The 70579-nt window shown below is 35.4% G+C and overlaps 6 protein-coding genes across 13 annotated transcripts in view; 3 read left to right on the forward strand and 3 right to left on the reverse strand.

Moving 5' to 3' along the window:
* Positions 1 to 846: 846 nt before the first annotated feature.
* LOC147397396 (Ubiquitin-like superfamily protein) lies at positions 847 to 5107 on the reverse strand. Of its 3 annotated transcripts, none has more exons than XM_086453013.1 (5): positions 4723 to 5107; positions 4448 to 4543; positions 2692 to 2877; positions 2247 to 2286; positions 847 to 1242 (listed from the first exon to the last, which is right to left on the reverse strand). In XM_086453013.1, the coding sequence occupies exons 2-5, from the start codon at positions 4448 to 4450 to the stop codon at positions 1157 to 1159; spliced, it is 315 nt and encodes a 104-aa protein (XP_086309139.1). In that variant the 5' UTR covers positions 4451 to 4543; positions 4723 to 5107; the 3' UTR covers positions 847 to 1156. The 3 variants fall into 3 exon arrangements, with proteins under 3 accessions (XP_086309139.1, XP_086309136.1, XP_086309138.1); XM_086453010.1 differs by having other exon boundaries at positions 4759 to 5103; XM_086453012.1 differs by having other exon boundaries at positions 4630 to 4770.
* Positions 5108 to 7698: 2591 nt separating this feature from the next.
* Positions 7699 to 17619, forward strand: LOC147397397 (mediator-associated protein). Of its 2 annotated transcripts, XM_086453014.1 has the most exons (6): positions 7699 to 7831; positions 8002 to 8122; positions 15168 to 15294; positions 15416 to 15494; positions 15593 to 15676; positions 17018 to 17619. In XM_086453014.1, the coding sequence occupies exons 3-6, from the start codon at positions 15184 to 15186 to the stop codon at positions 17422 to 17424; spliced, it is 681 nt and encodes a 226-aa protein (XP_086309140.1). In that variant the 5' UTR covers positions 7699 to 7831; positions 8002 to 8122; positions 15168 to 15183; the 3' UTR covers positions 17425 to 17619. The 2 variants fall into 2 exon arrangements, with proteins under 2 accessions (XP_086309140.1, XP_086309141.1); XM_086453015.1 differs by lacking the exons at positions 7699 to 7831; positions 8002 to 8122 and adding an exon at positions 9135 to 9581.
* A 1755-nt stretch (positions 17620 to 19374) lies between these two features.
* On the forward strand, positions 19375 to 38892 carry LOC147397398 (protein RRC1-like). Of its 3 annotated transcripts, XR_015181226.1 has the most exons (19): positions 19375 to 19584; positions 19946 to 20034; positions 20116 to 20251; positions 20402 to 20447; positions 25374 to 25434; positions 25559 to 25711; positions 25855 to 25974; positions 26097 to 26262; positions 28425 to 28537; positions 28753 to 28824; positions 31204 to 31425; positions 31529 to 31587; positions 31737 to 31821; positions 32003 to 32140; positions 32942 to 33166; positions 33256 to 34091; positions 34194 to 34369; positions 37001 to 37606; positions 38576 to 38892. XR_015181226.1 is itself a non-coding variant. In XM_086453022.1 (18 exons), the coding sequence occupies exons 2-18, from the start codon at positions 19960 to 19962 to the stop codon at positions 37291 to 37293; spliced, it is 2976 nt and encodes a 991-aa protein (XP_086309148.1). In that variant the 5' UTR covers positions 19375 to 19584; positions 19946 to 19959; the 3' UTR covers positions 37294 to 37732. The 3 variants fall into 3 exon arrangements, 2 of the variants coding, with proteins under 2 accessions (XP_086309148.1, XP_086309149.1); XM_086453022.1 differs by lacking the exon at positions 38576 to 38892 and having other exon boundaries at positions 37001 to 37732; XM_086453023.1 differs by lacking the exons at positions 19375 to 19584; positions 19946 to 20034; positions 20402 to 20447; positions 38576 to 38892 and having other exon boundaries at positions 20114 to 20251; positions 37001 to 37732.
* A 3473-nt stretch (positions 38893 to 42365) lies between these two features.
* On the forward strand, positions 42366 to 53616 carry LOC147397399 (autophagy-like protein). 2 transcript variants are annotated; one of them, XM_086453026.1, is made up of 6 exons: positions 42366 to 42666; positions 42755 to 44116; positions 48025 to 49720; positions 51773 to 51990; positions 52569 to 52782; positions 52957 to 53616. In XM_086453026.1, exons 2-6 carry the CDS (start codon positions 43173 to 43175, stop codon positions 53365 to 53367), a joined length of 3483 nt encoding a protein of 1160 aa, XP_086309152.1. In that variant the 5' UTR covers positions 42366 to 42666; positions 42755 to 43172; the 3' UTR covers positions 53368 to 53616. The 2 variants fall into 2 exon arrangements, with proteins under 2 accessions (XP_086309152.1, XP_086309151.1); XM_086453025.1 differs by having other exon boundaries at positions 42366 to 44116.
* Positions 53617 to 60151: 6535 nt separating this feature from the next.
* LOC147397400 (AP2-like ethylene-responsive transcription factor At1g16060) lies at positions 60152 to 64575 on the reverse strand. Of its 2 annotated transcripts, XM_086453027.1 has the most exons (8): positions 64224 to 64575; positions 63978 to 64060; positions 63835 to 63843; positions 63155 to 63243; positions 62981 to 63054; positions 62476 to 62526; positions 61386 to 61462; positions 60152 to 61071 (listed from the first exon to the last, which is right to left on the reverse strand). In XM_086453027.1, exons 1-8 carry the CDS (start codon positions 64367 to 64369, stop codon positions 60572 to 60574), a joined length of 1029 nt encoding a protein of 342 aa, XP_086309153.1. In that variant the 5' UTR covers positions 64370 to 64575; the 3' UTR covers positions 60152 to 60571. The 2 variants fall into 2 exon arrangements, with proteins under 2 accessions (XP_086309153.1, XP_086309154.1); XM_086453028.1 differs by lacking the exon at positions 63835 to 63843 and having other exon boundaries at positions 60153 to 61071; positions 64224 to 64574.
* Positions 64576 to 68260: 3685 nt separating this feature from the next.
* The window catches only part of LOC147397401 (uncharacterized), a 4622-nt gene continuing 2303 nt past the window's right edge, over positions 68261 to 70579 (reverse strand). Inside the window, exons 2-3 of the mRNA XM_086449056.1 lie at positions 68760 to 68909; positions 68261 to 68637 (exon numbers count right to left, since the gene is read on the reverse strand). Of these exons, the coding sequence (XP_086305182.1) occupies positions 68560 to 68637; positions 68760 to 68909 (228 nt within the window). The 3' untranslated portion in view covers positions 68261 to 68559. The remainder of the gene's footprint in view (positions 68638 to 68759; positions 68910 to 70579) is intronic.

The raw sequence follows: 70579 nt of genomic DNA on the forward strand, positions 1-70579 counted from the left end.
CTTCAAACTATTAAATTCTTGGGTAAACTATTTTTAACCCACTCGATCTCATCTTCAATGTCATGTAGAAATCCTAGATTTTTCTACTCAAAATTCCAGTTTTTGAAGGGTTGTGCTAGAGTATCCCTATCAGCTTTGGCAAAGCATCCTGCTTTCTCTGTGAAATCCAAGTTGAGACGCTTCAAAGATTGAATTTCACTTCTCAGAAATTAGAAAAATCAAATCCCTGCCCACAAAACCACTTCTCAGAAACTAAAACCGTGAATTTGTACTTAAATAATAAAGAACCAGAGAGACTCAAGACCTAATAACCAAATCACCACAAACTTTGTACCAATGTTGGACTGCAAGCTGTGAATGATCATTAATCGTGATACAGAGGAAATCAATCATGAAAAGGAGGAAATTGACCTCAACCCCGAGGATTTCAAACCTATAGCCCCCACTCAAAAAGGTCTCAGATGGCAATATTTTGTAACTTCGTATGCTGGAGATATCAAGATCAATGTTAACATCCTCCCTATGAAGATAAAGTAGTAGTTCCTATGTCTGAGATTCCCAGAGTCCTCAAGATTGTCAACAAATGAAATCTCTAGTCTAAGGGAGGTGTCTGGTCAATGCTAAAGGTTTCTTCTAAGATGTCTTCCCAATCACACAATTTCAAGTGTTCTGGGGATTTTTTTCCCAGTCACTTGAAACTCCTCTGTTTCCTAATGAAATGCACTTGCCAATCAGTGAGCTGTTTATCAAGTAGATTCACTCAAGAACAGGAAGAAATCAAACACATAAAAGAATAAAAGAATTAAAAATAAAAAGCGCAATGAACGTAAGCAGGAGATGGGGAGATACAAATCATGTTCAAGAGCATTTGAATGCCCTGGGATGAACAAACCATTTTAATTCAAACGAAATGAATTGTTGTTTCTCCATGATTGTGTTTGAAGAGTTCGAACAGCATATAACCAAACAGACTTCCTAATTTCAAATGAGACAAATTTTCATCATTAGGAACACTGTAACAAACAAGCTGTCATGGATTCAACTTTTAAGGAAGCGCACACTATGGCACAGTAGAAGTAATCGTCTCTAATTAACAGTCTCAAGTGACAAACTCATGTTATCCTATAGTTGGTCTGGAGCAGGCAAAGATCTGGCTTTACCAACTCACACCACTATCTGAATCACGAGAATGATAAAAATCATCTGGCCGTGCAATGTTGACATCTTCAAACGCATTGTCATCTGCAAAAAAGAAAAAAAAAAAGTTAAATAAAGGAAAAAAGAACAAGTCTTTAATCTGAACTTGTACAGCCAAAAAACTTGAAGATTTGAAACATTATCCCAACCAGTGATGAAATATGGAAAAAAGAACACTACTTTTTACTATATAAGTTGTCGAAGATGTTAAGGTCCATGGGCCTAACTCAACCTTACAAAACCAGTTGTATGGTGAGGGTTGCCATCACCTCAAATACCGCACAAATTGAGCACCCAGGACCGATATGGGACTATTGTTCTAACAGAAGAAACTTTCAAGTTGATTGAGTTGATGGAGATGAGTGAGAACAATTATGATCACACCCTATTTAGAAATGGTGTGTAAGTTTCATTAGTAGATAATTTCAAAAATTATGTCATCTTGTGTATTTTTTTCAGTTCTCTCATGAGGAGAAAGTGGGTCTGAAGGTCTTCCTTCATCACGATTTATATGGAAGTTATTATTGTAATAAATTTTATACCAATATTACTGTTTTTCTCCTGTCATTATTTCTCACACATATTGAAGGTGTATACTTATATGACTCTACAGTCCTAGTCATTAACTTCTCGTGCATGGCAGCAACAGATGCAATCATCACAATTAAGTGGAAACTAGATATCCAAAAGATCTGAATTCTGTTGAAGCAGGCACACAACATAGATTATCAACCACCAAGTCAAAAACTGGATAAAATTATCATCTCACTCAAATATAGACCCACAAGTGGAAGTTCAAACTTCCAAGTGAGGCATAGATTTCAAACTCGTGACAAGATAATAGCCAATCAGTGATCTAACCTAGTTCAAACTGCAGAATGGTATTTGTTGAATTGCTGACATCTTTTGTAAATAAATAAAGAAATCTTATAGAGGTATGAAACAGAAGAGAAGTCCACAAAAACCAAATTACCATACAATTACAAAAATGCAAATACAAGATTAAAAGAATGATAAAAAAGAAATAAGGTAATGATAAAAAACACAACCTTTTCTTAAGGTCAGTGCCACAACAACATCATTTTCTACCTGTAAAAAGAGAAGAATCAGATTATCAAGCGTCAAGAATTATTTATAATTAATAGTTATAACTTAAAAAATGATTCATGATTTTCTTCCGACAAGTTTAAGTGCGAAGGTAGGATTTTGAATTTTGATCCCAGGCCAGATATGTGATTCTGTGGTATTACCACACATAGACTTCATCTCTCGCCAAGGTGGCACCTTCAATAATGATTCATAATTTACTTTGGGGGGGGGGGGGCAACCATCAACGAAAAAACTTGTCTGACCTACTTATCAAAAAAAACAAAACTTGTCTAACATTCAAATTGTGAATGTTCACAAAATTAAGAAATTACAGGTTTTAAAATATTAAAAAAATAAAAACTTTTTTTTATAAGTAAAAATTCATTAATAACTTGATAACAGTACCTTCTGATCGGCCAATGTCTTTGAATCATCCAATACTTCACTAGTTGAAACTAGGATTAAACGTTGATCATTGACCGGTTGATCAATGAGTGCAAGCAACTTCTGCTTAATGGCTAAAATTGTCTCAGTTGGTTCACATTGCACAAAGTAGGTTGTCTTATCACGCTTAACACGTATATACATTGCCTGAAGCACAAATAGAAGTGAAATCATCACGGAGTTGAGAGATGTAGGCAAAAGTTAAAGAACAAAAATGAATCTCCCCTCCTACAGTAAGCAATATCCAAAACATATTGAGAACCAAACAACACCTTGTAGTAACATGGTTTAGCTCATTGTGGCTGTGAAATTATTCTACATGGAAGTTCTCCTAACAGGGAAGTAATATTCAAAAGGGAAAAAAAAAAAAAAAAAACAAGACAAAAACGAAAACAAAAGAAGAACCAGTCTCCTTTGAACAATTTCTTCGTAGCATAACACAAATTCACCGAAGCGAAGCCCTTGAACTTGCAATAAGCAGACAATGATAATAGAGAAATTCCTAAAACATGCACAACTTTTGTTAAAATTCCCATTTCAGTACATTGTTCATTTAATTCCAATGACACGTGCATAAACATGAGGTAGAGAGATAACAGGTATTTATTCTAAAAGTGTCGATCTTGCTGATAAAAAAACTAAACAGCGATATTGTGACTTAATAAATCAGGTATTCTATTTTAAAGTCAAATATCGTTTGATATTTAACGACAAGATCACTAGTATTTATTTTAAAAGTGACGATCTTGCTGAAAAATAATAGGAATTTTCCCAGATTCAGCTCATGAAAAGGCATTTTACCCATTGTTATTATTTTTTATCGATAGCAATTTACCCATTATAAAAAAGAGATTAACTGTTAACATCACATAGTCACTGGTCGCCTCAGCATTTGTACACACTCCATTTTTTTTCTTCCTTTCAAAAGGAAGCAGCAGCCAAGGAGTACCCTTATGAGAGAAGGTTTTAGTCATTCAACAGGGGAGGAACCATGTGACACAATTAGGGATGGTGCAATAGATACCAATTTAGCCAAAGGAGGCAGTCCAAACACAAGAAGCCAAGGAAAAAAAATTAGATGTGAAGATGGTCACTCTTTTTTGCCCCACACTATTGCGTGTAGGACACATGTTATGGATGTGCCTAAGTTGACAGGTAGTAAGAATTATCCGATATGGTAGTTCACCTAAAGAATGCCACGTTATTGGATTGGAGCTATCCACAGATTTCATTGGCTCTATTAGAGCAAATTTTATTTCAGAAAAATCATGTGTGATGTTTCATGGCCCAATTGGGCTAGTATTATACTTTCACATGTAAACCCAACAATTGCAGTTATGTATGTGAAGTCAGGTGGCATCAGTTATCCATTAACCGTCACCCAACTTTACATTCAAAACTTGGTTCTCCATAGATCAAGTTCTTGTGTTTCTTGGTAAATTTCAGGGCAAACAAGTAGTTGAAGAAATGAAAAAGTCTTGGAAACTGTCAGAAACAAAAGTATGATATTTGGTGGAAGTAAACGGAATCCAACATTTGTTTAAATCCCTAAACTATAATTAACAAATTTATGGGACCATTTGTTTAAATCCCTAAACTATATTTAACAAATTTATGGGACCATTCTGAGTTCTACAATAATCAAACCAAATGAACTCACAATAGCAGTTATGAAAATTTGGGAAAAGAAATGACCAGAATAAAAGAACCCACATACCATTATGAAATTCTCCTTCACGAGTAAGATCAAATAGGTGAAATCCTGAAAATTATGATTCCGATATTTGCCTTCCTAATAGAAATCAAACTCTAACTGCATGAAAGAAAGAAAGAAAAACTATTAGGTCAATTCGACATCCAAAAGATCAAATTTTGAAGAACTTATACAAGAAATTGAACCATAAATTCATCAATGTTGACTATATTCCTCCTTGTTCATCAGATTTTAAGATCTAATCGAAGAGCAGTGGAAGTAGTAAAGATCGAACGAACAATTCCTGTTAAAGAAAGTGAAATTAGGGTTTGACCCTGAGAATTTCGTTGGGTTCTCTTTCTTCTTCTTCTTCTTCTCTCTCTCTATTCGTTACAAGTACTCGTGAGTCGTGACGCTTGTTGTCTGGTAAATGACCAAGGAATATATGATCTGATGCTCCCTTCGTGGATACTGTAGTAACATCGTATCAATGTACAGACTTTTGGATTTTCCTCGAGATTTGCTTTTTTTTTATTAGCGCTTGGCTCTTGGGACGACGTTGTTACTTTTCAAGCCCTTACCGTTGGATCATTGATGCGGATACAGGGTTTACGGCTTTTAAGTACGGTGAATTACCATTTCGCATGCCGAATATAGAGATATTCCCTCTCCGGTACGCTGGACATGCTTTCTCCGAAAAGTGTCCATGGACAGTCGAAATCTGAATCCGATTTCGTATCCCAAAATAATAGGATATTATCCATCAATTTCGAATTCGGATACTCTATGATCATTCGGATATCGATTCAAAAATCTTTATAATATATTGTTTAAATATTTTTTATTGGATAATGTTGAAGTAACATTAAGAGGGCGTTGGAGACATTTTCGATGTGAAAGTGTGTAGGATCTCAATGAAAAGCATTTATGATTCTTACACACTTTCACATTAGGAATATCACGCATGATGTCCCTCTTAACGTTACTCCAATACGACTCTATTTTATTTCTTTTGAAATATCTTGTATGAAGGGTCTCTTGCCTCTCTCTCTCTCTCTCCATATATATATATATATATATATATATATATATATATATATTATATTAAAAGAGAAATCACTAGAATTAGAAATGTCCCTCACAATGTTACTCTTCTATGAGTTTATTTTATTTCTTTTGAAATCTTTCTCTCCACATATATATATATATATATATATACTAAAAGAGAAATCTCTAGAACTAGAAATGTCCCCCCGCAATGTTACTCCACTACGAGTCTATTTTGTTTCTTTTGAAATCTCTCTCCCCCTAGTAAAAGAGAAATCTCTAAAACTTAAGTGAAATCTCACTATAGCTCCATACTCGATGAAGATTAAGGTTTACTGACATCTCACCACGGCTCCATTGCCATGGTAGACTTCAAAGATTCTCTCTCTCAAACTCCAACCAAAATATCTTCGGGTTTTCTCTTAAATCCATTCTTTCCAACCAATCATTTTTCAACCTTACCCTAACCATAAAAAACTTCATGGATTTTTCTACAGAAATTTCATCACTTTCAACCTCTTGTGATTTGGATATTGGAAGTGGAAATTATGATTGAAGATGACTAGGTTGAAAGGGGGAATTTAGGGCTTTTAGTTATGGATTGAAAATGAGGGCATTCAATTTAGTTTTTAGTCAAGAGCATGTTCGAATCAGATATCCGATAAGTCAATTGGATCCAGATTCAAATGGTAATGTATTACATCCAATCGGATTCAAATTTGGATATTAGTAATTTATTTCAAATAGAGACATATCCGTTGACAGCCCTACGTTAGGGTGTGCAATGTGAGGTCTAATCTTGAGGTCACTTCAGCATTATTCATTTTGAAATTTATTTTTTAGTAAGATTATTGAGATTTTCATTTTGAGTCGTAATAATATAACTCCCCCAATGGCATACTCAAAATACTATATGATGTGGCATGTGCTAAAACCATAGACTTTATGCATAAGGATACACAATTGCACATCCCCATAAATCTATGTAGTTGTGTATCCCAATGAAAAAAATCTATGGTTCTGGCACATCTTCCGTTAGGAGAGTATTTTGAGTATGTGTGCAGTTGTGTATCCTGATGAAAGAAAATCTATGGTTCTGGCACATCCTCTGTTAGGAGAGTATTTTGAGTATGCCACATGGGAGTGTTAGATTATCATTTATTCTTTCATTTTATAAACACACGTATCAATGAAATCATCCCTTTTATATCAACAAGATTGTCACTTTTAAAATGGGGGACGACTATTTGCACACCACCCACCGCCAATTGCACTCCATCACTTAAATTGTCCTTTTGCACTCCATTTTTAAGATTGCACTAAACAAATAATAAAGAAAAGGTTACACTCCTTTGTTGTTTCTATTTTTCTTCTTCTTCAATTATGCCTACAAAAATTATTATTGGTTTAATCATTTTTGAAATAAATTCTTAATGATAAAGTAAGCATGTTTATATTATAATTTATAGAGTTGAAAAGATGAAACCACAGAAAAGTGAATAAGCCTTGAACCCTAGGTCACCATAATGAAGTGAATTAGTAGTAAGTTAAAATAGAGGTTATAAAAACATATTATTTTCCAGGTTTGTGTGCAATCAACAACTAGTGGTGTGCAAGAAGTGATCCTTAAAATAAATACCTCTAATCTCGCTATTTCATGTTTTAATTTGTAGGGAAAATTACTAAAATGTGGTTAAATATATAAATATTTAAAATATATATATGTTTTTTTTATTTATAAATTTACTAAAAACAAATTAAGTCATCGGACAGTCTAGTGTTTCAGTAAGTTGTTTGACTGTCAAGAGTTTGATGTGTTAAAGCACATTGCATTATCAAAAAATGCCTTCCGAATGATTAAAATGCTGAACTGTCCAGTGTATTAATAGCTTGCTTTAACACCCCATCAATTTAACCTCCATTTAAAACGTTGGACTATCTAACTACTTAATTTGTTTTTGATTTAAAAAAAAAAGATTCATTTTTATAAATATTAAAATATTTAACCTGTTTTTTTTAGTAATTTCCCCTAATTATTATTAGCAAGATTGTCACTTTAATGCTTTGTTTGAATTGAGAGAAGAGAAGGGAAGAGAGGAGAAAATGTGCAATTTTCTTTTCCTTTCTCTTATTTGGATTGTTAAGTGGGAAGAGAAGAGAAGAAAAGTGGAGGGAAGAGAAGAGAAAGAAAATTTATTTTTCAGCTTGCTCTCATGAATTTCAAAATTTCCAAAGATAATTAACATTGACAGGTCAGGTATTGCTACTTACACCCCAAGCAAATAAACAAATTTAATCTGATTTCAGAAACCCTGGAGGTGCAGAACGAAGGAGCCGAACTCGTGTAGGAGACGACCCGAGGTATCCTCTCTCTCGTTCTTCTGATTTTCTTCAAGAAACCCTCTTCAACGGCACACACTTTTCTATTCTTCAACCCCACACACCTTTCTCTTCTTCTTTTTTTTTTTTTTTCCAAAAACCCTCAAACGCTCTGTTTTTATTTATTTATTTATTGTTATTGTTTATAACAGTGGGAAGTTATCATCTTCGATCTCAAGGTCATCAAGAGGTAATTTTGGTGTGGCGAGGTTGATGCGAGATAAGCAGACCAAAGAGCTAGTTGCCGTGAAGTATATCGAAAGAGGCGAAAAGGTTTGTTTCTTAGAATAATAGAATTGTTTGAAGTTCCTTGATTTTACAGTTATTGTGAATTAGAGGTTAATTATTGGTTCAGAGAATCGGAAATCATGTGAATTATGTGGAAGGTGAAGACATCTATTTGAGAAACTCAGGAGCCAATCCGAATTTGGGTTTTGTCTGAGTTTTCTTTTGGTTTGAATTTTGCTTCGAGAATTTATGGTTATTATTCTTTCTAATTAGGAGCTAGTTTTACTTAGTTTGATTGTTGCTGTAAATTGAGAATTTTTATGAGTTTTATGTAGTCTAGTTTTGCCGAATTTAGGTTTTGCTTGTTTTGGAGAAATTTATAAGAGAAGAGTTCTGTCAGATAACTCTGCGATGTGAAAGTTTCCACCTTGGTTAGGAATGTGTTGCTACACAAGTGGTTTAGTTGGAAGGGTTTTGAGTTTTATTTGATTGGAGAATTTTGGTTTTTGGATTTTATTTGAGCTAATCAGCAAATATTATCTAATTTTATTAGACGACAAAACAGTTCAAAGAAGATTACTAAAGACAATGATGAATCTGGATCATAGTTGCCAAGCCATGCCTTTTGAATCCATTAAATGATTCAGTCAGTACCATGGCTTAAAGTTTCATATAGTTTCGAAATGTCTTGGCATGTGGGAGATGGAGAATGTGTGTGTGTGTGAGAGAGAGAGAGAGAGAGAGAGAGAGTTGCAGTGAGAGGTCGAGTTGAAAGAGGTCGCGCAGAGAGGTATTTACAATTTTGTGAAGTTATTAATTAAACACGGTTTTTTGATTTTGAAGTCATCTCGTCCATTGGATTGCACCCGATCGAACAGCTGTGGTTTGTAGGGTAAAACGTCTAATAAACAAACTGATGCCCAACGGCTCCTGATGAATATTTATAATGTTCTTTATAAATAAGTTTAGGTGTTTATATTTTGTATTATTGTACAAGTAAAACTTTGTTCTTTAGACTATGAAGGGTATAATAGTCATTTGGACTAAAAATACTATTGTTGGTATGATATTTGGTTGGAAGATAAATATTTATCATGTTCTTTATAAATGAGTTTAAGTGTTTATATTTTGTATCATTGTACAAGTATAACTTTGTTCTTTAGACTATGTAGGGTATAATAGTCATTTGACAAGAAGAATTTATCTTCTCTTCTCTTATGAATCCTAACCAAACAGGAAAAACTTGGTTCTTTCTCTTCTCTTCTTTTTCAATCCAAATAGGGTGAAGAGAAACTAGTCTGCTCTTCTCTTAATGAGTTTCTCTTCCCTTCTCTTATCTCAATCCAAATAGAGCATTAGTTGAAGCCTAAACCCTCAACAGACTACTCCCCTCTCTACTGAATCCATCTTTCCCTTTAGGGGAGATTATCTCCTCCCTTAGGCGAAATCATCTCCTCTCGCTGGCGATGGCGGCGGCGAAATTTGAACTCTCTATCATCTCTTCGTAAGTCGATCGGCAATTCCCTTTGATCTCTATTACTACTCATGCAATTTCTTATCTTATCTTTGCTTTCTCATGCGATTTATTCTCTCTTCTAATGTTTTAACTCGAAAAATCCATGAATTTTCCTTTAGGGTTTTAAGTATAAAAATCTTTCTATGTAAATCCATTTATCTATCAAGTACATTTTTCATGATTAATGACATTGAAGGGTATTCACTCAAAAAATCCATAGAAGTCTTGGTTTTCCTCTAGAGTTCTTTTTGGTGTGTTTTGGATTTTAATGTATGTTTCTGCAAATGGGTCTTGAGATTTTGTTGAGTAAGATCAAATCTTTAGAATTTATTTCATGTTTGGGATTGAAATTCTAGTTTTCTGGAAATGGGTATTATATTCGACTTAGTTGGATTAATGGGTTCTTATAGTAATTGATATCTGGGATTGGGTTTATGGATTCTCTGCACATGGGTCTTGGTATTCATCTCTCTCTCTCTCTCTGACTTTGATGGAAGGGTATTACCTACATGGGTTTGTAGCTATATGGTAAGCTTTTTTTACAATTAAATAGTTATTTCATTATATTTATCTGGATTCAAGGGATCTTATGTTGCTCCTTTTTTTTTTTGGTTTACGAGTAATTTTATGTTGCTCTTATTGATGTTTTTTTCTTGGTGGGTAATCTGAAATGATAATGTTTTTTTTTTTTGAAGCCTATAGAAATGAGTCTTCTTCTTTTCTTTTTTAGGTTTTGTGTAAATTGATGTTCTTTTGCTCTGACCGAGACTTTACCATATCTTGATATTGTTAATCTGGATTTAATGTGTTTTTGAATTCGTTTGTCATAGTGGATTCTGGCATTTTAAATGTTGTTTGATTTGGAATATTTTAACATGCTTGGCATTCAATCTGTGTCATTCTACATTTGGTTCGTCTTATTCTATTGGTTGGATTAGTCTTTTTTTGTTGCTATTTTAGAAGAAATTGGACTTGTATTGCACTGCAATCATGAGACTGAGTTCAATTACAACTTAAGCACCGAAAAGAAAAAAAAAAGTGATCTATTCTAAAACTTGGATTGGTGGGTTTCAATTTTTCATTTTTATTCACTTTACACAATCTGCTATTCAACGGGCCTATATTTTTGGATATTTATTATTTAACATGCTTAGGATTGAATAAATGGAAAACGTAAATGGATTTAGGAAATTTTCACATAGTTGTATGCATGATGATACATATATATTTTTTTATATGTCCAATTTTTAGGTGACGTTTTGCCGAATTTTTCTAAAAAAAATTATATTTTGAGTTTAAAATGATATTATAACGTTTTTATGGATTAAACCAATAATTGTTACTTTTTAGAGCACAATTAGTTGAGTTATAATGTTAAAAACATTAACTACTAATCAGAAGGGTATTCTGGTCATTTTACCAGAATTCATAATAGTTCCCAAACACAAAACTTTGTCAGAATTACTTCTAAAAGTACTTCTCAGAATCTGCATCCAAACACACAACACTTATCCAGCTCCTTCAGACAGTACTATTCTAAGTACTTTTGGCTCCTGCATCAAAACGGTCTCGTATAACTTTCGTGTGGAGTTAAAATTATACTTGTAAGGTGGTATTTGGATTGACTTCTCCAAGTGCTTCTGACTTCGGGGGTAATTAAAAGCATTTTTAACATTGTTCGGATAAATTACTCCGAAATTGAGTTGCTCTTGCATGGAGTCATTCTAGTGCTTTTTCGCAAATTGCCAACATGGGTACTTCTCAAATTACTTTTGCGGGAAGCACACGAGTGAAAATAATGGGTCAAAAGACGATTATACCCTCACTCAAATCAAGAAATTCCACGAAAGTATCCTCTTTTATTCAATTTCTCCTGAACCCACAAACAATTCTTCTTTTTCTTCCAACCTTAACGAATTGATCTTCATTTTCTCCCAACCTTAACAACTGGAACAACGAAATCGATCTTCATTTTCTCCCAACCATGCATCCAACAACATTGATCTTCGTTGATCTTCTCTTTTTCCAACCAAACAACTGGGTTCATCATTGTTTTCTCCTCAACTCTAACTACGGTAAAGAGATCATCCACTTGAACAAAGTTTAGCGGCAAGCTCTTGAACCAGACTATTTTTTTAAAGAATATCTAAGAACAAGAAGAGAGATACAAAGCCCCTAATTTTTTGTGAATTGTAAGGGATTTTGTGCGATTTTTTTGTTCATTTTTGTGTGATTTTGCTGTAAATTTGATTTGGATTCTTGAAAATCTTTGGATTGATTTCTATAGAGATTGCACCCATTAATTATAGTACTTTTCTATAAATTCTTTGGATTGTTTTCTATAGAGATTGCACCAACTAATGTACTTTGTTGTGGTTGCTGTAAATTTGAGATGAATATACTTAGTTTTTATTTTTATTATTATTTTTTAATTTTAAAATTCATTAGTAGCATTTTTATCATGTTATTGCTCTAATCACCCCTATATCCCCACCTTCCTTTTGTTTCCTTGCATGTTGCTTCTTTTTTTCTCTCTAAGCTCTGCCATGCTTGAATTTCCTGTAAGATATTCATATGATATGCGGATTATGTTGATATTTTGCTTGGATGCGATTGAAAAGATCTCTTTTAAGTCCTTGGGTATGAGCTTGGAAAAGCCAAAGAAAAGATCTCTTTTTTGCTTAGGACTGCTTTATCAATTTTATCTTCGTTCTAGAGTTCAATCTCATCTCATTATCTTTGTTCTAGAGTCCATTCTCTGCTTTTTGGATGGAATTATAGATTACAGAGATTGGGTTTTTTTGTATGTGAAGGTTTGGAACAAAGTGGTCGGCCACCACTGGATTTTTGTGTTGTTTATTTGGACTTTTTTATATGGGGTTTGACCTTAATATCTTTCTGCAATCTTTATCTATTATTTGTAGTTAAATAACAAATACTCTCTAAAAGTATGAATACATGAATTATCATTATTTTTTACTTGAATTTGAACCAGCTGTTTCAAGTTGTTTCTGTTGTGAATTGAAAAATCCATGATCTTGATTTTTAATTTGATATTTTTTTGTGTGTTTTGACTTGTTGATCTCAAAGTACTCTATACTTTGAGGTTTCTTTGAAAATTGACATGGATACAATAGCTTGGGATGGTTTGAATTTTTTTTTTAATAGTGTTTCCCATTTATTTAGCTTGAGATGATGGGTGTTCGTGTATCTCCATATGTAACTTTTAGTTACATTTAGAAGATTGAGGGAACTTTTAAATCACTGGTAATGAACAATCTAAGAACAAATGGATTTACACTCTTATAAATGTATTTATAAAGAACTCAAAATGGACCCCAAATATTGAATGCTATGATAGCAATGTTTCAATTACAATCTTAACCGGGACATTTTGTATTTGTAGAACTGAAGTGATCTAACATGTTGTTCTTGTTTCTTGTAAGTTTATGAACAATTATTGATGTTTTTGGTCTGTTTGTCTAAAAGAAATATTCTTTGTTATTATTATTATTATTTTAAATTTCAAGATGTAATCTCAAAGATCAAACATGGAGAAGGGCAAACAAGTTGCAACACAAAGTGACAATTTATGAATTTAGGAAATCTTCTTACATGTTATTTTTTCTATATTATAGTTGTCATGTTTTTTATACAAGTTTTTTCTTCAATGTCCAATTTTTAGGGGAGGTTTTGCTGTTTTTTGGTAAAAAAAAAGAAGAAGCATATTTTGAGTTTAAAATGATAATATAACGTTTTTATTGTTATGGATAAAAACAATATCTGTTACTTTTTAGAGCATAATTAGTTGAGTTATAATGTTAAAAACATGAACTGATACTTATAAGGGCATTCTGGTCATTTTACTATAATCTAGAACATCTCCCAAACTGATGTAGCTGAGGACTGAACCCGCCAAGAGGGTGGTTGATAACAAACCCAAAGGAAATAAATTAAGGGGGAAAAGATAATAGAAGCAATGAGAACTATAAGCCCTAAGGTTGCTTGATAAGTTTAGGGAAAAACCCTTGAGAAAGGTTCTTTCTTTTAGAAATTTTCAGCTAAAAAGTTTTTTTTACAATGTAAAAGAGTGTATTTATAATAAACCTTACTAAAAACAGATCTAGACCATCATTTACTTCTAAACTGAATCATCCAAATAACTTGTAATCACAATGGGCATAAATGCCCTTTGTGATCACACGACTCTTTTAAACAACTAGGAAATTATCAAGATGTCCTTAATAACAATAAAACACAGGAAAGGAAAACAAAACAACACTGTTTTTTGGTTCTTCATTTCAATACTATTGCTCCAACATTGCAAACACAAAAACTCTGTCAGAAGTACTTCTGACAATACTTCTTAGAACCTGCATCCAAACGCACAGCACTTATCCAGCTCCTTCATACAATACTTCTATTCTAATTAGGGGTGCATGCGATTTAGTTTGATTTGGATAGGGGGTAAAATTGAAACCGAACTTGATTTGTTATTTAAATCTGAAATCGCAACTGAATCGACTACCCCCTAAAACTGAACCCACCTAAACCAACCTTAGTTTGGTTTGGTTCGCTTTAATTCTCGGGTTTCCTAAACACAGATATCAAGACACCAATGATCAAATCTTACAACTAAAAAACCCACGACCATCAATGATTTCAGTCAAAAGGCGCAACAAAGAGAATGACATTGGCAATATAATATTAATATCTTCATAATCTCAATTATCTACTTAATAACAAGAGTGGTTTGTCCAGAATTGAAACTCATTAGATGGTTGGAGCCATGTCATTTGGACCACTCAGATTGGTGACTAAATTTGTTAGAATACAGAAAGCAAACAATGAGAACTCTTTTTTGTTATATTTAATTTTATTCGTTAAATAAATATATATATATATATATAATGAATTTGGTTTGGTTATGTTCTAGGATTACCTGAACCGAGAACCAAACCAAATCAATCAGTTTTTCAAAATTGTAAATCAAAACCAAACTAATAAGCTAAAAAACCGAACCAAACCAATCTAAAATGCTTTGCTTCGGTTCAGTTCTTGGTTTGGCCTGATCCAATGTGCATCCCTAGGTCTAAGTACTTTTGGCTCCTGCATCCAAATGGCCCTAGGTTTCTTTAGCCATCGCCTCAAACCCTCAAAACTCAAGAAAATATGTTACAGCCACATCATCTCCAACTAAATCAGATCTCTCTCTCTCTCTCGAGCTCCAAACACCTCAAAATCTTCCACTGTAGTTGGCTTCTATTGCTCTTTAGGTTTTGAAATAAATCCCTGTGAAATCAACTTTATGTTTGATCTTTTCCAAATAAATTTTTTTTTTCTAAATAGACTTATTTATCTCAACCATCATTAACTCAAATTATAATAGTTTGTTCTTCTATCTAGTAGCCTAATCAGTGTTATCGATTTTTATTTTCTTTTTAGTTGGTACTAATTATGTCACTGTTTGCTAGTATTACTACTTATTACATTACAATTAGGGTTCAATATTTATCTATTAGAAACCTTAATTTGTATTTCTAGGGTTGCTAACGGTGTTTGCATTGGTGGTAGGATCAAAAACTGTTAAATGGATTATAAAGTTCCACCAGAATTTGAAGAGGACTCCAAGAACCCACTTTTAGGAATCTCTTTGACGGAATCAACAGAGCTTTGGCTCATACAATGGCCAATTAATCAAGTAATGTTCCCTTTTAACTCTTCTTAATTTTTTTGATTTTGGTTGGAATCAATTTTGTTCTTCTACTTGTGATGAAGCTTGTAACACACTGGCATTGGGCATATTAAATTTTGATCCACAGCATCCAGACTTCGATGGGCAAGAGCTGTCTCTCAAGTTACATCACGATGGACAGTTAGGCAGCTTCGAGGGTTCATCTGGTAAGACTAAATCTCTCGAGTATATAAAAGATCAGAATCTGCCTTCTTTGGTTGCATTATACATAGTAATCGTGATTCGAATCTATGAATTTTGGCAGGAAAATCATATGAAGTGGTCAGTTTTGCAGCTCAAGAACCCGATGCAACTGTTTTTCTATCATCTGCTTCTGACTCAAAAGTTGGTATGCATTTACAAGCTTTAATGAAATAAAAAATCGAACTTTTGACATAGTTATTTGTATGTATGTTTCTTGGTTATGATTGTAAAATTTCGTTTTGTTGGACTGATCTAAACACAACTGCTGTCTCAGGCCATGACGTGACAAGTTAACTTTGCAATGCATGTAATGTATCTAACTTAGAATTAATATATTCCATATCTTGTACTACTCTTCTATTCGTGCAAGTGGACAGATGTTTTTCATCGTTGTGCCCAGTGGTTGTATGTTACACATATGTGAGCTTGTGCATGGGTTGCACATAAATTATTGGTACATATAGGGTTGAATCTTTAGTTTTGGTTTGTCAGATTTAGTGATGCAGGGTAACTAGCTTTACATTGAATTGGTGTAAGTAGGACAACTTGCACTGCCACCAAAATTCATGTAGGACATTGGGTTTGGCTTTTAGTGGGTCTAAACAAGGGATGGTAGTGTAGGGGAGAGGAGGGATCTTATTACTAGAGAAAGCGTATAGAGCTTGGTTATAATATATTGATTATATATATATATATATATATTTTTTTTGGGGGTGGGGGGCGGTCTTTCGGGCTCTACTGTTAACCCGGGTCAACCTACATAAGTGGAATTGCTGGAGATGACCAAGATATTTCTAATGAAGTATTGTTTAGCGAGATTAAAGAGAGGTTGAACCGATTGAACCTTTGGAATTGATGAATCAATGGGGTTGCTTGCTGTTATAGAGGAAATGAGGAATACTTTCAGACCAGAGTTGGTGATCAACGATGTAATATAATTAAAATCTTGCATTACTGGCTAAACCAATAGAATCTAGAGTTGATGAATAAATTGAGTTTTGAGGAAAGCTCTACCATGGACCCTAAGTGACCAACACTAGTAGAATGTCTGGGGATTGTCACCAATGTACGTTTCATTCAATTTCTTTGAGGCATATAAGATTAAATAGATGGTAAACCTGTTGAACTTTTGGGGTCAATGAGTCAATGTGGAACCTGTACTATATGGTGAACCATGAACGCACCTTAGCCTCGTGGGTGCTGGGCATCATTTTATGTTTTGTCCTTATGGTTTTTAACCTTGTTAGGTGACAAAATTGCTGAATAGTCTGGCATTCAAGGGACCTCCTTGGATTTGATGTTTTTTTCCATATGGTTTTTCACCATGTTCTTGTCTTTGATTGTATTACTTGATAATATTACAAATCAGACTTATAATCCTAGTCCCGGCATTGTGGAATGAAGCTTTGAGCACTCCTCTGATATTTTTATTTATTTATGAATGTCTCTCTCTTTGATATCATCTCTTTATTATTATTTCTTACAGTTGGAAAGATTTCACGCCGGGTTTCTCTAGTCCGCTTCCCGGAACCTAGCGAGCTAGAAAAATCAGTTTCTAACCGTCCTGGTCAAAGGAATCAAAGATTTGGTGGGACATCTTCTATACAAATGGGTTCAACACAAGGTAGCAGGCAGAGAAGCTCGCGTTCAGTGAGTAGAATGTCCCATGGTATGGTGACCCCAACACATAGTAGCGGGAAAAGTTTAATGTTTGACAGTGGAGAGCCATCGAAGCGGCCCAAGAAGCGACATGTTGATGAACCAATGAGGTCCATTGATCATTCTACTTTGGATTCAGAAGGTCGAGAAGGTCGGAGTGACGTTACTTCTATAGGATCTGCTGGCTATTCTCGTGAAGGGAAATCAAAAATGAAAATCAAAGACGAAGAGTAAGGTTCCATTTTGTTTTGTTATTTATATTTTCTTCACTCAGATACATTGGTGTTTTGGATTTGGATCCAAACATTCATGATGGAGGAGGTTTTCTTTTTCACTCAAAGATTTGATTGGGTCTTGTTACAAGGCAGAAATTTTCTTCATCTTTTTTTAATTCATTATGTCACTTTCAATCTTTTTATTGTTCTTTCATAGTCCTTGACTTGCAGCAAAACTCTTCTTTTTAGATCATCTCAAACAAGTTTCTTCAATTTTATTTCCTATTGGAAGTATTCCTTGATATGAGAAGCTGAGATTACATAGCAACTAGCAACATTTGAAGGGATCTAGTGCGCCAAATCATTCTAAGGATACTGTGGTCAATTCCTAAGATGCATTATTATTTTGTTTTTTTAGTGAAAAATGTAAAGATGTTATAATTATATAATAAATTTTTTTACAAAAATATTATTACAATAAATGATTATGTAATATACTTTTTTAAAAAAACATTGATATTTTTTCAAATATGACATTGTATAAGAATAATGATAAACCGACTCCCCTTTTAATCTCCTAATATGCACATGCCATGTCAGGAGAGTAGAGGGCGACTATGTCAGAGGGGGAGTCCAAAAATCACGACTCATTGTATAATTCAAATGGCTTGCCACTCTTGAGCGAACCGAGTTATGCAAATGTAGTTTGTGACGGATATTCAAGTCATTTATATTAATCTCATAGAAGAAGACTTGGGTCAAGAGGGCATGTCAATAGTTTTAAATCAAAGGTATCTTTAACATTCATCAAATCTTGGTATTTCTAAAATAAAGATTATCTCTATGATTGATTAAACCATGGGGGCATATATAAAATTCACCAAAATAAGGGAGTTTGTTAGGTTCACTATTTTTGAGGAGGAACCCTCTACAAATCGAATTTTAAACTAGTTCGATTTGTACCAAAGCATAGTGAACCTGATAAATTATTTCAAAAGAATCTAAATTGTGAAAGATGTTAAGGTTCTATGAAGTATTGGATATTTAGTTATTTACATTCTCCATATATATGATATGGAGAATAATTAAAGAAGACGAGAAAGAGGATTGTTGTCATCAATTTTTTCTCTCTCCAAATTTGTCCTCACAAAACATCTAGTCTTTCAAATTATTAGGGTTCATTTGGTTTAGATTAATGTATAAAATTATTGATACTCAACTGTTATAATCATATTATTTTTAATTTGTTGAAATTATAAAAATATCCTTTTAATCTTCATTATTATATAGAATTAATGAAGAGTCGTGATTTTCTTGATGTCGATGTGTAGTTGTGTATCCCGAGGAATCTATATTAAATTAATATTTTAAATTATAAAAATACCTTTACAATATATTAAATTATAAATTATGGTACAAAATTAAAACATCTATTAACAAATTTTATAAAAAATTATCTAAACTAATTATAAAAATTTTAATCTTACATAAACCTTATATTTTATAGTTCATGTGGGTTCTCACATTCCTCTTACCAATAATTAATAATTTTAGAGTCCATTTTTTTTTATTCTTTATTTTTTTATTACGATCAAATTCATCGTCACGTTGAGAATGAATTTGAGTTGTGCTGAAGTGACATTGAAACTGACATTGTTTGGGACATTAGTGTGCACTGAATCGTAGATACTTCTCATTCGAATCTCGATGAAAAGCATCTATGGTTCTATAGAGACATCCACCTCAGCAATGTCTGAAACAATGTCAATTTCAATGTTACTCCAGCACTTTCCAATGAAATAATGCAAGGAGCCAGCCTTGGGTTGGGTTGACTTAGGTCGGAGTCAAATTCAACCAATCCAAGCCGCCCGATCCATTATGGCGGTCTTTGGTTTGGTTTTTGGCCCACTTAAGTTACAGCCCTAATCCCGTTTTCTTGCTTATGTTGATAGACAGCCACTTCCGTCTACAAGACCAACAACACCACCAATAAGACGAACCCCTCTTCTGTTCCAAGCACTTTCTTCGCGGTTCGCAGCTTTCGTCGTTTCGATTTGTAGAAACTCCTTCAAACATCTGCAAATCATTCTCTCGTGCAACCCCCAGAAACCCTAGTACCCAATCTTCCTCATCGATCCCGTACAGTTTCTCATCCAAAGTCCCAAATCTGAAAACATCGGTGAGTTTATCATCTTTAATTTTTAACAGATATGTATCTGTAGCTCGCAAGCTTAAAACCCTACTTTGATTGATGTGTTAAACTTTGTGGGTTTTCATTAATGACGATTTTTAGATCATAAATTTGAACCAGTTGAGTAGAAAAAGCTGAATTAGTTTACTAGGTTTCTGTTTTGGACCTGAATTGTTTTCTCTGTAGTTTCTTTGGACGAGTTCCATTTACTATATGCAAATCCCTGTTTTTTTTTTTTGTTGGATTTTTTTATTATGGGTTTCGATTTTTAAGGCATTTTATGTATTGGGAATTGTTTTTTTTTTGGATGTATTATTCATTTTGATATGTTATGCCTGTTGGTTACTAGTATGTGATGCAAAGATGAATTCTTTCTCGGTTACACGGAAGAAAACTCCCTTTCAGAAACACAGAGAGGAAGAAGAAGCCAAGAAAAAGGTATAATCTTCTTATCGCACTTAACCCCTTTTCTTATGAGCCACCTCTCTATACTGAATTGTGGGTTAATTGGTTTTGCAGAGAGCGGAAGATGAAACTGCTCGATTGTATGCCGAATTTTTGGAGTCATTTCAAGGTGATGATGCAACAGGGTCGAAGACTTTTGTCAGAGGAGGAGTAATTAATCCCAACGAGAAGCCAAAGACAGATTCCGAAGGTCAGTGTTTTAATTGATTATGTGTGCTGTTTTTAATTTTTTTCATTTAATGTTGCATTTTATTTTGTTCCGCTCTATCGATATATAAGTATTTTTATTTCGAGGACATATTAATAAAAAATGGGGCTTCTATTCATTCGACGATGACAGGTGGAAATTCCAAAGATGGGGTATCTGTTCCAAAGAAGGGAAGTAGGTAAATGAATGTACTTGATTTTTAAAGATGAAGTTTTGGTGATAGCCATGTTCAATGTTCAGAAATGCCATGCTTAGAAATGCCACAATGCACATTTGATAGCACACCGATTTTTTTTAAGTAGGAAGACTAGTTGATGGAGTTATCTCTTAAAATCATAGTCACCAAATTCTCCTACTTATTGAAAAGGTCATGACTAAATCATGAATTTTTCCTTCACCGATTTAATCACGACATTTTCAATTATTCATGAATTTTACGAACTTCGGTATTAAATCATGAACTTCACGATTAAATCACGAACTTTGCAATTTAATCGGTTTGAAATGAAAGATGAAATTAAAGCACTAGTACAAGAAGATAATCTTGATGAAGATGATGGTGACCATTTTATTGATGAATCATTATATAATGAAGATACACATGATGATGAGATTGAATATTTTTATATTTTGAAAAATATTAACCTTGATTGTGCTGTGAACTTGTGGTTACTTGTTATGGATGCAAGGGTGATATCTATAGGGGGTTTGGTGATTTATTGTAGTTCAATATGGGATTTGTTGATGTAATATGAAAACACCACTTGGTATGAAAAATTACATAGACTTAAGGTTAACCCGATTTCTTTCTGATTTTTTCCCGTTTGTATTGAATTTTTCCCCTGTACCCCGACTTGGTACCTATGCTTAAAATAAACTTGTATTGTTTGGATTTTATAAGAAACAAAACTGAAATTAGTTTTTAAACATGCAGACAGAACCATGGCTTCATTTGTTGAAGTGACAGTTGTACAGTTTTTTGTTAGTATCTCATTCATTCCATATTGGAAGATTCAATTTGAAATTCAAACCTTCAAAATCATTGTGTTGTCCACTTATTAGATCTTTCTACGAGTTTGATGGGTTTTCATGTGAATGGCCAATTATTTGAGTGCATGGTTACTATTTAAGAAACCATGGCAAAATGTATAGAACTATTGTGAATTCACTGGTTGTTGCAACAAAACTTTACTCTGATATTTCTATTTTTTAGTTGCATTATCTGCTATTCTTTTCATACTTTTGGGATACAATCTGCTTTATCATCAAAAGGAAGAACGGTTAGAAAGTTTTTTACTTTTTTTTATACAACTTCAGATGATAATATTTTATGCACTTAGAAAATCTTTCATTTGTTGTATGTTTGAAGTTAAGAATATGATGTTATATTTTTATGCCTCAAATGTATTTCATTAATTTTATATTTGGCGGGTGACTTGTATCTAAAGTCAAAAATCTGAAATACTCTTATTTTCTCTTCTCAATATATTGTTTTATATGTGTGTGTATATGTACATGTACATATATTTATATGTATTTGGTTTATCCTAATAATATTATATCCTGTGAGGCTATATATATTATATATAGATAAGAGAGGGGGGGGGGGGGTTCAAGGGACATAAGTAGAAACAATTGTAAAAACAATCATTTTTCAAAATATGGGTTTGAAGTTTTGGATTGACTTGATTTTTGTGAGGATGATCTCTATGATGAGAAGATCATCCTCACAAAAAATCAGCTCAATCCGAAACTTCTAACCGATATTTTGAAAAATGATAGTTTTTACATATGTCCCTTGAACACTCCCCATATATATATATGTATGTATATGTATAGAGCTTATGCTAATAATATTATAGCATGTGAGGTTATTTTGTTAGAATCTCTGATCCACTTACTAACATGTTCATATTGTGGAGTTGATGAACAATTGACTTAGATATTTTAATTGATTTTCTGATAATTATATTAGGTCTTTAAAGAATATTCTGGTAACTTCGCACTAACTCATTCATATGTACATTAAAGATTTTCTAGAAAAAGAAGAATGTAACTAGACTAATGTATTCTCTATTTGGGAGGTAGTAAGTTCAAGTATCAGTTTAATGTTGTAATCACATCTGTATCTATACTTAGATGACTTAAAAACCTGGTGGGTTTAGGATGATTGTCATTGCGGTCTTCCTCTTCAAGAGTGTCCCTTTTGTGTTCAGTAGATTGAGTTGATCTATCTTCTTTCCCATAACCATTTATGATTTTGAGTGCAAGTATATATGTATGGACAGTGTTCGGTAGCCAAAGTTTTGTCCTATATGATTAAAAAGTTTCGGAATTGGCTGATTTTTTGTAAGGATGTTTCTATGGTGAGCAGATCATCCTCACAAAAAATGAGCCCATTCTGAAACTTCTAACCTGATGAAAAGTGGTTTACGAACTAACAGTAAAAATTGACGGTCCACGATTCTTCAACTTGTAAACTGGGGTTAGAAATTTCAGAATGGGCCGATTTTTTCTGAGGATGATCTCCTCGCCATAGAGATCACCCTCACAAAAAATCAGCCCGTTTCGAAACTTTTAGCCCATATAGGACAAAACGCGTTGACCACAACTTTGGTTGTGTTTTTGGCTCTTGAACCCGACCCTATATGTATATATTTTATAGTTGGAAAAATTATTAGTTAATCGGTGTACAGAATTCCAGAGGATGTTGTCCATGATTTCTCCACTCTATTGTTAATTTGCAAGGCTCTTAATTTAGAAATCACGAATGCACGTTCGGTCTTGGGACTTCTTATTCCTATAGGGTTGGTTTTCATTCATCCTCAAGACATAGTAACTATCTTCTTTCTGCAGTTTGAAACCATTCAATGCAAATAACTTCCAGGTCTTGATCTACCTGTTTTTCAAGAAATAGGAAATGTCCCCCTGCCCTCCAATCCTTTCCCTCTAGGTTGATTGTTTCTGATAACATACTATATATTTGTGAAATAAAATGTAGATCTTTTAGTCGTCTTATTTCTTGCATTGCAAGTCTTCTAAAAATTTGTACCAATTAGTGTTGGTCACACAATTCTGGAGAGAAAACAACTAGAATCTTATTGTTGTTATGGATTCCATATTCCCTTTGTAGCATATCTTGATTTTGTCTCGTTCAAATCTATTGTTTTTCACTTTTTCTTGCTATGTTTCATGGAAGACAATTGTAGTTCCTTGTGCTGTATTTTATGTCTTCTATTAAAGTGTCTTATATCAGTTATTTCAACTTATTTTACCTTTTTTTTCTTTGATCTGTGCCTTTTTTTAAAGTCAAAATGAGCTATAGGAGGTTATGGAATAAATTTACACATTTCACCCCTTTTCTATTGAAGGACTGGTTAGCTTAGAATTTCTCTTGCTTGAGTTAAAGTTGCAACGTGTGGCACAATCTACATCTATGCTTGAGCTTAAGTGCCATAGATTATGTTTTTTTGTTTGTTATTATTGTTAATACTGTTAGTATCAGGTGGATACTTGGCGTGAAGTAGTCATTTCCTCTTATAAAAGACTAGAGCATGGACTAGAGATGGTTCACCTATAAAATGCTTGTTCAAACTAGTTCAATAGATTTCGTGTCCATAAACCTAACCATGTAGAAATCCCATGTTAAGAGTTATGTATTCTTTGAAGACTTTTTTTTTATCAAGTGGGAGTCTATGATATTGGGATAGCTAGGAGGCTTTAAGTGATTATTTCACCAGCGGGGGGTTGGGGGGAAGCTTTTTGGGGTTTTTTTTTTTTTTGCTGCTTAGTTCAATCTATTTTCCTTGGGTTGGTTTCCTTGACCAGTAACGAATGTGAGTTGTTATTCTGATATATTATTAATTAAATCCTTTGCTTATCAAAAAAGAAAAGGATTTGAGAAAACCGTGAGATTCAAATTGTGAATGAACTATATGATCCTCGCAAAATTGAGGGGTTCTTACATAAGTGGGTTTAGACATAAGTTTCAAAAAAAAATATGTTAAAGATCTGAGTCGGAGGATGTTAAGAAAATTGCAAAGAAACCTCTTAGCTATGGAATACTCGAGTCAATGGATGCCCTCTAATTCCCTTGGCATTCTACACTGGCTGCTAGTAATGGCCCTAGCACAGGTATATTTTTTTTCCATCTTTCTTCCCCCAGAAAAAAGAATTGATGGAATTCTCCTAGATATCCTTATTCTGAGAGTTTGATATGGCCAAAGAATTTTTGGATCTGGGGGAATGCCTAGTTTCTTTTTTTTTTTTTAACCCAGAAATCAAGAATCTCTCAATCTGACTTCAACCTGGAACTAGAAGTAATAGAATCATGATTTTTGGCAAGGATCTACCCCCATTTATTTCTTTCCTAGGCTTCCAACAAAAGCAAGTGGGAGAATCTTTGAAATGATTTTACCTCATCCATTGAAGGCCTTTTTGAAATGCCATTGAAGTAAATGGTGAGACTCCTTGCTATACCTACTCTGTTGAATAACCCAATGAAATGGCTCCATTGTCCTCTAGCTTTCCTGTGAGAAATGAGGAAATCCATTGTTACTTGGTTGAAGTGTGTTGGCATGTGTTTGATGTGGGTGTGACACATTGTTCAATGTGTCCAATCTTTAGAGGATGGAGTCTCCTTGTCATATAAAATGCTTTCTACTCTTGTTGACTTTAAGAAATAACTCAATGTCTGTTGTAATCATGGTTAAAAGTTCCTTACCGTCTTGGATTGGGTTGAGATATCTCAGTGGATTGCGGAGGTCCTGAGTTCAATTTCCCCCCTTGGTAGCCACCCCCTAGGTTTTATCCCAGTACACCCGGCACACGTGGAAGGGGTGACATGCATGTCCCGTGGGATTAGTCGGGTTGGGCACCCAAAGTTTCAAAAAAATAAAAATAAAAATATTGGCACAAAAAAAATGGTCTATGGAAACGTTGAAACTGTCGGGATTGTCTCAGTCGAGAGAATCTCGGTTCTGTTCCCGATCGAGACATTGCCTTGAGACAAGATTTTAAACACTGGTTGTAATCAGATCATTTTTCTGTTCCAAAGGAACTATTTTGGTACGACAAAAGTTCATCTCTAACTTTTTTTCTACAGATATGTTCCATCCTTTATTCCACCTCCTTTGGCAGCTAAAGGAAAAGAACCTGAGAAAAAGGTTAGTTTGTCTAATACAGCTACTGGTTATTATGTTTGATAAGTTATCCAACTTTGATGGAAAATGGATTTCCCGGGCTTCCTAGAGCTATTTATTCCTGATGCTTCTGCATTGCAACTTACAGAAGGAGGAAGAGAAACCAAAGGATAAGGATAGGGGGAAATCACGGAACATAGATCATTTTATGGAGGAGCTGAAGCTTGAGCAAGAATTGCGGGAGAGGCGCAATCAGGAGCGTGAACAATGGCGTGACGGACGTCATAATGAAAATTCTATTGTAAGTAGTTTCTTATTGGAGTGTCTACAATGTAAATGCAGACAAATTGGAATTGGTCATATTTATGTCATGCGCGCACCCTTTATTTGTTTTTATGTGTCTATATAAGGTGTTTATGAGTCTGGATTCTCTTACTGTTTCAGCCTCTTAGCCGGTTTGATGAGCTGCCTGATGATTTTGATCCAAGTGGGAAACTTCCTGGATCATTTGATGATGGGGACCCACAAACCACAAATCTATATGTTGGAAATCTCTCACCACAGGTTACATTATGATTTTGAACCTTTTTATCTTTCTATTATGCCCTTAATTTATAAAATATCTGGTATTTTGGGCCTAAAGAAATGTTAATCTGATGCTGATACAATGTCCTGATTTATGCTAGGTTGATGAGAATTTTCTTTTGAGGACTTTTGGAAGATTTGGTCCGATTGCTAGTGTAAAGATAATGTGGCCTCGGACAGAGGAGGAACGGAGGCGGCAAAGAAACTGTGGCTTTGTAGCTTTTATGAATAGAGCAGATGGACAAGCTGCAAAGGATGAAATGCAAGGTTTGGACTTTCTTATCCCTGATGTGTTAAAAAACACTGGTTTTGAGTGATGATTTTCATAGTTTTAGTTGTATAGGGATAGGAAGTGGGTTAGGCACCTTACACAAATTTTCACCTCTAGGTGATTGTCTTGGTATTTGGGTGCCAGCCTAGTTATCTTTGGCCCACATATAGCTCAGGGTTCTGTCTGCGATGGAGGGTCACTGATAGATTCATATCGATTCATATGTCACTACCATTTTTATTATTTGTGTCTCGTGTGATACTAAAATCAATTGGAGCTGAAGGGTTCTTTCATATATGCACTCTGTCTAGTAGTCTCTCCTGGACACCTGTAGTGTCTTGGAGCCATTTATACTTATCTAAATATTTCCTAATCAGCTGAATCCTTTCAAAGCACTAATACATGGTTCTGCGAATATCAATATTTTATATTCAGATACTCTAAATTATTTTCAAAACATGCCTTTTTCTGACTTTCATCTCTAAGCAGAACTTGTGGCTTGAATCTGTTACATTGGCAATTTTTTGTGTACTTATTTGCAAGTTGCAACTGGTTGCTCTAGGAGAGGGAGCTTGGTAGTTTCACAGTTTCATCTAATCAGAATCAAATTTGGTTTCTAGAACTAATTTTTCGGATATTCATATATTGAAAGGTTGATTGTGTTTCTGAGGACAGTGGCCAACTGCTTTGAGAGGAGAAACAGAACATTTTATGGGAGAATGGCGAGAATCCACACAAATTTCTCTTGATTGGATTGGAATAAATAATACATCTAAACTTGGTGGATTTCTAGGAATTAGACATTTTTAGGATGGGACCATGACACTACTGCTGATAAACTAAGGGAAAGTCTATTGGGATGGTTCTGTTGTCTGCAAAAAAGATTGATAACAGCCCCAGTAAGAAGGAACACAGAAATTGAAATTTCTAAAAGACCAAGAGGAAGATCAAAAAGGTTTTGGATTGAAGTAGTGAGAGTGGATATGAAGTCACTCGGGTTAACCTAAGACATTGCTTTCGATGAAATTGAATGGGTTGACATGATTCGCTTGGCCAACCCCAAAATTTTAGTACGAGACCTTGTGATGATAATGATGATGGTGAGGAACACAATGTTTTTGAGCAAATGGCTCTAGTGGTATTAGTCTGAATGGGATGGCTTTGAGTAAATTCCTTCTATTTCATATGGGGTGGGTGTATGTTAAGGCATACCCAATTATTGTAACCTGTTAAAAAAAATGATATCTTATTCATGGAGAATGATGGGTCAGGTCAGCTCTTGGTAGATATATTCCGGCTTAATGACATCTTGGGGATGACTTCAAGTTTGTTGTGGTGATGGTGAGAGACTAGGGAACTCTTTCTTGGAATATGGGGATTCAAGAAAGATATAAATGCGTGGGAAGTTAATATTCTGGTTCGTCTTCTGGGGAGGTTAATGACACTTTTTTTGTGAACTGTTATGTTGGATAAGTTTACTAGTATTAGGTTTTTGCCATTCCAAACAGGTGCACAAGGTGTAAACTCACTGAGGACTGAGAAGAGAGCTTATCATCTTCTGGTTCATTGCCTCCCTGGCTAGGTGGATTTTGGAGGATGATCTCTTGATCTTTGGTATGTGTAAAGCCCTGCAAAATGTATCTTCCATACTTTTCAAGGTTGGTTCTCCAAAGAATTTTCAGGGTGGGGGGGGGGGGGGGGGGGGATTCTTTGGATGTGGTTACCTTTTGGTGTTTGTTGGTCCATCTCCAAAGAATGAAATAGAAGAGTTTCTAAGACAAGGAAGCAGTAGAGAAGATCGTTATGAATGAATCCTTATATAAAAAAAAGGATCATTATGAAGATTTGCTTTAATGTAAGAACTGTGATGTTTAGGTGCTTGATCACATCATATGCTTTAATAACACCTCCAGTCTTATGTACAAACTTTGGCAAGAGCATTCTTGATTCCAAGGATTAGTTTGTGCTTCGGGTGTGGGTGGATGTTGACATGTGAATATCTACTTGGTTAGAATGAACCAATCATATAGTTTATTTTATTTCTTTTTCTTAATGCATCATTAGCCATTATCTTTAATGCTGTAAATGAATTTTATTTTAATGCATGCAAGGACAGACCTCAGGGCTCATATTTTATTTTATCTTATTTTTCCTCCAGGGGTTGTTGTTTACGAGTATGAACTGAAGATAGGATGGGGTAAGTCTGTCTCCCTTCCAGGGCAAGCTCTACCTGCTCCACCACCTGGACATATGGCCATCAGGAGTAAGGAGGTGGGTTATAATCATCTTTCTTCTTTTTTGTTGGGCATATATTACTCCTGTCGTTGAGTGTTAAAGACAAATTTTCTATATTTGAGGAGACTTGCCCTTGAATTCTTAATCCTATTTTCTTGTATAATCTGAAGTTGGATAAAGAAAGATATTAGTCTAGTTCTCTGTTTGAGTTTTTCTACAATACTAAATCTTATAAATGTTGTGACTGACAGGGTGCCACTGTGATTTTATCTGGTCCTGATGGTCCACCAGTGACTTCTGTGTCGAATCAGAACTCTGAGCTGGTAAGTTAACTGAATTATTGGGAATTTTATTTCCTTGAACTTTATTTGATTTCACCAGTATCATATGTTTACCTTGTTTTTTGTCCATCTATCCAGGATATGAAATGAAATAGGTCTATATATCATTTCCTGTTTTCTTGTTAGAAAGTTCTCATCATGCTATCTGTTTCACTGTCGTATTTCTGTTTATAGTTAAATATGGTTGAGAACCAATGTCCTTAAAATTTTAATCCTTCTCTCCTAAATACTGGGCACAAGAATGAAGCCAGTAATTATCATGATGTGTTTGATCTGTGTTTGGATAGTGGTTTATGCATCCAATGTGATCTGCTGCAACTTTTATACAAGCTCCACCAATTTACAACATATAACGTGTAGTTTACATGATGGAATGAAATGTCTTGTTCAAAAGATGTTTTTGTTTCCTTTTGGCCCATAACTCTGGCTAGAGTTGTTGCTCGTTTGAAAGTGGTAGGTCAGCATTTTATTTTTTGAAGGCTCATGAAAGATTTTCTTGTGATGGTAACTATCATGTGCAAGCCTCACTGTAACTTGTCGGTGCTACTGAATTTCTCAGTTGTGCGTTTTCCCATCTCCTTGGGCTCAAGATTAATTAGATACTTTTTTTTTTTTTTGATAAATCAAAGATCTTTATTAATAGTACGGTCTAGGTGACCGTGAAGCAAAGTACAAAAACAAGAAAGCAAAACAAAAAAAAAAAAACTTTGCTCCACAAGAAGATAGATCCCAAGATAGAAAGAACAACCTTGGACCGAAGATTCCTTCCCCTCAAAAGTTCTAAGGTTCATCTCCTTCCAAATTTCCCAACAAACTGCAAGTGGACTAATGCTCCACAATTTCCTCTTAAAAGCCAAAAAACTCAACCCGATTGCAAGGCACTCCTCCACTAACTTCAAAAAGGACCCTGGAGCACACCACACCGCCTCAAATGGAGTAATGCTCCACAATTAGATACATTTTATATATGCTTTCTTTGGATATCTCAAATATGCCTTGTTGGCTTAGTATTGGAATGAAGCCAAAAAGTTTGTGGGGCTTTGAGTCAAGCTTTTTGGTTAAGATTGACATTTCAACTGATTATCCTTACTAAGAATTATCCCATTCCAAAATTTCCTACCTAATTAAATGTGAGCTTAAAGTTAATGTTAAAATAATGGCCCAATTTTTTTAACCTGCAATTCATTTTCATTGGCTACAAATTTGAAATAGTTTAAGGGTACGTTTGATTGCACATGGAAATGGAAATTCATTTTCCACCCCAATCAAAAAGTCCACCAAAACATATGGGTGGGAAAGTGAAATCCACCCATATTTTCCATCCCCAATTCTTCCCCACTCATATCTTCTTCTTTCCTATCACCACCACCACCATTACACTAACCTCGTCGTCATCGTCATCACCGTCACCATCGCCATCACCGTCTCTGTCTTTATCAGCACCATCTCCGGCCACCTTCTTTCTCTTCTTCTCCATCCCTCACCTCCTCCACCACCATCACCATCACGTTCTCCCTTCCTCTTCCTCACTTACCGCCACTATCGCCGTCACCGCTGCCATCACCACCACCGTCTCTGTCGTTGTCGTCGCCGCCACATCCTCCCCCCTCCCTCTTCCTCCTCATCTTCTCTTTTTTTTTTTCTCATATTTTTTCCATGATTTTATCTAAGTAAAATCAAACAATGGAATTTGATTATCCAACCCTACCTATTTTCCACCACTATTTTTCCATGGATTTCAAATTCTATGGAAAATCACTTTCCATGCTATCAAACATACCTTAAGTTTTTGTGTGGATCATCTCTATGTTAGGAGACCATCCTCACCATACTCATTCGGGACTCTACATGATGCCTCAAGGCACATCACACACATAGCTACGTGGGCAAATGGGTTTATGGACGAACCAAAGCTATTATGAGCTTAAGTCCAGTCTTAATTGTCTAGTGCTCTTGCTCTGATGCCAAATCCATTCTCAAGCTAAGCCTGCTAAAAAAATTCTTGGTCCAAGTTGGGTTGCTGAGCCTGGATGTAGGGCAATAGTTTCATTAACTGAGGTGGGCTATTATGGAATTTAAGTCTATTCTCAAGCATCAAATGGTCTAGCTTGGACATCCAAATCCAGTCTCAAGCTAGGCCTTATATAGAAAATTCTAGGTGCATGGGTGTCTGGTTTGACCCAGAGACCTGTGGTCCTTCCCAGCTTGATCTGTTTGTTTCCTGTTTTCATTTAGAAGTTGGCAAAGATAAATTTATTGTGTGGTTTATTTTTATTTTTTTCAGTTAATATCCATTTCTTGACTGTCAAATTTTTGGATTTGCTTTTCCTTCTTACTGCAAATGTGTTTCTCATGACCTAGGTTCTTACACCAAATGTTCCTGATATAATGGTTGTTCCACCCGAGGATGATCACCTCCACCATGTAATTGATACGATGGCTTTGTTTGTTCTCGATGGAGGATGTGCTTTTGAACAAGCTATAATGGAGAGAGGTCGTGGAAATCCACTTTTTAATTTCTTGTTTGAGCTTGGGTCGAAGGAGCATACTTACTATGTGTGGAGGCTGTACTCCTTTGCTCAGGTATGTACTGTTACAAGCTTTGGTTAGACATGTAGCATTTAACTTTATGATCACACATAAATGTTACCGATTTGATTTGTTCTGTATGCTTGTGCAAATGCAGGGTGATACTCTTCAAAGGTGGCGAACAGAGCCTTTTATTATGATAACTGGGAGTGGGAGGTAATTTTTTTTCCACATTTGTCACTTGTACCAGGTTTGAACTCTGGTCATATAAATGATCCTCAAGATTAGAAGATGGACATGAAAACTCAAGTAACTTGTGCAATTAACTTAAATTGAAACAATATCTATCCCTTTTCCTTGTCTAGATGGATGCCACCCACTCTGCCACCAACAAAAAGCCCCGAGCATGAGAAAGAATCTGGTACCACGTTTGCAGCGGGAAGAAGCAGAGTAAGAGTTCTTAATTTTGTAGTGGATATTTTTCGTTACATTGGGGCATGGATGGGTTGAGCCTGGGCTCAACTTGTTAATTTTGAATAGGGCCAAGGCCTAACTTGATACAATAATAATAATGCTTAGTAAATAAAAAACTTTGTCCTAATTTAGCTATTTCTTCTTATCACTCAACCAGCGAGTGGAGCAGGAACGAACATTGACAGATCCACAGAGGGATGAGTTTGAGGATATGCTGCGGTCCTTGACATTGGAGAGGAGCCAGATAAAAGAAGCTATGGGCTTTGCTTTAGATAATGCTGATGCAGCTGGGGAGGTAAAATTGAAATTGCTGTTGGGACTTATTTTTCCTCTTGGATGTGTAAATCTCTTCATGGATGGCAGTACCAACTAATTAGTTATGATGAAACCAGGGCCTTTGGTGTTAGGTTCGACTCCCACTAGTTATGCAAGTTAATATAACTTCCAACACTTAATTTTTTTTTGATGAGTATAAATTTTATTGAAAAGAGAAAAAAAGCCGGAGGTCGAGATGGCCCCCCATACAAAGAAGAAAAAGGAAAGAAAAGAACAAAGAAACAGAAAAACAAAGACCATAAAAGACTACTCGAACCTGTTACAAGTCACACAAAGAGTCCCACTTAAACACAAAATCCTGAAAGAAGACTCCATCAAAGTGTTTGCTTAACTTGCTCCAATGATTGAGAAAGCCCAAAATCTCCATGATCACCTCTTGGGGAGAGTTTTCCTTTCCTTGAAACACCCTTTTATTCCTCTCTCTCCAAAGCCCCAAACACTTATTTTTATTTAGTACATTTAAATGTCATCTTTGTTTCCTTTGAATTACTTGGGCCTCCCTTTGCCTTGGTAGGTCCCCTCAATCTCCTAGGAGATCATCCTTTGTATTTGCTGTTTTTAAAAAAAATATAAAAGCTTCATACCTATAAAAATCATTTATATTTCAATGTCCCTTTAAATTTGGCATCACTATGCTAGCCAGAGGACACCTAGGTTCCAAAGAAAACAAGCTGAGATCTGCTGCTGTGTTTCTGTTTTCTTCTTTCAATTCTACAACTTTTTCTGTGTATTTTATATACATCCGCTCTTGCATTTGCAGATAGTTGAGATTCTTACTGAATCTTTGACTCTTAAAGAAACGCCCATACCAACTAAAGTTGCAAGGCTCATGCTTGTTTCCGATATCCTTCACAATAGTAGTGCTCCTGTAAAGAATGCATCTGCATACCGTACAAAATTTGAAGCCACCTTACCTGACATTATGGAGAGCTTCAATGACTTGTACTGTAGTATCACTGGAAGGATCACTGCCGAGGCCCTCAAGGTAATCTGTACTTGGGAATTCCTGCTAGACTCTTGACCTGGCTCTTTTGCGTGACTTCTTTTGTGTAATCTTCATTTATAATTTTTCAGGAACGAGTTCTGAAGGTTCTCCAAGTATGGGCAGATTGGTTTCTCTTCTCAGATGCATATGTAAATGGATTGCGAGCTACATTTATTCGATCTGGAAGCTCTGGTGTGATCCCTTTTCATTCCATATGTGGGGATGCACCAGAAATTGAAAAGAGAACGAGCTCTGAAGATACGGCTGAAGGTGGTAAACTCAACCAAGATGCTGCACTTGCAATGGGAAAGGGGGCAGCTATGAAGGAGTTGTTAAGTCTTTCCTTGGCTGAGCTGGAGAGACGTTGTAGACACAATGGGCTGTCACTTGTTGGTGGCAAGGAAATGATGGTTTCAAGGTTACTAAGTCTCGAAGAGGCAGAAAGACAGAGGGGTTTCGACCGAGACGATGACATGAGATACGGACAAATCCCTTCAAGTTCACGCAGATATTTAAAGGATGACAGCAGTTGGGATGCAAATAATGATGTTCGTAGAGAGACCAACCTCAGTATTGAACCGTTAGGTTCCTCTGGATGGAAACAGGGTGGGGAGGATTCTATGGGTTCACAAGGCAAACATCCTTCTGCTGCTTTGGCCTCAAATTTGCCTATTCCGCAGCCTGAACTAAAAGCCTTCACCAAGAAAGGAAAACTTGACCCAGTTTTACCCGCCTCGAAATGGGCTCGAGAGGATGAAGTCAGTGATGATGAAGATAAGAGAAGTGCTCGGGGTCTGGGGTTAAGTTATTCATCTTCTGGAAGTGAAAATGCTGGTGGTGGTCCCAGTAAGGCTGATGATACTGAGGTTGCAACTGACGCAAGCTTTTTGTCACACCCTGACAGTGGCATGAATGAAGAACAGAGGTTCTAATTCTTTACTTCTTTGGAGCAGACTCCTTAGTTTTATATGACTAAATTGTGGTTTTGTAAAATTTATGCCTGATTATGCTTTGTTGTGTTCTGCAGACAAAAGTTAAGGCGTCTAGAGGTTGCCGTTATGGAATACATTGAGTCTCTTGAAGAGAGAGGAATCAGAGCCCCCGAGGAAATTGAGAGGAAAGTAGCAAACCACCGGAGACGACTGCAATCTGAATTTGGATTATCAGATTCGAACGAAGGTGTTTCAGCGAAAAATAAGTCTCGTAAGTATATAACAACCAAAATGTTTTGGGAATTATAAAAATATCATTTTAGCTTAGAAAGTTAAATATCCATCTGCATTGTTTGAGTTAGGGCTGTCAATGGACCGGGTTTAGATCTGATTGGTACTGACTGATAAGAAATTTATTAGACCCGGACCAGATTGGATCCATCGGTTTAAGCTCCGAACCTGATCCTATGTAATGTGTGGTGTGGCAAATCCGAAAAATCACTTTTTTGGATTGATCCTAATCCATTTGTTTTGATGAAAGTATATACCTAAATAAAATATATAATATAAATATATATTATTTATATATTTTCAAACACATTTTTTTTTTCTATAAGTATATATTTTCAAACACATTGTCGGACCGAGACATGGTTGATCCAAAACTTCTGATAAGTTGTCAAATTGGATCCTTATCGGTACCCAAATCCTTGATCTGGATCTGGAGTTATCAGATCGGAATGGATCAAATCCGATCCTTATCTGGAAACCACTACATGTTCTATCAAACTTAAAGTAGGAGGTTTTATATACCATTAGCAGTATAGTTGGATTCAATGATGTGTCTGCAACCTCCATGGAGCTCCATGCTTTTTAAGCCTGTTTTAGGGACTTTCTGATCTATCAAAGACTTGCTAGCACATGTAATATTGTCCCGGCTTTGACCGACCAACCTTAATGAAGCTTTATGTGAGCTGTAGGGGACACTTCCATTTAGAACTCATTCAGTCTTTCGAGTAGTGTGATTGGTCTTTTTCTTATTGTGATAATTTTATTTGGGCTTTCTAATGTCACTATTTAACGGATATTTTCCGTCAGCATTCTCTTTCAAGTAGTGTGATTGGTCTTTTTCTTATTGTGATAATTTTATTTGGGCTTTCTAATGTCACTATTTAAAGGATATTTTCCGTCAGCATTATGCTGCTCTTTTGTATGTTGCATGGACTCTTTTTTACGTATCCATGTTAAATTCCAACAGTCCATGGAATGTGTCACTTCTAACTTTTGTATTCTTTCCTTTTTGCAAGAAATTCTTTAGTATGCATCTTAGACTATGGGATAATGGTTTGATGATGATGACTCCTTTCAATTGAAATTTTCTTTGTAGCTAATATAACCCTAAATATATGCATTCTCTTGGCTATGGTACATTGAAAGATATCATAAGATTTCCCATTGCACAATTTAGTACTATCCTCATTGTACATAAATTACTAATTATTTAATGTTGCCAAGTCGTCCTGGATTCTTATTTAAATTAATAATTATTTAAAGTACACAATAATGAGACAAAACATCTAGATAAGCTGATATTCATTAAAATCATGTAGACAATATAAATTTATAATTGAGAACAAATTATTTGAATAAATTAAAGATTTGTTTGGTAAAGTGTGTAGCATGAGTCTGAATCATGGGATAACATGGTGTTCCTACATGAAAATTTCTTAGAAAACAGTGCGCCCTTATTATGTGGAGGAATTCACTTAGTTCTCTCTATAAATTTTTCCTATCGAAACTTGAGGGTTCCCAATAGCTGATATGGCATGCAACCAACTTGGCGACTCATTTGTTTTGGAACCAACTTGGTTGAGTCTTGAACGGCTTGAATCCATTTTATTGTTGGCTAAGGCGCCGAGTCTCTCACTGAATCTGAGGGTTTTACTAGTCATACCTAAATCCTTACCTTCTTGCATTTATCTAACAAGTTTCAAGGCGGACGTAGAGGTCTTCCTTGAACTGACCTCTTGCCTACTTCCGAAATGCTTTGAGCCTTTAATCCTTGGTTCCATTTCCATGCAGAGCTATGCTGTTGTAGACCATCTTTATGGTTTACTACATGAGTATTATGGGTTTCTTATGAATCTTATATGATGACAATATTTCCTTAACCCAACTGTTGGATTCATTCATGAATCATATTTTTTTTGCATTCGATTCTATTTATAGCTCTATATTTTGTTAAGGTATATGTGTTTTCAGATCATTCTTAAATATCAATCCTTGTCATTTTTGGCTCTCATCTCAACCTTTTAGAGCCTTCGCTATGCACCCATGCTCTCCTTGTTGATAGTACATACCCAAACAATCTCTAGATAAAAAGTTTTGCCTAAGATACAATTCGTAATCTAGCAGTTATCTTTATCCTTTTACATATCCTTACATAAGCCATGAGTTTCTTGCAAATTGATGTCTTGGTACATCTATTTTCTATGCAACAACTAACAAGGACACGATACTTTTTAGGATTTTGTACCGTAGGACATGTGAATACATGGATGCACCTCAGTGCACCCTTTTATTTTTTTTCTCTAATGATTTCTATAAAAGATAGTGCCTGAAAGAGGATTTCTGTAATCCATCCTCATATGTTAATTTGTTAAACATAACATGGTTTGATGGTAGAAATCTAATTTTGTCTAGTTTTGGTGTATAGCAGTGTTTTCTTTTACTTTTCCTACACACTATTTACTAGAACTCTTGACCTAAATATAAGATAAAAGGTTATATAGTACATTTGAACAAATTTGTCTAGCCTCTCTTCTTCTTTTTTTGTTTTCCAAAAATTGTCTTTTTTCCTATGTGCATGCTCAAGAATTTACTCAAGCGTTTGAAACTGTAGAGATGTCATCTCTGGAGAGGAAAGACAGACGAGATGATTCCCATTCCCGTGAATCTTCAAGGAAACGACATCGCAGCCAGAGCCGAAGTCGGAGCCCACAAAGCAAGTCATCTACTAGAAGCAGAAATAGGGAAAATGATGTGGACAAGCACCGTGATAGAGATAGAAGTCATGAGCTGGAAAGCGAAAAGGGGAGAGGGCGTGAGAAGAGTGGAAGCAGAGAGAGGGGCGACGATCACGATAGGGATAAAGGTAGAGAGAGGGACAGGGATAGGAGGAGAAGAGGGAAATGATGGTCTTGAAGCACCATTGCAACGTCTGAATGGAATTGAAATGATTTTAGATTCCAAGATTGTGATGGGGGATTATGATGTTCTCATCGAAGGCAGGGATTGAAAAGGAAGATGCTACTTTTAATAACGATATTTTTCCGTGGAACTGGTTTTATGAATTGGCCGACTGTTTGAGGATGAAGAAATGATTGTTGTGAGTATCCGGAAATCTTGATCCATTCATTTATCTGAGCTGAGATTCAAAGTGCTTTTGGTGAAGAGTTTATGCTTTTGATGAGCTCAAATTATCCATATGCAACTCCCATGAAAATCTGTAAGAATATTTCTTTTCTGCGACTTTTATTTTATTTAATGTAGTTTCTTGTCAAATATTGTTGTGATTTGAGTTCCAGTGGTAAGTGATCATACAAGTCTAGTGTTGTAGCTGCGCCATACTTAATTTTTGTTTTAGCAAAATCTGCTTTCAAGCCTAAGGTTCATGTGATGTCTGATCGAGGATGGCCTTCGAATAAAGTGCAATTTGGTATGATTCGGATGGATTCAATTGCCAGGGACATCTCAGCCCAAGCCACAGAGAGAGAGAGTTCTTATCTGTGGACTGAGTAGAGGAATAAAATGCTCAGCACCTCAAAGTCCTTGTTCAAGAGCTACCAAGAAAAAAAAAAGTAGCTGGGGTTGGGCTAATTTACCAAACCATTCCAAACCCTGCCTGATTCATAGTTGGGCCTCAAAATTTCATCCCAAGTCCAATCTAACGTGCTAGACTAAATCTGCTCAACTTCGCATTGAACCCATTGGCGACATGGTTTGGTTTGGGGTCAGCTAAAGTTGCACTCCAGATCTCATACACCTGATTCATTCGATGGGACAGGAGTCACTATGTTATTTTGTTCCAAGTAGATTACCTGGTTCAAAGTTGATCTTATCATTGCAATTACAATCCAATTTACAGTAGTATGATCAAACTGATGGATTAGAGTTAAATTACAGTAGTATGATCTTTCATTTGATCATTGGAGACATTCTTGACATTTCATCATCTCTCATCATTTCATATAAAATATGTTTACTTTTGATATACTTATTAATCACCTAAGTATGTTTAGATTTTTGAAACTAAAATCTTCATAGGATCTGCTAACATGAAATCCCGACAGAACATAGTTACTTTGGTATTAATAGTGGAGACAAAAAGAGAAGAATACCAAAACCACTTGTTTGTGTTGGGGTTCCTGACAGGAAGGACATGATGAGTATATGTGTTAGCTTGGGTTTTATGCAGGTGGGAACTATACAACTTGAACGGGTGAGACCAACATACTGTTCGAGTGCATCCTCTTACCAGTTTGACACGAGGTAATGCATTAGAAAACACTAGCAATGAATTACAATGGATCCAATGCTCAAGAATGCTAACCCATTAGTATCTGCTCTGAGGGACTTGGACATTTTTTTTTGGGGGTTGTGCATTAGATTTGGATTCTTATTTCTGAGTCCAATATTTAACTTGTTTATAGTTCTTGATGCATTTCAATGTGTCATTACAAAAGCGTACCTCAACCCAATCAAATTGATATTTGTTATATACAGTAACACGTGGTGCTTGGTTCTTCCTTGAGTTTCTTTACCTAGGCTTGTGTGGAAGGAAACTGGAGAAGATGCTTTAAGTGAAAAACGATAGATTTTAGGGTAAAATTAACATAAACCACTCTGGGTGTTGGTATTATCTTTGAGATACCTTCCTCACCTGGGTTTTCAAAGTGATTACAAATACCTGACCATGGTCTTCTGCTCTGGGTATGCTTGAGTAAGCAACATGGGAGGGGCTTAACTGATTAATACGCACAAGGTTCTTTAGCTCTAGCTGTGCAGTCAGTGGAGCTTAACAAGGAGGAAGAACAAAGGTCTTCTCCATTTTTATGGAAACTTCAAGCAATCTAGGATTGTGGGTACTGAGTAGAAGTTACACATGCGGCAGTAGATGGTGTTGTGGTTTTGCTGTTAAGCCAATCAATTTTTTTTTTGGTTGATAATTATAAATTTTTTATTAGAAACAGGAAGAAAGAAAGGAGGCTGAGATAGCCCCCCATACAATGAGAAAAGAACAAAAAGAAAAAAATGCAAGCCAAAGAAGAAAAAATACACAGCTGAAAGAGGGCAAAGAGTCACAAATGGAATCCCATTTGAAAACAAAATCCTGAAAGCACACTCATGTAAAGTCTTTGTTCACCTTCGACCAAAAGAAAAGTAACCCCAAAATGTCCATAATCACTGTTGAGACATACTCTCTTTACTAACAAGTGGAGGAGGCCGTGAATAGCAAAATAATAATAATAATAATAAAAGTAGAACTAAAGAAACAAGGTTGTGCTTGATTGCAAGGCAAATTGTAGAAAATTCATTTTTCAGAAAATTTGTTATTTTACCTCAATTTAATTGCAAGGCAAATCAAATTAGAGCGAAAAATGATGTCTGTCTTAGATTTGTTAGCCAAATCATTTTACATCACAAACTCGATGGGCATCGTTGTTGGAATGGCTACTGAAACGTAGATGGAGGTGGTGAGAGCGGTGTGAACAATTCAATTAAGAGAACACATGACTTCAGAAAGAATCATGCGAGGAACAGTTCTTGCATTAGTTCAATCACCTCGTAGGATCATACTTTGATACAAGCAGCAACACACACCATAAATAAGATAAAACTCAAGAAACATCCTGCTCAGCTTGGTCTGGCATTGGGCTTCCCGACAAGAAGGCTGTGATGAGTGGAAAAGCAAGTTTGATTTATACATAGGGACGTCATGTCCAGCTCCCCTCTCACCGATACAAAGGCGAGACCCTCGTACACTTAAGTCCATCCTCCCACCTGTTTTAACACATTGGAATCACAAATAAAAAGGTTATTATCCAATATCCTTTGTTAGTGATATAGAGTGGAAATGTTGTACAATCATACCTGCGCATTATCATACAAAGCATGTCAAGGAGTCACAACTGGGAGCTTGAGAGTATTGATTTAGATAATAAGATGCATGAGATACACTGTATCATTGTTAGTGTATCTCATCACAAATGGAAGGTTATGATGGAGGATATTCTAAAATATGAGGGCGGTTCATGCGACAGATATAAAAACATATGTAAAAATAATGGTTTTCAAAATATGGGTTAGAGGTTTTGGATTGAGCTGATTTTTTGCGAGGATGGTCACTATGATGAGAAGATCATTCTCACAAAAAATCAGCTCAATCTGAAATTTCTAAATCCATCAAAACTGATTTACAAATTATTAGTAAAAAATTGACGGTCGACATTCTAAATCACTTTTAATGGGGTTAGAAGTTTCGGATTGGACTGATTTTTTTTCTTTTCCAGATGATCTTCCCATCATAGAGATCATCCTCACAAAAAATCAACTCAAACCGAAACTTCTAATCCATATTTTGAAAATTTATTAATGTTACATTGTTTTTACATATGTCCCTTCCGTTCCCTAAAATATATATTGATATTTAGAATATATCTATTAGCATATTTTAGAATATTTATATTAGGTAGTTTTCATATATCTTGGTTGATGTAATGTCTATAAATACCCTATCGGGATTTTTGTAATATGCATCCAAGAATTCTTAATAAAATCAGATTTCTTCAATTAGAGACAAGATTGAATGGAATCTAAATAATTCACCATATCAGGGATTTGTTTTTACCTGATCAAAGGTTTTGAAAATGGATGCATTGAACTCTCAAAAATATGCACCCCCCCCTCCTCAATTGAACTCTCAAATTTAAAATTTAAACCCAACAATGAAAATTGAACCCACCCGAAAGACCAAAAAAAAAAACTTTTTAAAGTTCTAAAATTGCTTTCTCTTCATCCATTTGGCATCAGATCATGTTTGTAGATGCCATGTTGTCATGAAACAATATTTTATTGACTTTAACATTCATACTTAAAAAACAAAATAAAATCTTTTCAAGTAGAAAAAGAAGGGATTTTGGATTGAAAAAAAAAAAAAAAAAATTCAATAAGGAGTTATACCGAGATTCGAAATGGTGGATGAAGCTATGATTAGTTGACTAAAAATAATTTATCATAAAGGTTGAAGATGATAGGTTTTGTGGAAAAAAAAAATCAAGTCTTCTTTGTATAATAGGTTTTGGGCGGTGGGTGGGTGTGTCAAACAGGGTTTGCACGGTGCTAACTTTGGCCCCCCCCCCCCCCCCCCCCAAAGAAAAGGGCCGGGCCGTTCCATGGACTCACGTGCCAATCATTGCTCTATAATCTCACATTCAAAATGTAACGTGACATTTTTTTTTTTATCCTAACCCCATCATGGCTGGTTTAGATTAGAATCGTGATAATATGATGCCCTCCTCTAAGGCATGCCCCTATCACAGAACCGTTTATCATTTGCCTTGGGATACATAAGAAAAATGTTTATGGTCTTGCATATTTGGAGGCGAATGATATACAGTTCTATGATGAGGGCGTGTCAGAGAGGGGCGTTAGAAAATCATTACACTTTAGATTAAGAATAATAATTTTCTGACTACTAATGTTGGGTGACAAAATTTACTATGATTCTCACAATTCTAACGTGGAGGTCCACACATGACCGTAGATACTTTTTACTCATATCTTGAGGAAATGTATTTATAGTTATGTGTGCACCCCATGTCAGAAAATGTGAGAATCGTAGTAAATCCCAATGTCACCCTAACACGACTCTTTTCTGACGCCTCCCCTCTGGCACACGCCCCCACATACTCCTTGACTTGGCATGGGTTAGTATTTTAGATTCTTTTCATCGGGATACACAATTACACATAGTCTTAGATTAATTATTCTTTAGTTACTCCTTGGTCTTTAGTGGAATAAATACACCAAAGATCTGCTTGATATCATCTTATTAGATTCGAGTTTGCTTTAATGCTGGTCAGATCCAAGATCATCAATTAAGCAGATTTTAGTTGTGTGAAGAGTGTGGCCACGTGGCAGTTTGGGTCTGTGGTGATTGGGTAAATTGAATGAACCCGGCGTCCTTATTAATTTAATATAATTGAGAGAGAGAGAAAGAAGGAGAGAATATAGATAGAGAGGTGGTTTTGTTGCTGAGGAGCTCTTCTGCTAAGGGTGACACCAACAGGGTTACTTCCTGCAGAAGGGGACCTCTCCGTATAAAAAAATTGGGGGACAAAAACCCTAGAGTCTTAAATTTGGAATTTTCACAAAATTTCTTCTCAGATAATTCTCGTTGATCTAATTCCACACGAAATCGACTTTCTTGACTTGGTTTCAATAATCTTTACCGGCTGTGGAAGATTGAATACTTTTGGAATTTTTTAAGATTTTTTTTCTCGGATGGTGAGTGGTGATTCCCTTTAAGAAATTTCTTCGCTGTTTCCCTATTGTTTACGAGTTTTGATTACTGGGTTTCTCACATTGATTACAGAAGAACTGCTTTTTGATCGATTATATGTGAGGAAGAAGAGGAATTAGGGTTTCATCGATGATATCTTTGTTGGGTTTACTCTTGCTTGGCCGTGGCCGAACAACCTGACGCGCTCCTGAGGATTTTCTGGAGATTAGGGTTTGGTTGCTGATATCTATTCGTGGGTTTAAGGTTTGGTTTTGAAATTCGCTTTTTTTGCGGTGATAATTTGGGAATATTTTGAGTTTTAAGAGTTGGGTTTCATTCATTAGGGGTTTGTTACTGGTTTCTATTGTTGGTTTCAGACAATTAGGGTTTTTTGAGATTTATTTGTTATATTCTTTAATCTGTGGTGATAATTGGGAGACATTTGTGGATCTTTATAATTGATTTTGGTTAATTGTCGGTTTGTGGTGGAGATTTTGATTTAGAGGATAAAATGAGTTCAAACGTAACTGAGGGTTTCATTCCGGGAGGAAAGCTATTAGTCTATATTGCAGAAAATGGGCACTGTATCAAATTCGATTGTGATGAAAACACGTCCGTTGAAGCAATCCAACGACATATAGAATCTGAATCAGGGATTAATTTCAATGACCAGCTTCTTCTCTGTCTGGACATGAAGCTTGAATCCCAGCGCCCCTTATCGGCGTACAAGCTCCCTTGTGACGATCGAGAGGTCTTCCTTTATAACCGAGCAAGACTATCCCCCGAATCACCCGTCCCTATCCCGGAACAGGTTGATATTCCAGAAATTTACGTCCCTCCATCACCATCATCATCCCAAAATCCACACCCTTTAGATGATGCCTTGGACCCAGCTCTCAAGGCATTGCCTTCTTACGAGCGACAGTTCAGAAATCATTTCCAGCGTGGTCGGGCAATTTATAATTCTACCCAATTGAAATTCGAGAACTGTGAGAGGCTTCTGAGAGAACAAAGAGTTCAAGAAAGGGCGCTGGAAACTGCGTGGGGAAGTATGAATCATTATTACCGGATGATACAACAAATGTACATGGATTTCATGAAATGTTACTCGTTACAGCATAGGTACCATTCAGACCTTTTGACAAATCTCGGTAGAGATATAGACAAGCTGAGGTCATGCAAGCTCCACCCGGCACTACAAACGGAATCCCGTAAATGTTTGCTGGATTTTGTGAAGGAAGAGAATCTGTGGAAGTGGGTGGAGAATTGTAACATTTCTCATCGGCAGTTTGAGGCGAAGGTTTCGCAACTCAAGCAGATGTTTAATGAACTGAAGAGAAAGATTGAAGATTTGTTTTCCACTAAATCGCCTGTTGCAATTAGGGATTTAGAATTGATGATCAAAGACCATCAGCAATATCTTAATGAGCAAAAGAGTATAATGCAATCTCTGAGGTTGGTTTTTCTGGTCTTCTTTTCTTCTGCTACCCTTTTGCATTGCCCATTTTTATATTTCTAGATTTATTCGTTTATTGTAATAGCTTATGTTTCAGATCAGTTTTCTACCTAGAAAATATTTTTTGGTGCATAGTTTGTTCCATAGCAAGTCAGTGCCTGGGATGAGTTCTTGATTTTTTTGTAAAATTGACCGACCAATATTACGTTACTAGAAACGCCCATAAAAAGATAATCCCATCATCCATGGCAATTTCATCTCAATATTGTGTTTGATAGTTTTGCATAATTAAAACATCCTAGTAAGTAGAAAAAAAGTACTGGGGCTTAATAGCCATGTGTGGTCATGCATCTGGCTGCACCATGCTTGTTTTATTACATGTGCACTCACATTTATGCAGATTTATGCATACATTCAGGGGCGGAGCCAAGAAGGGACCAGTCAAGAAAAAAATACAAATCGCTTATTAGTCCCTACACTTTAATCCATATTAGAAATAGTCCTGTGTTTTACAAACTGACATTATGTAAAACCTCCACTGCCAATGCACATAAAAAAATTAGCAAAATACTTTCCTTACTAACTTAAGATTTCAAATCTTAGGAAGGGTCGTTGAGCTCAAATGGATTACCAATGCAATTCAACACCACAAACACCCCTCTAGATATCATGGAAAAAACTCATATCCAAAAGAGAAAAAAAAAAATTATTTTGGGCTTGATCCAAGGTTTTGAAAATGGACTACCGGAATCCCACCAAACCTCCAAACCTAAACTTTAAGTACACAGTAAAAAATAAGTCTTTTTTTATTATTTTTTTTCAAAGTTCATCTGTATGTTTTTGGATGCCTCAAGGTGAGCTCAACAACTTTTCGTAGGATTTGAAATCTTACTAGGCCAGTGACAAACCTAATCTATGCATAGAAGGAAATCAAGTTTGTTGGTTGACCGTCGTAAGCAATTAGCCCCCAATGACCAAAAATCTTGGCTACTTCCTTTCCTTGTTCTCGTTGCCAAAATCAGTGGAGGTTAAGATTGAAAGACTCATGAATTTTTTTTTGTAGAATGACAATAATGGTGGTAGAAAGTATAATTTGGTGAATTGGAAGATGGTTTGCACTCCTAAGAAGAATGGAGGCTTGGGGATTAGAGGGCTTAGATTAACTAATAAGGCTCGCCTATGCAAGTGGCGTTGGAGATTTGGGGAAGAAAGAAACTTGTGGAGGAGGGTGATTTATGCTAAATATGGAGAAAAGAAGTTTGGTTGGTATACTGGTGAGGCTAAAGGATCTTACATGTGTAGTGTGTGGAAATGTATTGTGAAGGGTGTTGATAGGTTTGATAAGGAGATTAGATTCAAAGTTGGGTTGGGGGACAAGGTTAGATTTTGGGAGGATATTTGGTGCGGTACTTCGTTTCTGGCTACTCAATTTCTATTCTTGTACTCTTCGTTTGTTGAAAAAGTACAACTCTGTGAGACAGTGTTTGATTCGAGACAGTAATACGGATTCTTGGGATCTTGGTTTCAGGAGGAACTTCAATGACTGAGAGTTAACTGAGGCCACATCTCTTCTAAATCTTCTTAATTCGCTCCAATTTAGAGAGAATGAGTAGGATAGGAGAGAATGGTTCAAGGCCAAGGACGAGGTTTTTCTGTTAAATCCCTTTATAATTGCTTGCTTCCGTTGTGTGAGGTCTCTTTCTCGTCGTCCATCATTTGGTCCACTCTTATACCACCCAAGGTTTCTTTCTTCTTATGGCTTACCTCTTTGGGTATAATCCTAACCTTGGACAATCTAATCTCTCGAGAGTGGATCTCCCCAAACTTTTGTTACCTATGCTCGAAGAATGGGGAGTCCGCCAACCACATTCTTATTCATTGTCCCTTCTCGTGTGGTATTTAGATGCTTTTTTTATCTCGTTTCCGGGTGGCTTGGGTTTTTCCTCTTTCTCTTTTTGCACTTTGGAGAGTTGGAGATTCAATATCTTCTCTTATAGAAAGAGGTATCTTTGGACTATCCTTCCTTAATTCATTGCGTGAGGTCTCTGGAAAGAGTGCAACAACAGAGTGATCCAGAGTAAGGAGAGCTCATCTCATACTGTGATTTTGGAGATTTTGGGGTTACTCTTCTTTTGGTCGAAGATGAGTAAGGACTTCAAGGGCGTGTGCTTCCAAGATTTTGTTTTCAACTGGAATACCATTTGTGACTCGTAGCCCCCCTTCGGGCGTGCAACTTTATTTTCCTTTGTTCTTTCTTTTATTTTTGGCTTTTTTCTTTCTTTGCTTTTGGCATGTTGGTGCTTTTTTTTTTTTTTTTTTGTCTTGTTGTTTGAGGGCCATCTCAACCTCCTTTTCTCCTTTATTATCAATGGAAAATTTTATATTTACAAAAAAAATACATTCATACATGTTTGTGTCTATATGAAGTCCATTTTTCTGCCATATTTATTTTATTACATGTACCATAATTATAGATGCCTTATAAAAATATTTCAGTCAATAACACGAGTATTTCGCCGTTCAACTCTATTTTGAGCTTTATCTTCGGTCAATGCATGTGTCTTTTTCTTTTCTTGATACTTTAATCCACCTCATTTCCCTTATAGAAAATCCAACCCTAATCTTAGTTGCCCATAGTAGGAGCAAGACCTAGGGTTGGATCTGGGGTGAGGGAGAAAGTTATTAATGCTTATGCTTTATCCTTGAGTTGGGTAACTTTGAAAGAGTGTGTTAGTGTTTTATAGAGCAATTAGGAGTTTTAAAATTGACTGGGGAATCTTGAATGAATCTGGTACTAGGAAGTTCTGAATTTTGGGATGTTACCAATCTCAGTCCTATTGGCTATTATTGTTTATTTCCTTTGGGAATGTTTTTTTCCATTGTTTTTAATTTCCTTTTTCTTTAATACATTTATATTACTGATAAGAAAAGGAAGCTAAGGGGAGGCTTCCAATGTCAAAGATTGCCCAAATAAACCTTCTTTGCCAATAAATTGGCATCTTTCCTTGTACCACAAGTGTGCCTGTACAATATTTCAAGGTTCACACTAAAAACCCTCATATTATCAATTATATTTGAAATGTCCTAAGGACCATCTGAATTTCCTAAATCACTTGTGATGTTTTTTTTTTCCTTTTTTTCCAATGATCCTCTTCCACTATCACTGGCCCATTGACGCACAAATGATAGTTTTTTAAAACCTAGAAGAACAGTATTAGTCTCTAATGCCACACAAACAAGAGGCATTGAGTGTTGAACCATTAGCATTTCTAATGATGGCTGTTATGCTGGTTAGGTGCCCGGCTTTCAAAGAAATCAGTGGTCAAAGTTTAATTTCAGCGACTCTCTTTTGTAGGCTCCCTTCAAGTCAGTCTAATCTTCTCTCATGTATCTTATTGTCTTTGATTTAGATTACTGTTAGGACATTCTAGAAGTGGTTTGGATGTTCAGTATTTGAAGGTTGTTCCACTCTATGGCACTTTGCAGTATCCCTACCATGTTGGATTTATCATAGTTACTTATAAATGTTCAAGTATCTTGAAGGCACTCCTTTCTTAGGCTTTCCTTCATATTTTATAGTTTGTCATCTATCAAATAATATATTTTATAATTTGTTTTACAAAAAAGGAATTTTTATAGTTAGTAATGAGAATATGATATTAGCCTATTTTATCGTTTGTCTTCATCGAAGACTTCATTTTCAGGTGGGATTTTGTGATGAGTGACGAGTAGTAGTTGGTTGTGTATTTGTTTTTTCCCCATTTTGTGCTTTCCAGTCTTTCTAAAATGGTCTTTTCAACCTCCTGTTGTTTGTACTGATTTTTCGTATTAATGAAATCTTAGTTTTAAAAAAAAAACTAGAATTTTATGTGCACCACTGACCAAATTTTATCAATGTTCTCTGCAGCAAAGATGTGAACACAGTGAAAAAACTTGTGGTTGATTGCCTAAGCTCTCAATTGTCTGCCTCGCTTCGTCCTCACGATGCGGTTTCTGCTTTGGGTCCCATGTATGATGTCCATGACAGGAATCACCTACCTAAGATGCAGGATTGTGATCATTCAATTTCAGATTTGCTCGATTTCTGCAAGGATAGAAAGAACGAAATGAACCAATTTGTGCACAATTGCATGCAAAAGGTAGCTTATGTTCAGTTTATCATCAAAGATATTCGTCTTCAGTTTCCAGCTTTCAAGGAGGCAATGGGACGTCAGGATGATCTATTTGCAGATCTAAAATTGGTCCGTGGGGTTGGTCCATCATACAGGGCTTGCCTTGCTGAAGTAGTGAGAAGGAAGGCTTCTATGAAGCTCTACATGGGCATGGCTGGACAGTTGGCTGAGAGGCTTGCAATAAAGAGGGAGGTCGAGGTAAGAAGACGTGAAGAGTTCATTAAGGCACATAGTGTGTATATACCTCGGGAAGTATTGTCATCTATGGGCTTGTTCGACACTCCCAGTCATTGTAATGTGAATATAGCTCCTTTTGACAATAACTTGCTTGGGATTGATATTGCTGATGTTGACCGATATGCTCCCGAGTATTTAGTATGCTTGCTATCTAAAACCTTGAAGCATGGATCATCGAAGGCCTCATTTTCCATGTCTGCGGAAGCTGAAGAGAATTCTGTTGATAACTCCGAGAAATATGATGCCTCGGGGCTCCTTGAGGGCAGTGAGTCGGTAGAAATTGCTGGGACAAGCAAGATGGAAGTCGAGAATGCGAGGTTGAAAGCTGAACTTGCGTCTGCAATAGCTTTGATTTGTTCATTCAACCCCGAAATTGAATACGAATCACTGGATGACAGTAAACTGGATAGTTTACTTAAAAACACGGCAGAAAAGACAGCTGAAGCATTGCATCTGAAGGATGAGTACTGCAAAAATATTGAATCTATGGTAAGGCAGAAGCAGATGCAATGCTTGTCGTATGAGAAACGTATTCAAGAGCTGGAGAGCAGATTATCTGATCGATATCTTCAAGGGCAGCAGCTTTCAGGTAGTAAGGATGCTTCTGATTCCGTCCTTTCTGTTGCGAAAGCTGATGATTGCAAGTCAGAAATATCAGGGGATGGAGAAGCCCACCTGCCTTACATATCCACCGAAGTTCACTTGCCTTACGTGTCGTCTGAGCCCATGGATGAGGTCTCTTGTACATCGGCCTCATTAGAGACAAAAATAGAGCAGTTCTGTAGACGAACTCACAAAGCACGAGAAGGTGTAGATGAAAATATGGCAGATTCGTCTGGCATGATAAATCCGCAGTTGGACTCGTCAATGATGGATCCTCATCATGATGGACTTGCAGTAGGCGATAAAGCTGGGAAAGAAAAGATGGTGGAGCAGTTGGGCTATGAACTGGAAAACAACTCTGCTGCTGAGAATATATTGGAGCGTCGTAACATGTTAACCTATGAAACTGTGGTGGAGCCAGCTTCAGACTCCAAAGTTAGGGGGGATCTTGTGTTGGAACTGCAAAGTGCACTTGCAGACAAGTTGAATGAATGCAGCGAAACTGAAACGAAGCTCAAAGCTGCTGTAGAGGAGGTCACCACCCTTAGGAGAGAGTTGGAAATCAGCCGGAAGCTCTTGGATGAGTCTCAGGTACTTTTGGATGTATCATGAATTTTTTCTTAAACAATTTTTTTTTTTTTGATAGATATAATTTTATTAATAAAATGAGAATAAATGGTAGGCTGAGGTAGCCCCCTCAAGAGAGAAAACTACAAAAGAAAACGGAAAACAGGGAAAAAGACAAAAAAAAAAACCTCCACAAATAACAAAACAACCCTCAACCTAGCTATACACTACAAAGTAACTCCCATTTGAAAGCGAAGTCCTAAAAAAAGACCCCTTCGAAGTCCTTGGAAAGCTTGCTCCAAAGAAACCAAAACCCCAAAATGTACAAAATCACAGCCTCTGGAGGCCTCTCCTCACCCTGAAACATCGTTTTGTTCCTCTTTTTCCACAAACCCCGACACAACAAAAGGAAGAATAGCCCACTAGTATCTTTTCTTGTTGGAGAAAATGTTTAGAATTCACACTAGGAAAAGGGTCAAATCAGCTTTAGGAAGAGGAACAGAAAATAGCTCTAAAATCTGAAGGAGAAAGGACAGTGAATTAAGATCTGACACCAGGACTTACCATCTTTTTCTAAAACAGTTTATTTTTATCAAAATATTTTTTCCCTAGAAAATTTTACACGTCTGCAAGAAGTTCTTGGATCATGTAGTGCATAATGGATCTTTTTTGTCAATAAATTTATTCATGTTATTATGTTTATATACAAAGTGCCTGACTTAGTATGGTACTTTTTAAGTAAACCTAGTGTAGTTTCTTGATATTGCATTTGTGCATGATGTTAGTCTCTTCTTGAGTCATTTAATTTTTAAAGCAGTGAACTTATATAATTCCCCCCGTGTCTTACTAGTCTATGATTATGTCTATAGGATCTCCAAGAAATAGTTTACTCCCTTCGAACTCTAGTTGATTGCATATTCAATTGAGACAAATGAGAACCAATGGGTAACATTCACCCATAAGTGGTGGAGTATAAGAAACATTTATTCCCAGCCCAAAGGATGTTGCTGTGATCAACATATTTATAATTTTAGTCTGAGGTTCTCTTTATGGTTAACTTAGATAGGATTTGCAGAGAAGGAGAGAGAGAGAGGGGGGCAGGGAGGGAGGGTACTTTTGGTTTACTACTTCACAGCTATGTAACAAGAACATGTACACAGGTAATAGGTGTCTGAAATAAGGGAAAAAATATTGTCTAACAATTTAATAGATTACTGTATGAAGTATGGATTGCACTGATCCTTTCTCGGGAGTCAAATTTTTATTGACAATTATTTAAATGAAGGCTTACACACTTCCTTGCTTGCTAAGTGTATTGTCGGTATATGTCTGACACCTTGTTAGCAATTCGGAATACGGCAAAGATTCGATTCGTGAAAAATTCGAGTTCTATTCGATTTTGGATTACAAAAATCCGGTCAAAATTCGATAAATGGAAAATATGCGGCATTTGCTTCACATGTGTATTATCCGTTTCATTTCAAAAATTCGAAAACCAAAAATTCGGCCATATGATAGTGACGGTGATGGTAATAATGATGGTGGTGATAACGAGGACATTGAGGTTATTGGTAAAAGAAGACCAAAGTCAAAGGACACATCATGAATTTGGAAAATTAAGGTGTAATCTCAAATAAATGTAAAGGGTCGTGTCATTATTTTTTAAAGATAAAAGGGACATTTGTCACGTAAAAATGTGGATTCCTCCAAAATTTTGAAGCATGGCTGCTTCAAAGTCAGGTTGTGGTACATGTCACAACTTACAAGTTTACACTTTGCAACATACAACAAGTTATAGTAGCATCTTTTTTTCCACCGAGTTTTATAAAAATTTGTATAAATCGTGTTTTATTCTTTTCAAACTTAAAATCCATAAATTATTCAGAATAGTTCAATAAGTTGGAGAATAATACTTTCATTGAAAAAAACGAAAAATTCGTGAATTTTTAAAGAATTAAGCGGGAGATTACTAACAAGGGTCTGACATGGAAAAATATTAAAATGGCAAGTCCTTATTACATGACTTCACATATATGTTCTTTTGTGTTCTGATGTATTTATTTCTCGACAAAACAGATGAATTGTGCGCACTTGGAGAATTGCCTGCATGAAGCAAGAGAGGAAGCTCATACTCATCTCTGTGCTGCAGATAGGAGGGCCTCAGAGTATAGCACACTGCGCGTGTCTGCTGTGAAAATGCGTGGCCTTTTTGAAAGACTTCGGAGCTGTGTTAGTGCTTCTGGGGTGGCTGGTTTTGCGGAATCCTTACGTGCTTTGGCTTTTTCTTTGGCAAAGTAAGTTTCTTGCTAAATACTTGTTTCAATGCTCCTCAGATTATCTTGTTACACCAGTAGGATGGCTCTTATTGTATCTTGCTTTCTTTTTCCCGTCTTTGATTGTGTTATTTTCTAATTTGGAAGTATCAATTAATACAATCATATTTGGTCCCAGTGTCTTAAAACATGGTGGCCAATGGCCTAAAGCTGAGGCATAAACATCATTGGTGTGCCTTTTTAAATGATCTCTAAATTATAAATGATAAATCATATAATTAATTTAGTAAAAAATATTAGTTTAAGAAGAATTGTTTTGAACTATTTTGTTAGGGTAAATATATATTTCTGTTGATTAGTCTAAAATTTTAATTAATGATCAGGAGTACAAAATACAAATGAAATTAATCTTTTAAAACCCCTACAATTGGCCACCACTAGCATGGCATGATGGCACCTTTGACACCAGGCATTATAAAAGTGCAAAAGCTCAATTTGTTTCTATTCCACGTCTGATTGGTGTTACAGTAAATCTTTTGTTTTTTTGGGAGTTATAATGCCGATTTTTGATAGATTGTGAACCTCTTTTCTGTTTCCAGCTCTGTTAATGAGAATGAAGATGACGTTACGGCAGAGTTCCGGGCATGCATTCGAGTCCTTGCAGAGAAAGTGGGTATCCTCTCTCGGCACCGTGCAGAGCTGTTGGAAAGGTGCTCAAGGGCCGAAGTTGCACATGGACACCTCACAAAAGAGCTGGAAGAGAAGAAAGAGTTGGTTAAAAGTTTATATGCAAAACATCAGCTCGAGAAGCAGGTTAGTTGTGGAGGATGCTAATGCCCTCCACTAAGTCTTGGACGTTAGCATAGATACATGGGGAGGCTCACAGCTATGTCAACCTTGGGATGTTAGGCTGTTAGCTACCCCCAAAATTATGCATTTTTTTTCCACCCCATTTGTGATTCTAATTCTTTGATCATCTCTCAACAGGCAAACAAGGAGAAGATATCGTTTGGTCGTTTTGAGGTCCACGAGATAGCTGCCTTTGTCCTTAACTCCGCCGGGCATTATGAGGCAATCAACCGGAACTGCTCTAACTACTACCTTTCTGCTGCATCTGTGGCTTTGTTTGTGGAACACCTCCCGACCAAACCAAGTTACATTATTGGGCAGATTGTGCATATTGAACGACAAATGGTGAAGCCTCCAGCAATCCTTCGATCCGAGCATGGTGGGGATCAAGTGGATCATTTGAGCTCTGATACAGCAGGGACCCATCGTTTGGCTCTAGGAGCAGGTTCGACATCAAACCCATATGGTCTACCTATTGGCTGTGAATACTTTGTAGTGACAGTAGCCATGTTACCTGACACCTCCATTCATTCACCTTCTCCTTCCTGATCTTCTGGGGGGTGCAGACTAGACATGATGGAAGAAACTAATTGTATATATATTTATAGAAAAAAAAGAAAAAAGAGAACAGACTTATCTTAAAAAAAAAACGAAATTGGACATTTTAATCTTTGACGTTATGGTGGATGTTGAGTTCCTTGTACAGCTGATGATGATGGGACCGGACTTTTGATGTTCACGTTTTGTACATAATGACACTCTTTCTTTATGTGATTAGAAGCTGTGAATATTTCTCCAGGGTTCAGTCTTCACTTGTTCTTTATTTATTAATCTTCATTCATCTTCTCTGTTCCAGTTCTAATCTCATTGCTTGCAGGGTTGATTACCGAATTTTTGGATTTTAACAGTATTAGCAGCTTTCGAGTCACCACGAGGAGAGATGCCTTGTCCATTCGTCTTGTTGATGGACAATACCGGGCGAGTCATCTCGATCGAGAATTAAAATCATGATCCGACGACCTCTAAATTTCATCAAAAAACAATTTGTTTTGAGCTTGATCCAAGCTTTTGAAAATGGACAGTTATTGAACTCCCAAACTTGAAAGTAAAATTCAACAGTGGAATATTACTTTCTTTGAAATTTTTTTTTTTTCTTGAAAGTAAAATTCAATAGTGGAATATTACTTTCTTTGAAATTTTTTTTTTCTTGAAAGTAAAATTCAACAGTGGAATATTACTTTCTTTGAATTTTTTTTTTTTTTTTTTAAGTTCTTGGATTTTTGCCCAAAATGTTGAGTCCAATGTTTTTTGGTTCATTAATGGTGGCGGAGAAAAAAACAAAAAAGAACAGTGCTTCATCTTTGGACCATCTTGTGCCAAGATGCTTCAAGGTTACAGAGGATAAAATTTTATGAAATTTCTAAAAAATAAATAAATTCCGAAAGAAGTTTTTTTTTGTCGTTGAATTTTAATTTTAATTCTAAGTTTGGGAGTTTGCTAGCCATTCATTTTCAAAAGCTTGGATCAAGCTAAAAAAAATGTTCTCTTTTTTGTTGAATCCGAGTTTTTTGATGAAATTTAAGGGCTTTGGTGTTGGAATGCTGATGTGATAATCCATTTGAACAAAACAACCCTTCTTAGTAAAGCTTAAAATCCTATGATGTTAGGAAGGAAAGTGTTTCAAAAATAAAAAGCTGAAAAGAGTATTTTGGGTATGAAAAACACCAAAACACTATTCATGATAATTTTTACTGATTTGATAAAAAAGAATTATTTTTTAATAATGTTTTTGAAATTAATTTGAGTAGTGCACCATTTTGGAAATTAATCAATTTTCAGTGCATGTTTTGGTAAATTAGCCAATATTTAATGCTTTGATCGTTCAGCATTAAGGATACAATATCAATTTACTTATTTTATCTTGAATGGGAAAAGTATTATTCAATTAATCATTTCTTTAGGTCAATTATTATTATTATTATTTTATTTTTTTTACAATGTTCTAATAACATTAGCCCGTTAGTTCTGGACTTGGGCATAGCCAATTTAGGTCCGATGGGCTTTAGGGTTGGTTCTAAGGTAGAATTCGTCTCTCAAGGCTGGGTTAAGTTGGTCTAACTAAGCCCGGCCCAAAATGGCCCATTCGCAGCTCTTAGGAATTCCAATTGTAATCTCAAATTTTTTATATGATAAGAAGTCTGGACAGAGACTGGAGTGACGGGGCAAGCACATCTAATTATGATATTAGATATGCAGAAATAAATGGTGGAAATTGAGATTATTGGAGAACCATGGCAATGGCATCATACAATGTACATGAATCTGTAGAAATATCTAACTGAGTTGTAAAAATCCAACACATTTATTAACCAAATCTTAATAATTCCTTCCATATATGGGAAGTTAAATGTGGGTTTTGTTTAAAGCTTTCAGGTTTTTTTTTTTGAAACTTCAAGGTTCTAACCCTCTTTATAGTTATAAAGTCACAGATGAAACTCATCTCTCCATATCGGAAGAGGTGAAAGCTTCTTCTTCTTCTTTTTATTGATAGCTTATGGTAATTATAGAAGCCAAGTTCAGAGAGAGGTCGTTGTTCCTGGCATTTCAACAAAGTGTGTCATACCCTAATTAAGCCCATGACCCTCTTGTATATTCATAGTTCTCCCCCTCTCCATCAGATTGGTCTTTTTGGAGTAGTTTGTGGGTTAATATGGTATCAAAGTGCTAGATTCGTACATTTCCACCCTTATGGGAGGGGGAGTGTTGAGTGTATATTTTCCTCCTCTCTCGGGTGTGTCATACCCAAATTAAGCCCCATGACCCTCTTATATATTTATAATTTTCCTCATCTCCATGAGATTGGTCTTTTGGAGTAGTTTGTCGGTTAGCAATTCTAAAATTGAAAAAATTTCTAATTATAATAAAAGATTTTTTGCCCACAAAAAAAGTCAATCCAATATGGTTTGAGGCTCACCATCAATGCCACAGTTGGGATGTTAGGGATTCCCAAGAAATATGTATCTCTAGGAAAATGTATGTTAAAATCTAGAATATCAAATATGATGTTTATAAAATCTGTATTGTCCCTCAAATTGTAACAGCCATGTTCACGCAGAGTGTCAACCATGGCTTGAGGCAATAAAAGTCTTTCGAAGAATACCGAATGACCAATTATAAGGGTAGTTTTGTAAGTTAGGGACGGCCATAATACGTGGATTTGTTTGATTAGTTCTGAATTCGGTGAAATAATGGATTGACTTTACTGAGCAAAAACTTTTCGATTGAAATAAGACTAGACTCGTGATAAACGTAGGCGCTAACACATATGTGGCTGGTTTACGTGGTAAAGCACATAACCATAGATCTTTTTCTTCGGAATACACAAGGAAAAATATCTAAGCTTCTATTCCCTTGCCACATCAGCTGTATACAGACCGCCTATTTGTCAGCAAGAGTCGTTTTATCTTTAATCATAAGATGAATGATAAATTGATGCTAAAAAATCGGATGCTCTTGACGTGGCAGTACATATATAGAACCATAGAAGAAAAAGATCTATGGTTCTAAGCACTGCCACATCAGGGAACATAAAGAGCACTAGTCTTAGAGCGTCGGATTATCATAACTTTTGAAATAAGATCTATTCTTTAAATTAGTTCTTTCTTTCTCTCTCTCTCTTCCACTATGTTTGGATCGAGAGAAGAGAAACTCCTTAAGAGAAGTGAAGAGAAACTCAATTTCTCTCCACCATGTTTGGATTGACAAGGGAGAAATTGGGATAACTTAGAAATTTTAAAATATCTTAAAAGAGATGTAGGGTAATAATTGGCATTATAAAATATAATAAAAGGGTTTGATCTCTCCTTTATTTTCCAAATCTCTCCACTTTTGGAGAGAAAGCTCACCTTTTTTCTTCTCTCCCCCACATAACAATCCAAATAAGAGAAATGGAGATAAACTTATTTATTTTCTCTTCTCTTCTCTCATTTCTCTCAATCCTAATACAATGTTAAAGTGTGTGTTTGTATGAATGATTAAATTGAAGAACATATATGGATTTAAGAAGAAGTGGTTGATTCCATATGTAAAGCAATACCCTATTCAACTCCACCATTCGTTCGATCCCAACCAAACCCATCCTAATGTAGCTTTTGCAAAAGCAATGCAGAGAGGGAACAACAATATGGCAAAAATGTGAACACTATCAAATAACTCGTGATCGTTTGCTTGATCTTTCAAATTTGTACGTCGCTTCATCATCACAAATTCCTTTCAACTCATGGTCTGTTTTCCACCACATGAATTATCTTCTATTATGAAAATACCAATTTATAATTGATCTCAATGACTCAATCGTCAAGTGACTTATATTTGATCTCAATGACTCGGGAGTAGTCATCCACCGCGACAGATCCATAATGCGCATCCCAATCAACATCCATTTCCATATCATCGTCAAGTGACTTGTAACCCCTATCCTCGATTTACTTAATATCACGTTTTTAAGCACACGCAAAAAAAAAAAAAGTATTTTTCCTAGCCAAAATTAGTCTGTTTAGTTTCTTTTGAATACCTATATTTTCTGTTGGTATTTGCAAATTTTGGAGTATTTTGTTATTACTGTCAACAAACTTGGATGTGTGATTCTAACTACCGTCGGAGAGGTTTATGCTGCCATTACTTCCATCACTATTGCTTTTTCTACTAGTTTATTGTGGGGAATTACATCAACATGTCAATGGTATGGTATCATAGCTCAAGCTCCACTAAGCACATCGGTCTTAGTGCCTCATTCTTCAACGATGGCGGTGGCACCATCGTCGAACCTAAGTCTTTTTCAATAAAAATCCAACATTTCTCTATGTTTTCACAAACCTCCCTACTTCACAAGTTGATGCCTCACAATCTCGATTTTTATTTTCTCTAAAATATCTTTAATGAGAGTTCTTGTATTTAAATTGCACGATCCTTATTTATATGCTTATGTAAGAGATCATGACAAACTTGATCTAGTAGGCCACCGACTTCGTTAGATTTAAAAATGAGTGGAATGTGACAATAATGGACTTCACAAACAAACAGTGAGCACCATCAAGCATGATCAAATATTCGCAACTATCCATCATCAAGTTCTTCATGAGATTAAAGGCTAATATTTTATGTAATCAATTGCATAGTCTTTCTTTAAAGGACCATGCAATTGCGGGAAGGTGGTAGAGATAAGGTGTATGCATTATAATAATGTGCATGAGATACACTATATCAATGTTATGGTGTATCTCATCACATATCTTGTAACTCTTAGATTTACATCAATTAAACTCAATTAGGATTAATTAGGAATATTATATTGTGTTAATTGGCTATATTTCCATCTTCATGGATATTTTGAATTTATTTAAATCCTATGGGATATGTAATCATCATCCAAGAATTATCCTTGATAAATCAAATTTCCACATCTCCAACATATGGAAAGTTTTTTTTATTAAGTCTAATATGGAAAGTTAAGTTTTAATTTATTAATTCTAATATGGAAAGCTAACGTGGGTTTGTTGAATCTTCAATCTCTCCTAATCCTATACAAACTCATTTCTTCATTTTAGAGAGATGAAAGCTTCTTTTTTTCCGCTAAAGTTCATGTTATTAATGATGATGTTTGTTGTCGAAGCAAATGTCAAGAGAGGGTCGTTGTTTTTGGCATTTCGACAAAAGGTAGTGCACCATTTTTCAAAAAATTTATAATGATGTTCTAATGAGAATATATATGTTTTTACATTCAAATTTAAATTCAATTATTTTGAGATTTTTTTATTTATTTATGATGGGGGGCTCCTAACCCAAGGTAAGCAGGGATAAATCCCAGTGGGTGGCCAACGAGGGGGCTTGAACTCAAGACCTCTCCCTTTTGGGAGGGATGTGCTTGGCACTACGCCCAACATTCCATATGGTTTATTATTTTGAGGATGTTACTAACCTTTTGAATATGAGCTAGAAAGATGTCAATAGATCACATGCTTCTAAAGGATAATTTCATAATTTTCTAAGGGTGTTTTTGTGCTTTTCTTTTGGACATATAGGTCTGTCGATGGATTGGATTTGGGTTTGTATCGGATCTGATTAGAGTCATTTTAAAATTGATCCAATAAGAGTGATTATTCAGATCTGATTGGATCTAAAACTATTTGAATCCAGATATGATGTAATAAGAGTGATTATCACAAAAAAAAATTATAAGCCGACTATGTTAGTAAGTCTCTGATCCTGATTAACACTTCTATAACTGATTTTCTACTCATCTGATGTGCCCGAAGTGTTACTCACGCAAATCGGACTCTTATCACTAAGATTCATGTCGTCAAGCCTAGCAGTTATGATAATCTGTAAGTCATGATCTAGTATTGATGTTCTAAATATACGTGCAGTTGTTGCAGCCACTGATAAACAATTAATCGAAGACATCGTGGATCTGAAGAGATTAGAAGAATTGAGACAATATGAAAATATTGCTTGACAATTCCTTACCCTTGAAATTGGAGTGATCATACATCGCGATGGACTATAATGAGTGTTCTGTTCAACAACCATCTCCACTTGATCGTCAAGCGCGCGAAAACGTAACCATAACACAACTCAAATATCACATTTTTAGTTATTAAAAGAATCTGTTTTTTTTTTTTTTTCACTTAAATTATTTAAAATTGGCCTTTCAATTTCTTTTGAACGCATACCTATTCCCTCTCGTGTTTTCAGATTTTAGGAGTATTTTACTCTTATTGCCAATGAATTTGGATATGTGATCCTGCTTTCCATCCGAAAAGGTTGTGTCGCCACTACTTCCATCATCACTGCTTCCGCGTCTAATCTCTTGCAGTGAAAGATCAACATATCAAGAGCAAGGAGTGCTTAGTTGATCTACAAATCAAGTTTCTCATATATTTTTTTGATTCAATCTATTGATTTCATCAACTTTGATTGATGATTTGTTGCCATTAAATTTTAGCCACTGTAACTCTACCTTCAAATGTAAAATGTTATCCAAATTAATTAAGAACAATGTTGAAGTGACCTCAAGACTATACCTCACATCGCCCATCCTGACATGACAGTGTAAAGGAATCATAGATATTTTTTAAAATTTGAAGTCAGTCCAATAAGACTCATTAATTAATTATAAGTCTTGATAAAAATGATTCGTCGTCAGGTGGCATATTCAATCGATTAACTGATGTGGATAAATTTGAAAATCGTAGATTTTTTTGCTTCGAGATACAAAACTCACTTGGGAGACATTTTTAATGAGAAAGTGTAATCTAGTATACCAAGACGTACAGATCTATGATTCCTCCAAACTTGTCACGTGTCAATTGTGTATGCCACCTGATGAGTCTTTTTATCTCAACTCATTAATTATTATTACGACAATGCTAGAGGATTCAACATTTTGTTCAATCGAAGCAATAAATATTACATTACAAGGAATAAAAGTTATTGTTTGAATGCCTTACAAGCTATAACACATGTGACGCGTGTCTCTTATTTGAAAATATTTTTAAAATGTTCATTAAGGAATCTCTCTCTCTCTCTCTCTCTCTCTCCATTAAAACAAATAATTAGTTACAGCTCCAAAAGAATATTTCTTTTTATAATTTCCTCCTCTTTGTCGTATCCGTACGGTTGTGTTTTCCTACTCGTCGTCGTATTCACAGACCTGTTACTTTCCTTGGCCGAATTAATCGCCGAGTTCCTTCGCTCAGGCGTCTAACTCGCACTGAAACATCGGCGATGAGAACGAGTTGAGATCGCCAAATATAACGTCGTCTCCTTCCGCGTAGCTGCCGGAATCCTGACACTCGAAGTACGTCTGTATGTCGTCAGGGAAGCTACATCTTGGTGGGTCAGATTCCGGTGGTGTTGATGGGGAGTAATCCGCCGATGTTCTCTCGAGCATCTCTTTGAACTTCGAAGACTGAAGCAGAAGTCCCAGCGCCGACGAGGCGTTACCGCCGGATGCCGTCCGGGGAAGTGAAATGGACGTTTCTCCGGTGCCGGAAGTTTGTCCGTGGTGGAAGCTTACTCCAATCTCATGATTAGGGTTTGGAGTCGGATTAGGGTTAGCTTCGGGAGTAGAGTTAACGGAGTTGGGACGGAGCCATTTAATATAACGGCTGAGGTCGAAGTTAGTAACGGCATTAAGTCCACGGTACTCTATGGCTGCCATGTCGTACGCAGTTGCTGCTTCTTCTTGGGTGGCTGTAGAGTAAATTAAGAAAGATTCAGGGGTATTTTTAGAATTAAAGTGCAAAAATTGATGTGACGGTTAGGAAATTATTTCAAAGACTTTTGGAACTTTAATTTGCCGTTAGAAGTTGGTAACCCTTCCCCAACTAACTGATTTGATTGGAGATTTTTCTGCCCTTTTAAAATTGTGTAATGATGATTTGACGCAAATGTCCCTAGTTGAACAAGAAATTTACGAAAATATTTTTATTAATATATTTCCCCCTTATTTTCTCAAATTTGGGATGATACTTAATTTTTAGAAATTAAGAAAATGAAAAATTTACCATATGTTCCGAGGTAGAGATATTTGTTGCCGAATACTCTACCAATTCGAGCCTCCCATCTTCCATTGTGATGATGTCTGCAAATTGATATTAAGGTAATATAAGATGTATTATAATAAGGTGTACTACAATATATACTAAATCAAGATTTTATTAAGATTAAGATCAATTTTCATTGCTTAGAATTAAGATTTTAATAATTGGGAAAGTTAAATTAAGGAACAAAGATGATCCAACCAGAATTATTGTTATGTCAATGTGAAAATGTTATTTAAATAATGTATTGATTGTAATTTTCGAAGTAAATTCTTTCAATGAAAATATTTAAGTGATATATATATATATATCATAATCCTAATTAGAAAGATTGTGCAAATTTAGAATTATAAAAGAAGAATAGAAATACCAAAAAGAATATAAATGACGTAGTGAAAACAAAAGTGAATATATTAAAATCAACTTTAACATGGATTTAAAGGAAATTGAATGGATGACATGAAAAGAATTATACTTAGTCGATCATAAATTTGTGTGATAAGGCGTTGATGCTAATGATGAATAGAAATGATCAACAATACAAACAAAGCCTCATCCCAAAGATTTGGAATTGACTAAATGAATCTTGTTCCTTGATCATCTGTTATTAAGAGTGAATTCGTATTTTATTTCACTGGATTCATTCACATTTTTTCGTTGTCTTAATTGAAATTTGAATATGTCGAAACCATCTCAATCAACTTTCTCTTAGTTTGTCATCTATTAGAGTTACTGCTACATTTTGCTAACAGTGTATATTTCTTATTCCATCTTTCTTATTATTTCCACATAATCATCTTAACTTCCTCGTTTCCATTGTGCCCAATTTTATTAGCATGATGATTCTTTTTTTTTTTCCTGAGAAGCCAACAAGCATTTCATAATCAAAGTTTTGCATAAGAAAAAAATTCAAAGATGTTACTTTGAAAAGAAAAAAAATTACAGGTACTGAATTCTGCTTCCTTTAACTGTATTTGAAGGGGATATACCCTTGAGTTTTAAATATTTTTAATTTATTAATACAATCTAACTTGTTAAAAATATATATAAATACCTTGCAACACCTCTATATTTCGAGACTCCACGAGAAAAGCCACTACTCTTCCTGCAATGTAAATTAAACCAATAAAAATACTTTAATTATGTATTGTTCCTTTTTAAAGATTCATATATATATATATATATATATATGGGAAATGTTGAGCACCGAATCATTCCAAAACTTCTAACCCCATGTTTACAAATTGAAAAATCGTGAACCGTCCATTTTTTGTAAACCATTTGTGATGGGGTTAGAAGTTTTGGAATGGGCTGATTTTTTGTGAGGATGATCTCCTCACCATAGAGATCATCCTCACAAAAAACTAGCCTATTTCAAAACTTCTAACCCATGTAGGACAAAACATGTTGGGCAAATTGTTGGGTATATTGTTGGGTGCCAAACAGGACCCTATATATATATATATATATTTATATATTTCATCATATTTGAACACAGACTACAAAATAATAAAAATCCAAATTATCATTTCGTGCATTTATACTAAAACTAGAATTACCTTCTCAAAGATCCAATATATTCTTCTCTAGATAGGCCCTCCATTTCTTTTAGTTCCTCTTGGTATGTCGTTAACTACGATTTCATATTGTAAATTAGGTATTAATTTTTTCCCATCTTGCATGTCGAAAAAATAAATAGAAAATAAATTACAAACAAAAATGAGAAAAAATACCGGAAAATTAAGGATTGTTTCATGTCCCCAATACTTCAATGCTGCCAAGTCATATGCATGTGCAGCTGCTTCTTCATCATCATAAGCACCTATCGTAACAAAAGTAATATCATGCGATTAGGATTGCTTAAAATATCTATAAGTACCAAAAAAAAAAAATCCCCACCAATCTTACAAAAAAGGGAATATTTTTTTTTTTCATCAAATAGAAAAAATTATTTCTTGAGCTCAGGTCCAATATTTCCATGAGTTTGGAATCCGCTAAACCCATGAATGTTTGGCCCACCCTTGATGAACCTTAATTTGATTGATGATTTCTAGCCATTGATTTGATCATTTTTCCATAAATGGGCTTCGAATCAACCCTCCAAGAAAATATGTTAAATCCAATGGTTAGGAAAAAAAAAAACCACTATTCAGTCTATAATTTGGTGTGTAGATACACTAAGGGGTGGCCAAGCATTGATGAGTCAGTGGGACCAAAATCCTTTGCCACGTGGCAAGAAAAAGACAACTAGCAACCCTTCACCCGTCTGAAGTACAGGATGGTCAGATCTCATTTTCTTAGATTTTTTTGTAAAACTTTTTTTTATGTATTAATTATATAAAAAAAACAAAAAAATCAATATTAAAAAGAGAGACTAAATTGTCCAAATAACAGAAACATTAATCAAACTTACCAAGATAAACTGTTTTGCATAGAGATTCCAACAGCACCATCCACCATAAAAATAAAAATAAATAAATCAAGAAAATAAAACTCAAATAACAAAACAAATAAAGGGAAAAAAAAATATACATAAACAAGAAGGAGAAGTTATACCTTGTCTTCCTTTCTTGTTTTGGGTCTCATTCCAGCAATTCTTATCCCACAAATGAGCTTCATATCGACCTGTCCAACGATGCCTGAAACAATCATAAAACACCCAATAAGTATTTTTTTTTAAAATAAAAAATCTAAATCATTAGATATGTTATGAGATGAACCATATCATTGATACAATGCGTCTCATAAAAATTATTATAATGCACCCAAGTTATGTGATCAATCCATTAATATAATTTGAACCTTGTGACTCCTCGAAAGATCGAGCTTCGCTGAGGAGGAGAAACTCTTGGGACACTCCTCCTTGTTCTCTTCACCTTTGTTACAGTGTTATTATTGTTGCTGTTATTTGCAGTGTTCTTCTGGTTTTGCTGTGATAACTTCGCCATTAAAGGAGACAAATAGTCTTTGGTTAAGGTGAAATAAAGGGAAAAAAAAATTAAATTAGGGAGAGAGAGAGAGAGAGACGACTGGGTCCTCTCTCGTGGAAGGATTTTAAAGGAGGGACAAAGGGTATTATTGGAAAAAAAAATGAGTTGGAAATGAGAGGGTGAATTTGCCGGCTAGTAGGGATGTGCCGTCTTTAACCGGCCTATATGATTTCTTCTCTCTTGTCTTCATTTGCTCTTTTGTGTATTCGATTTGTATTGAAATGGGTTTCTCTCTTTTTAATTTTGGCTCATCTCTTGGGGTGGGCCCACATGTAGGGCTGTCAATGGACGGGTTCGGGTGAGGCTTGGCTGGATCCTAACCTTGGCCTATATAGGCGGGCTGTCGCTTAGAGCAGTCCTAATCTCCATCGGGCCTAAGTCAACTAAGACCTAGTTTGATCCTAACAAGATACAGCATCGGGTTCAGGTTGATTTTAGGTTTCATAAAAAAATTATATAAATTCATGTACCTTTTGAAGTCGGTTATAGTGATAATTTGATTATTTTCATCGATTTTCAATCTAGTTGAAGAATTATAAATATAACTATTTGTAATAGAATCGTACTGGAGTGACATCAAGATTGTACCTCATATCTCACTTTCTTGACGTGAAAGTATATAGGAATCATAGATGCCTTTTCTGATGGAAGCAAATCCTTTGTAGTACAAGTTGCTATAGCACACTTTCAATGGTTGAAAGAGCATCACATTAATGATGCAATTAAATCTTAAACTTAAAATATTGAGAGTTTAGTAGCCATTCATTTGTAACGACATGAATTTGGAGGAGAAAAAAAATTATTTTTTTGATATTTTTTTCTTAAAATAAAATCTAAGTCATGATCACAAAAGGGATGAGGTGTTAATTTTTTTTCTAGTATGACTCCCTCTTATCTATTGAAAGTGTGTTATAGAACTTGTGCTACAGAGGATTCACTTCCTTTTCTTACACAATAGAAAAAATATCTACGATTCTTAAACACTTCCACGTCAAGAAAGTGAGATATGAGGTACAATCATGAGGTCACTTTAACTTCATTCTTTTTAGATTCATGATATGAGGTACAATCTTGAAATCACTACAGCAGTATTCCTCTTTGTAATACATTTATGCAACATAGTAATAAGTCGGATTGAATATTATTAGGCCCTAACCCGACCCAGATTTAATGAGCTGAAAAGTTTAGATTTTTGAAGCCAACCCAACCATTACAGGCACAAATCACGGTCATTTTCAGGTGTGGGTTGGGTTAATGGGCTAATGGGCCAAATTAGTATTTCTATTAGGATTGGTGCTCTTTTTAATCATGGCTTGGAACTGATCCATGGGCCAGTTCATGTAATCCATGATTTAAAAAATTATGTGGGTCCACCAAGAGGTGAACCAAAATCTTCATGAATGATAGGCGGCCCATAATTGGCTTTTAATTGTTTGCAAACCTACTCCCGACTTCCTTTTATGTACCATGAATGGGATCGGGTCCTTATTGGATTCTTTTCTAATCTCAATATTTGGATTTGAAATGGATCCCATGGCAATTGAAATTGGATAAAATTCATTTTTAAATTTAAAAAAATAAAACTATATAATATAATATAAATCAAATATCTAAATACTAAAAATTAATAATGATCCAGATATCAAATTAGATACTTGTGGGATCAGGTCCTCATTCGGATATAAAAAATTATTGGATCAGATTGGAATGGATTGGATTTCAGGTCTGATCCGATTCATAGAAAGACTTTTAGGTACAAATTGGATGGTAAGAGAGGTGAAAGTCACCCATTAATTAGTCTCCTTTTGCCGGTACTGCTCTCTCTCTCTCTCTCTCTTAGGAAGTACTTGGTGTTGAGGTTTTAAAGAAGAGCACTTATATCCAACGCCCTAGTGGTCGGCTGATTGATGGTCGGTCATCATCCAACAACCATGGGTTTCGTCAATTGTCAGAAACCAACTAGTTTTTTTCTCTATACAACCCAAACTTCAAAATAGATTTTTTTTTTTTACACTGTTGACCAGCTCAAAATAGGTAATTATGAAAATATTTAGCCATTTGTTCAAACCCTATTAGCAATTTCCCGTCTAATTCTTGAATTTTTTAGGAATTTTTTACTTTTTTCAATGTAAGTATTATTCTCCGGATTAATGAACTATTTTGAATTTTACGAATATTATCATATGGCCAAATTTTTAAAATGAAATAGATAATACACTTCATATATGATGCATGTTTTCCATTTATCGAATTTTAGACCAGATTTTTGCAATCTAAAATCGAATATAACTTGAATTTTTCACGAATCAAAATTTTGCCGTATTCCGAATTGCTAACAAGTGACTTCAAACTGATGTAACACATTTAAAAAATGTATATATATATAGACCAAGTTCAAATTTGTGGCACTAAATGAGCCAAGACTCATGGAAGTCATTAAAGAGATGTATACATATAATTTTTGTTATTTATATAAAATGTGATTTTTAGATTGAGCATCTATTAATAAACCAAATATGAAAGACACATCTCAATCAACCAAAAATCAGCTTGATCTTCATGAGAGAGGTTACCATGCTCTAAATTTTAGAAAATGTTAAATAAAGGGTGATAAATCACATTAGACGGGGAGGAATCTATTAAACAACTTTCTAACGTAGAATTAATGACTCTAAAACCAGCAAACACATACTTTTAAGGGTCTAAATGATTGTTTGAAACTCATTTTCAAGAGACTATGAAATCTTTGGGAAATTATTCATGGAATTTGCTACCATTTGATTGCATCTAAGAGAATGTCAAAAATATATTTACTCTCTAATTCTTGGGGGAATCCGGCTGCTGTTTCATATCTTTGAATGAACCCAGCTGGTAACATGACATGTGGTTTTTTGTATTTATTTTACACCCCTACTTTTATGTTATTATTTGGGCTACCACCTTGGAGAATGGAGACAACTCGTGTAGCTCAAAGGAGAGCGTTCTACCAAAATTTTGAAGCAGGATGGGCACGTCAAGGGTGGGGTTTCATTCTGTAGGAGAAAATGTACAATCATGTGAATTAGATTGTTGCAGTTCACACAAAAATAATCTTAAAATTGAGGAAAAATTATATATTGTCTTCGTAGATTTATTAAGAAAAAAAAACTTATGAGAGAAAAAAGAGCCAGCATGTGAAAGATGTCCACGATCTAATGGACTATTACCTACATGTGGTGCTAGAGTTTGGCATATGTAACGTCTTTGGGTTTAAGAGGGTAGAAGAGGAAAGATAATAAAGTAGGGTATTATTGGAAAGCGGGGTAATACGACAAAGAAAATAAAATTGGATGGATATTTTTAAAAGGAAAATGTTGAAGTACCATTGAAATTGACATCACTTGGGATGTGTCTATAGAACCATAGATGATTTGCATCAAGATAAGAGAAGTATCTATTGTTCTGTGTACACCAATGTTTCAAACGATGTCAATTGCAATGTTACTCCAGCACAATTCTTTTTGAGGAGTAGACAAGGCGAGGAAATTAAGATGAAAATGTATTGTTAGAAAGAAAGAGAGGAGGCACACCACAACAATATCGTCAAAAGTTGCTTTAAGATTCATAGTAAGATTAAATCTCAACCCTTAATAAACGGATTGGGACAACCGTCCCATTTTATTACATAGATGACTAAAAGCATATATATATATATATATATATATATATATATACCTGCAACGATGTGATGGGTGTCCTAAATCTAATTGACGAATATTTACACGGACACATGTGAAATATAACGGTATTATTAAGGGCACACATACCTGCGGTGATGTGATAGGTGTCTTGAATCCAATTGGGGATTAATTACATGGATACTTGTACCCAAATTGGGTATTTCGGGTATATGTTGGTACTATTAACACGTGTTATGTTACAAGAGGGTGAAATCAAATATAGGCTTCAATGTGCTTTGATACTTTGTAAGTGATACAGAATTTGATTGTAGTTTGAAGTATGAGTCTATAGCCATAACAAGACCATAAACCATCAAATGGAGAAAGAAAAAAAAAAAAAAAAAAAGAATTCAGAGTAAATGGGAACCTTTAAATCTTTTAGTGCCTCTGGTTTCAATTCTTTTCAACAAATCCCACAAACCACCAATGCTACTTAGGAAGGGGAGGTTCTCCCAACCACTTGGCACGAAAGCCCGTTCCTTTACAATCAGAGCAGCACATTGATCCCTTGAAGAAGGATAAACAACAAAGAAAAGTTTGGTTACGTTGGTGTGCAGAGAAAGTACGCATTGTGATGCAGAACTAGAAGATACAGAGGTTTGGACATGTTGTGCTGTTTATAAGTTTACCTTTCCAGTGCATATGACACAGCTAGTGTTTTTGGAAGGCACTTGACAGAGAATATTATCTCCCAGAATGAAGAAGCCTGTACCTCCACACCATTTGCATTCAACATGCCCATTTGAGTTACAAGAAGAACAAGCAATTGGCCTCGGTTGCTGCATGTGTCGTGGACAGGGAGAGGAAATTTTAGTAAAGACCACGACAATTTAGCGTAAATGCAAAACATGTTAAACAAATTGGGGCAATGGTTTGATAGCCTCATTACGATTAACTCACTTTAGGAATCCAACTGTTGGTTAAAAGATAAAAACCATGGTCCACAAAGCCAACGTCATCAACTCCAATTGTGAATTAATTACCATAAGTATATGCAATCAATGTCCTTCAATTAAATATCCTGATTCTATGCCAAACCCCGTAAAAAAAATGAGATGACAATAACTTATAGAATGTACAAAGGATTTGCTGCAATAATAAACACGCAATATAGAGCAAAAGACATCTCTTTGCCCCCCAAATAGTTGTTACATAGAAGAATCTGAAAACTGTTAGAGATCAATAAACTTCCAGGGAATGGAGTTTCCTCTTGTTACATAGACAGATGTGTGAGTTTTTCCACTATGTTATTAAAGCCCACACAGTCATACACTTTCATCCCATGCCATCCCGTAAGCCATTCTCCCCAACATTGGGTGTTGGTGGGTGGGTAGTGTGTGTGTGTGCATTCTTCTTCCAGGTGTGGGTGGGTTGCGGGGGAGGGGAGGAGAGGGTTGATGCTTTTCTAAAATATCAGATAGTTGTTGTTTATTTTATTTTATTTGGTGATTACATTGCATCGACTTAAACAAAGAAACATATCTACTATACACGTTCATTTTCTTTCTGTTCAAAATGAACTAAATTATCTGTAAATGTATTGGCTTCAGACCTATTATTTCTATGAGAAAACACTGCCACATTTGCATATTGTGGAATTTTTCACATCGCAATTTCATAGTTTCAAGAGGATGCCTTCTACTACAATAGAACAAGGTAGCAAAAGCAGCTAGCAAATGCTAATCTACTGACCACTAGATCTGCTGACCACTAGTCAAGTCAAGTGCAGCAATGATTAACAACCAATCTCTGTCCTAAAATTGCCCATTGTTGTTATGTTCGTCCACCAAATGGAATTTTCACAAATCAGTTTTGATTCATTATATTTGGCTCCTCCCATATATAACAGAACGAAGGTCAGTTGTCAGTCAATCCACTCATGGAACTACATTAAAGTTACCCCAGTATGTTGGGGGCTTCGTAAAGAGAGGAAGAAAAGGGTATTCCAGGGCAGTGTTGTCAAATGGGATCAAATATGCTATTTTCTATGAGTAAATCGCATATGCGATTTAGGGCTTCTGGTTCATTATGTCATGGCATACAAAAGTATACAATCGCATATTGTAATATGTAATGGCATATTACTCCAATGGGCAAAGATTTGACTAATGGAACGTTAAATTCAAGTTTTTTTAATCTATCTTCTCCTATAACTACCCTATTTCCACCCCCTATCCATACATTATTCTATGCTATTTCTTTTATTCTTTCACTCGCATATATTCTCTTTAAATCTTATTTTTTACTTAATTTTTTTCAAAATATTGAGTTTATGCATTCTAAAATAAGATCATACTATCCAATGATTAAACTATTAAAGCAAAGTCCACTTAAATTATCTAGAACTAGAACTTGATAATTAAAGTAGGCCACCTTCGTATCATGAATAGTTTATGTATTATTGACTATTTAGCTTCTTGAGTTCTTTTATTCTTGTTACTAAATGACT

Source organism: Akebia trifoliata, chromosome 8 (assembly GCF_017979445.1).
Source record: "Akebia trifoliata isolate Shusen 1 chromosome 8, ASM1797944v1, whole genome shotgun sequence".
In the NCBI taxonomy this organism is placed as follows: Eukaryota; Viridiplantae; Streptophyta; class Magnoliopsida; order Ranunculales; family Lardizabalaceae; genus Akebia; species Akebia trifoliata.

Bases quoted from the DNA above. Each gene is read 5' to 3' on its own strand.
- LOC147397399 (XM_086453025.1), top strand. From the start codon at position 43,173: ATGAGTTCAAACGTAACTGAGGGTTTCATTCCGGGAGGAAAGCTATTA. The intron at 49,721-51,772 runs GTACTTTTGGAT...TCGACAAAACAG, and splicing joins AGCTCTTGGATGAGTCTCAG to ATGAATTGTGCGCACTTGGA. The intron at 51,991-52,568 runs GTAAGTTTCTTG...TTCTGTTTCCAG, and splicing joins TTGGCTTTTTCTTTGGCAAA to CTCTGTTAATGAGAATGAAG.
- LOC147397396 (XM_086453013.1), bottom strand. The intron at 2,287-2,691 runs GTACTGTTATCA...CTCTTTTTACAG, and splicing joins AGACATTGGCCGATCAGAAG to GTAGAAAATGATGTTGTTGT. The intron at 1,243-2,246 runs GTTGTGTTTTTT...TCTTTTTTGCAG, and splicing joins GGCACTGACCTTAAGAAAAG to ATGACAATGCGTTTGAAGAT.
- LOC147397398 (XM_086453022.1), top strand. From the start codon at position 19,960: ATGAATTCTTTCTCGGTTACACGGAAGAAAACTCCCTTTCAGAAACAC. The intron at 31,822-32,002 runs GTAAGAGTTCTT...TCACTCAACCAG, and splicing joins TTGCAGCGGGAAGAAGCAGA to CGAGTGGAGCAGGAACGAAC. The intron at 34,092-34,193 runs GTTCTAATTCTT...TGTGTTCTGCAG, and splicing joins GGCATGAATGAAGAACAGAG to ACAAAAGTTAAGGCGTCTAG.
- LOC147397397 (XM_086453014.1), top strand. From the start codon at position 15,184: ATGGATTATAAAGTTCCACCAGAATTTGAAGAGGACTCCAAGAACCCA. The intron at 15,495-15,592 runs GTAAGACTAAAT...GAATTTTGGCAG, and splicing joins CAGCTTCGAGGGTTCATCTG to GAAAATCATATGAAGTGGTC. The intron at 15,677-17,017 runs GTATGCATTTAC...TATTTCTTACAG, and splicing joins TGCTTCTGACTCAAAAGTTG to TTGGAAAGATTTCACGCCGG.
- LOC147397400 (XM_086453027.1), bottom strand. From the start codon at position 64,369: ATGGCGAAGTTATCACAGCAAAACCAGAAGAACACTGCAAATAACAGC. The intron at 64,061-64,223 runs GTTCAAATTATA...TGATTGTTTCAG, and splicing joins ATCTTTCGAGGAGTCACAAG to GCATCGTTGGACAGGTCGAT. The intron at 63,055-63,154 runs GTATTTTTTCTC...ATGAAATCGTAG, and splicing joins AAACAATCCTTAATTTTCCG to TTAACGACATACCAAGAGGA.